The sequence below is a fragment of the Lepidochelys olivacea genome (assembly GCF_965140295.1).
Source record: "Lepidochelys olivacea isolate rLepOli2 genome assembly, chromosome: 1".
NCBI classification, from domain to species: Eukaryota; Metazoa; Chordata; order Testudines; family Cheloniidae; genus Lepidochelys; species Lepidochelys olivacea.
Genome location: NC_140411.1, coordinates 308,914,676 through 308,986,764, shown reverse-complemented (window position 1 = coordinate 308,986,764; position 72,089 = coordinate 308,914,676).

Genomic DNA, 72,089 nt, shown 5'->3' with positions numbered 1-72,089 from the left:
GATTATAAGTCATATTTTTTTCTCTAGATCTATCACAAATACCTTTTTCAATGTGTTTTTTTTTTCTCTCACTCATTGTCAGTATCAGCACATGATACTGTCAGGTATATGCAATACTGTCAACATTTTCTCAGATGGAGTTAACAGATTTCAGACATGTGACACATTTCTAATTTTGCGGTGAGATCCTTCCAGACTTGATGGATTTTGTCTAGAACCACATTGACAAGTATGATTAAATTGTTATGATGTTGTGCTGATGAAGCAGATATCTTTTCCTGCAAAGTATTGCTACTTTATTTTTGGCTACTGTTATCTACCCTTAAAAGGAAGGCTGCCCATTGTAGTCTTCAAACAATCTGAAAAGGTTTCAGAGTTTAGATAATTTCTTTCTCAAATAAATTTAGTTCAAAATTATCTTTGGGGACTGCATAAGCCATTCATTCAGGATGTCCCTGGAGAGCAACTTGTTTGTGGTTTTTCACATTCTATCCACTTGTATAGTGTGCCAGGAAAAAGGGAACAAAGGTCTTATATGAACAGCAAATGTCCTTAAATTTCTTCTGCTTGGATTTTCAAAAATTGCATTGCTTTGTGTCATGCTTTTCTAGTATTTTCATCATGCTTCATTACCAACCTGTTCAGAGTAATGTTCATAAGAAATAAGAAATGAAGAGCTCAGGTATTTCAAACATTTTGGTCATTTCTCTTACAACAGCTGTGGTACTCAGCATTTCACCATACATTTAAAAAAAATTACAAAAAAAAATTGTTAAAGCCTTTAGGTTGCAAGCTTGGGATCTTTTGGCTAGCATCCTTTCATTTTCAATAAGACTTTCATTTAAACTTTAGGGTTTTTTTTACCATATTTGCATTTAACATTAGATAATTATAGTATTAAGTAGTTTAACTATTGTTCATCTTTGGAGATGTTAGAACAGGGGTGGCCAACTGAGCCTGAGAAGGAGCCAGAATTTACTAATGTACATTGCCAAAGAGCCACAGTAATACGTCATTAGCCCCCCCCCCCCATTAGCTCCCCCCCCCCCCGCTCGCAGCGCTTCTCACCCACCGGCAGCCCTGCTGATCAGCACCTCCCGCTCCCTCCCTGCACCTCCCAATCAGCTGTTTCATGGTGTGCAGGAGGCTCTGGGAGGGAGCGGGGAGGAGCGAGGGCACTGCAGGCTCAGGGGAGGGGGCAAGAAGAGGTGGAGTGAGAGCAGAGCCAGAGGTTGAGCAGTGAGCCCCCCCCCCCCCCCGGCACATTGAAAAGTTGGCGCCTATAGCTATGGGCCAGTCACAATTACCTCACAGTTGCAAAGATACTTGTGATTGGGTTCCTGGGGGGCCATGCTGAGATTGCTCAGTCAGGGCAAACTGCAAAGAATGGGGTGGACAATCTCCAAAACTAGTGATTATTTCTAATAGTTAGATTCACCAAGACAGCAACAAAACAGCTTTTACAATACCTTACTGGTTCCCCAGAGGCAAAAAATACAGTTCCCTTAAAGCAACCCAGCCTTGGGCTCCCACCCAGACAGCCAAGTCAAATATGATGAGGATTACTGAAAACCTTGTTCATCATATTAAAAGTTCTACCAATCCCAAAGGATCAGACATATTACCCTCCAGGTTAATTAATATTTGAGATCTTACCCAAATACACACAGCCAATTCTCATTAACTAAACTAAGATTTATTAAAAAGAAAAGAAAGAGAGAGAGTATTGGTTAAAAGATCATTATACATACAGATATGAATAAAGTTCTTAGGTCAGTTTCATAGTAGAGATGGGTTTCAGAGTGGTAGCTGTGTTAGTCTGTATCAGCAAAAACAATGCGGAGTCCTTGTGACACCTTAGAAACTAACAAATTTATTTGGGCATAAGCTTTTGTGGGCGAGAACCCACTTCATCAGATGCATGGAGTGGAAAATACAGTAGCAGGTATATATACATAGTACATGAAAAGATGGGAGTTTCCTTACCAAGTGGGGGGTCAGTCTAATGAGACAATTCAATTAACAGTAGAATACCAAGGGAGAAAAAAATCACTTTTGTAGTGGTAATGAAGGTGGCCCATTTCAAACAGTTGACAAGAAAGTGTGAGTAACAGTAGGGGGAAATTAGTTTTTGTAATGACCCATCCACTCCCAGTCTTTATTTAGGCCTAATTTGATGGTGGTGGTTTACAAATTAATTCCAGTTCGCAGTGTCTTGTTGGAGTCTGTTTTTGACATTTTTTTGTTGAAGAATTTCCACTTCTAAGTCTGTTATTGAGTAACCAAGGAGATTGAAGTGTTCTCCTACTGGTTTTTGAAAAGTGATTTTTCCTCCCTTGGTATTCTACTGTTAATTGAATTGTCTTGTTAGACTGACCCTCCACTTGGTAAGGAAACTCCCATCTTTTCATGTACTATGTATATATACCTGCTACTGTATTTTCCACTCCATGCATCTGATGAAGAGGGTTCTAGCCCATGGAAGCTTATGCCCAAATAAATTTGTTAGTCTCTAAGGTGCCACAAGAACTCACAAGAACTCCTTGTTATAGTAGAGATGGTGAGCTTTAGAGTTGTAAAGAGTTCTTTCTAGAATCAGTTCATCAGACTATAGTCCAATGTCCAATATCAGAGCGATCCAGAATGGAACTTGAGACCTCAGTTTTGCAACTCAATCTTTCCCTGATGATGCTTAAGCAGATCTGAGATAACAGGATCAGGGCCCAAGTGTTCTTTTTATATTCCTCTACCAGCCTCTTGACAGCGTGCAGCATTGTGACTTTGAAGTAACCTCCTATTTCCTAAGCATCACTGGTAATTAGCTACATGGATTAGCATAAAGCAACTGCCCATCTCCCGTCAGTTACAGGTAGTTTACTATGTACTTCAAAGAGAAATGAAGACAATGACATTATTCACAGTTCATCTAAATGTTAACATCTCCTTTTGATCTCTGAATTAACAGAATACAGCGACATACAGGAACCATTTGGTTACATTGTCAACCTCTAATAATATCTATGTAAGCACACAAAAACACAACTAGTATGTACTAATATGTCTCTAAAGGTTGAATCTGGGTCAATTAGCCTGCTAGCTGTGTAACCCTTTCTGGCTCTGTGTCACTGAACTATTTTAGCTCAGACCTTCACAATTCTATTTCTTCTACTGTAAGGGCTAGTCTACACTGGCAATGCTAACGCGCGGCCGTGGCAGACCTGCTGCGGCAGCGCTTTAACATGCCTTGTGTGGTTGCCATGCAGTGCTGGGAGAGAGCTCTCCCAGCGCTCTAAAAAACCCACCTCCACGAGGGGCGTAGCTCCCAGCGCTGAGGGGGCACTGTCTACACTGGTACGTTACGATGCTGAAACTTGCTGTGCTCGGGGGGGGCGGGGTTTCACACCCCTGAGCGAGAAAGTTGCAGCCCTGTAAATTGCCAGTGTAGACAAGCCCTAACAGTGACCAAAGACCAAAAAAAAAAAAAGAGAGAGAGAGAGAGAGAGATTTGGAGTAAATTTTATAACAAGGCTAATATTTATTTTGGTTCTCAAAATTGTGATGACCTGACATGGTTTACCATGTAATAAACTCCCCTCCCCCTGCCCCAAAAAACCCCCCAAACAAACACAGTAATTATGCATATATGTTCTTAGTTTCCAGTCCTGTTTCCCGGTACCTTATTTAATGACCTATGCCTCAGTTACTTAAAAACAAAATTCCAGGAAAGGTGACGAATTCAAATAAAATACTTCTAATTTGCCTGAAATTGTATGCCACTTTGAGTTTTTCATATTCTACATATATTTTCATTTGTCCTGATTCTCTTCCTCTTACACCCTTTTAAATCAGTGGATTTATACCCCTTTAAAACTAGCAGAATTGAGATGAGAATAAGGCCAACTGAATGTTAGGGATTGAAGTGATTGCTGTGTCGCAAGTGTAACCCTTCTGCCAGGTGAAGCCGGCAGCAACAAGGGCCAGGTTCAATATCTAGGGGTTCCTTTTTAACAATACAACACAAAACCAATTCGAGCCCCCACCCAGTAACCTGGGAAAATTACACAGCACCCCTGGGCGTCTATAAGAGGCAATACTTCTCCTCTCGCAAGCAGAGAGTCTGTGTGTAGAAAATAAACTTTTAATAAAAAGGGAAAGTAACCAGGCATTAATTTGGGAAAACATCACAAACATGATTCAAAACCATATGACCATGAGCAAACCAACCACCCCAGAGTATGCTGGGCAGTGTCCTTTGCTTCAGGTTCTCATTTTGCAGTGAGAAAGTCCAACAAACAAAAGTTCCTTCAATGTGTCCTTTCCCCTGTCACAATATAACTGTCCCCCCTCCCCCGCCGGGGGTCCCCTGGGTAAGCACCAGCATTTTATATTGCTAATGCTTTTATATGCATTGGAAAGGATCTCAGGAAGCGTTGAAGGTGTGAGTGTGGAGTGAAAGATTCCTTTGCAGGTTGCAAGAGGCTGAAGGGGGAGGAAAGGAGAAAAAAACGGGTTAACTTGACACTCCAGCTAGGTCCGAAGATAAGAAGCTGACTCCAGCCCAAGGCTGCTGCACACAACAGATTCTCTGATACCTGCCAAGAAAGATGGGAGCCCGACCAGCAGTGAGAAAGGAGAATTGCTGAACAGAACTGCAGGGGCTCCGAAAAACGAGCGAGATGGCAAAGGTCAGCAAGTGGGAGAACAACAGTCTTGCATCCCTGAAGCCGCGGAAAGCCAGTGTGGACTGGTACAAACAGCACTGGGGACATTGGCCCCTGAACGGAACGTCCCCAGAAGAACCCAGGGCTTAAAAGTCCTCTCAAGAGTCAAAGCAAGTCGGAGATCAACAGCAGACCCTGGACGACCTGTGCACAGGACAGAACTCTCGTCCACCCTTCCCCCTCTTCTTCTTATGTTACACCCAGGCTTGGCCAGCCCTGGGTTGTGAGTGTGAGTATGAAAGTGGGTGAGGGCTCGGGCACTAACGCTTTCTTCCTTCCTTGGGAGAACCCAGCACTCACCACTGTTATTTTATTAATAAAGCTTTAAACTTAGTCACTTTATGTGCTCCTTCATCTCCTCCCCTAAAGATCCTGCGGCCTCAGCCTGATCACCTGATGCCCCAGGCAGATTGGTAACATAAATCTATCACACCCTCTCCCTCTACCAGATCCCACTCCATTGTTGTCCTTGGTTAGCGAAGATCCAGAGTTCAGAGGTACATTCATATGAGTTCATCTCCTGCCCGGGGGGTGGGGAGAGGCACCTCAGCTCATGCCCCCATCAGTCACTGTGCCTCAACTTGTTTACTCTGCTGTTGGTTGCTCCACTCATTTTCTCTGACACTGCCTTCCCTACTATGACTGCTGGGGTGTCTTGCGGTCCCACAAATTAACACAGCTCTCAGTGATTTCAGTCCTCAGTGATTTTAACTGTTAATGGGGGAGCCTCACTGCTAGGGCAGGCTGGGCAGTCTCTTTCACCAGAGATACTGTCCCATCACAGGTCTAAATCTAAGGGCTGGTCTACACTACTGGGGTGTAGTGGGGGAATTGATCTAAGTTACGCAACTTCAGCTATGTGAATAACATAGCTGAAGTTGATGTACTTAGATCTACTTACCTTGGTGTTTTCACTGCAGTATGTCGACAGGAGATGCTCTCCCATCAATTCCCTTTGCGCTTCTCGTTGAGGTGGAGTACCGGAGTCGATGCTACAGTGATCGTCGGTCAATTTATTGCATCTATACTAGGCATGATAAATTGACCCCCCCCCCCTGGATTGATTGCTGCCCGTTGATCCAGCCAGTAGTGTAGACAAGCCCTTAGATCTGGTTATCAGTGATTTCAGCTCTAGTGATCTACAACAAATGACTCTCAATTGAGTCTTAATTAGCTCTGTCATTACACAGTGGGGAGGGGGAGGGTCAAATGGTGTCTAAGACCCTTAGGTAGGACTCACACCACCAGGTAAAATCATCTGTCCCTACCCTCTCATCTCCACTCAGCTTTGGCATCCTACCCCTTGCTTAGCAGGCGCAGTTCAGTTGAGGGTGAATCCCTCAATCATGGCATGCCAAGCACAGCTCTGCTGCCCTTAATTCACACAAAGACAATAATATTTTGTTTCCCTTGCACCCAATAACAAAGTGACTTGCAACCCAACACCACTGAAAAGTGATCATTTGGGCAAAGCAGCCCCATCATGCTGTGCACCTAGGCAGAGTGAGCATGTCTACGCAAACAAGGTCAGTTCATGAAGTCTTCTTCCCCAGCTCATCACGAAATGTCAGAGGAGAGCTAATGCAGACCCTGATTATATCAGGATTATTTTCCTGGTAGCTTTGGAACTAGACTGTTAGTTGAGATGGGTCCAAGCTGTAAAGTTGGATACAGAGCTACACATCCCCAAAGTTAAAGCATGTTTTGATTCAAGGCTTTTGTCTGAGTCTCTATCCACTTTTAAGTAGCTATCTCAATGAGGCTAAGGGTTTTAATCCATAATGGTATAACCTGGAGTTCAAACCCAGTCACAAACTTTCAGTTGTTTTATGAGATTTATTACATTTTTCAAAAAGCTTTCTGTCAAAAGTACTTTTGGGGGCTGATTCTGATCTGACTGTTCCAGTGAAGTCACTGTATTTACACCAGAATAAGAACTGTGGCATGTGAGACCAGAACTGAACCCAGTCTGTTTCTTCCCAGCAATATTTTTAGTTCCTGCAATCCTGTTTCAAAAAGTTGTGTTTGACTGTAATAAAATCAGACAGAGGTTCTACACTGCACTTCCATGGGATTACTCCATATATGACTCTAACATAGTTGGAAATTTTGAACCTTTCCTCTGGTATTATTTGTACATTAATGCATTTTTCAATGTTGAGAAAATCCTACATGGTTCTATATATCCTTCCCGACAGCCCTTTATACTTCATAACCATAAATACATTATTTTTCTGTATCAACGCTGGTTGCTTCCTTTTAAAATCATTAATACATTTTTACAGGCTTAAAGCTCTGAAATCAGGAATACGGGTCAAAAATATAGAGAAATCTATCTTGTGCTAAGAAATTGCTGCTCTGGAACAGTCATGCATAGTGTGCCAGACACGCTCCTCCTCCATCTGTTTTCTTTTCCCACAGCACTAATCATTCAGGGCACAAAATGAGAGTGAAGAGGGAATAGGAGATTTATTACATCCTAGATCTTTTAAAAATCATATTGTGTAGTCATAAGCCCTGCAGAGTATCATAGAATCATAGAATCATAGAATATCAGGGTTGGAAGGGACCTCAGGAGCTCATCTAGTCCAACCCCCTGCTCAAAGCAGGACCAATCCCCAACTAAATCATCCCAGCCAGGGCTTTGTCAAGCCTGACTTAAAAACTTCTAAGGAAGGAGATTCCACCACCTCCCTAGGTAACACATTCCAGTGCTTCACCACCCTCCTAGTGAAAAAGTTTTCCTAATATCCAACCTAAGCCTACCCCACTGCAACTTGAGACCATTACTCCTTGTTCTGTCATCTGCTACCACTGAGAACAGCCTAGATCCATCCTCTTTGGAACCCCCTTTCAGGTAGTTGAAAGCAGCTATCAAATCCCCCCTCATTCTTCTCTTCCGCAGACTAAACAATCCCAGTTCCCTCAGCCTCTCCTCATAAGTCATGTGTTCCAGTCCCCTAATCATTTTTGTTGCCCTCCGCTGGACGCTTTCCAATTTTTCCACATCCTTCTTGTAGTGTGGGGCCCAAAACTGGACACAGTACTCCAGATGAGGCCTCACCAATGTCGAATAGAGGGGAACGATCACGTCCCTCGATCTGCTGGCAATGCCTCCTCTACTTATACATCCCAAAATGCCATTGGCCTTCTTGGCAACAAGGGCACACTGTTGACTCATATTCAGCTTCTCGTCCACTGTAACCCCTAGGTCCTTGTCTACAGAACTGCTGCCTAGCCATTCGGTCCCTAGTCTGTAGCGGTGCATGGGATTCTTCCATCCTAAGTGCAGGACTCTGCACTTGTCCTTGTTGATCCTCATCAGATTTCTTTTGGCCCAATCCTCTAATTTGTCTAGGGCCCTCTGTATCCTATCCCTACCCACCAGTCTATCTACCTCTCCTCCCAGTTTAGTGTCATCTGCAAACTTGCTGAGGGTGCAATCCATACCATCCTCCAGATCATTTATGAAGATATTGAACAAAACCGGCCCGAGGACCGACCCTTGGGGCACTCCACTTGATACTGGCTACCAACTAGACATGGAGCCATTGATCACGGGATCATTGAGCCCGACAATCCACACCATCCTCCGGATCATTAATAAGCAATGATCATTTGCCCATTGGACTTAACTGAGGGTGGGATACTTCCAGGCCACCTAGGACACCTAGCACGGTTTCCTAGGTGTCCCATTTTAGGCAATTCAGGGGCCTGATTTTCAGAAGTGTTGAACATCCACAACTCCAATAAAGCCAATGGGAGCTGTGGATGCTCAGCATCTCTGAACATCAGGACTATATTTTCTCAAGCTGGGCACCCAACTGTTTAGGCACCCAAAAATCAGAGGTTTCTTTTGAAAATTTTTGCCTTAGTGTTATCTTTTACCATTGTGATTCAGAACCTTTCCCTGCAGTGCTGGTATCCTATTGATCTTGTACCAGCTACCCAGTAATATTGACATAAGCTAGGAACTCCCACTCCTCCACTTTGAAAGCACATTTGCAATAGATTTTTCATCAGCTGAAACCAGTTAAAGGCCCTAGAGACTCTGAAGAGGACTATTCACCTTCTAGATTAAAATAATTTGTGGGACATGTGTGAGGAGTATTTAAAATATAGAGGGAAGCTGGCTCACATGGACTGTACTTCTTATTCAAATAATACACAGCTTGTTGTTTTCTAAATGACCCTGTACTCTCTTGTGCTTTATCTTCAGTAAAGAATAATTTGCTAAGCCTGTGTCTATTGGCTCTTGCTACCTTGCACCCCTGCAGACGTAGACGAAAACCAGAAGGCTTACACCTTTAGCAGGGCTCTGGGCAAAGGTACAAGAGCTGCTGGGGAGGTTTTGGGGCAGATGACACTAGTTTCAGGGCCTACCATAGGCAATTGTACTGTGGGGTCTCCATTGTCTAGAGTGGTGTCAGACATGAGGTCTGCACTTTGAGTGCAGGCCTCAACGCGCAAAGCCAGGGATGACGCCTCAGTTCTACCCAGCCCCAGCAAGTTCAGGAGATGTGGGATTCAGAGTTTTGATCCCCTCATAGCAGCCTGGCAAGTGTCCTGCAGGGAGAGCTTTTACTCCAGGATGAAGAATCGATCTGTAATTGCTGGTGGGTGGGTAAGAACTTTGCATCATACAAATTCTCAATATTGCTGGATCTCTGCTACCTATTTTTAAAAAATATGCTTTTGAAAGCTTTAGGTGTATGGATTAATTAAAAAAACATACAAAATGGTAATTGAGCTAATGGATTCAATAAAAGTCCACTCATTCCATCTCCCTGCCAATGCACGATTGTTGCTTTTTTATACATTTCCCACTGCTTTGTCCAATCTAGTTTAATCCTCTTTCTTTGTCCTTCCTCAGCTCTTATCAATACCTTCCTCCACTCCCTGTGGCCCTGAAGGTACTTCAGCACATACCTATCTTTAACCATGTCAGTAGTTCTATCTGATTTCAAAGTGACTATTCATGCACTTAAAGTTAAGCACATGCTTAAGTACCTTGCTAAATTGTGACACATGCCAGGAACTCTTTTCCTGACCCAAATCCACCAATACTCTAATCCTTGCACCTATTTGCAAACACTCTCTATGAATTAAACTTATTTCCAGACATTTTTTGCACATAACTGTAAGTAACAAACATATTAGAAAAACTTGAAATTTATCCAAAGGCTATTCACAAATAAAGAAGGTCATGAAATCTTTCATACACTATGTATGCAAAATATTTGTCCAGCTCTCTCAATAGCTTACAAAGTACAGTTACTGTACCTGACCATAAGATTCAGAGAGGTCATTTCAGATAGAGCAGAGGCCCTTTCTGTTAGCAATTTTAAAAGCTATAAGAGGAACCTTATAATTTATCTACTATGAGTACTATATGAGTACCATAAAAAACAATTAGCAAATTGTTTCTACTAATTAATACTTTTGTAACAAGACTAGTATATAAAGCAACTAATCTTCTAAATTTGGGGGCACTTTTTCTCATATTTTTATTTCTTTAAACTTCCAAATAATTCCTGGACAACCTGCACAGAAGCTTCTTTGCTTTTATAGATGTCATTTCTTGATTTTGTTTTTCCTTGCTTTGTTTTGGGTTGATTTTTGAATTGAACCACTGAGATGCCAGTCAAGGTTCTGTGCAGACAATGGTTCTGATTTTCTACTGCCTTGTGCCTTAGCCATTTAGACCTATGAAAGTGCCTCTTTCCTTGGCTATGGTGAAAAGCACACAATGAGATGGGGAGGACAGGTTGCAGAAGTCTGTGCACTGGACCTTCCCCCAGCATAAATCAGCACAGCCTAAGCAGCTGTCAGGGGTCAGCATGGCATATGGAAGCCCTGGAAATACACATTTGCCTCTAAGCCACTGGCGACAGAGAGTGAGTAGCATGGGAACCACTATTCTTGGATGACCCTCTGATGTATTGTTAAGCCAGCTTTAAGGCAACTTTAAAGGCCATTCCAGTGGCGAGGGGGTCACTGAAGAGCAGTTTGTATATCAGCCACATTCCATTTTCTCTGGCTAAGTCCCATGCAGTGGCTTAGTGCCACTCAGTGATTATTTCACTCCAGGTAGCCAGTTAAGCTGGTTTAGAGTCTGCTTTGCCCTGGCAAAGCAGCACAATGCCTTAGCAGTTCTGATGTGGGAACATTTTCACTAGAGTCGAGGGACAAATTTTAACATTTTGATGAATAAATGAGAATAAAAAAGTTATTAATATTTTCCAAAACTTCCCCTCCCCGTCTCCACATGTTTCAGTCAGCTGTAATTTATATTCCTTTTACACAGGTACAAATTACTCCACAGAATGAAAGGCAGTGGAAAATATAACAGCTGCCATACTAATTTGTTAGTCTCTAATTTGCCACAAGTACTCTTTTTCTTTTTGCGCATACTGGGTGAGACCATGATCCACCTTGCCCAGTATCCTGTCTCCAAGAGTGGCCCATACCAGAGCTTTGCGGGAAGTGTACAGAACAGGGTAATTATGGAGTGATTCACCCTGTCTTCCACTCCTGACTTCTGATACCCAGAGACTTAGGGTCACCCCAAGAATGGGTTTCTCTGACCATCTTGGCTAACAGCCAGTGATGGAGCTATCCTACATGAACTTATCCACTTTTTTAACCAGGTTATACTTTTGGCCATTCACCTTTTCCACACCAGTCATGATTTTATAGACCTCTATCATATCTCCCCTTAGTTGCCTCTTTCTCAGCTGAACAGCCCTAATCTATTTCGTCTCTCTTTATATGGAATTTGGTCCATACCCTGGATCATCTTTGTTGCCCTCTCTGAACCTTTTCCAGTTCTACTATATCCTTTTGGAGATGGGGAGTCCAGAAGTGGATTCAGTATTCTAGTTGTGGGCACACCAGGCATTTATATAGTACCATTATGATATTTTCTGTCTTGTTTTTATCACCTTCCTATTAGTTCCTAACATACTGTGAGCCTTTTTGATCACTGCAGGATTGGACCTAAAAAGACAGTATAGCACAAATCTTCAGGGCAGAATTTGCCTCAGGGAATAAGGCTGGAAAAATAAGCCAAGGCAGAAATGACATCTTTGTATTATCAATGTTCCCAAGTGTTCAACTCCAAATTAGGGCTGTCGATTAATCAGAGTTAACTCATGCGATTAACTAAAAAAAAAATCTTGATTTAAAAATTAATCACGATTAATCGCAGTATTAATCACACTGTTAAACAATAGAATACCAATTGAAATTTATTAAATATTTTGGATGTTTTTCTACATTTTCATATATATTGTATTGTGTGTTGTAAATGAAATCAAAATATATATTATATTTTATTACAAATATTTGCACTATAAAAATGATAAAGAAATAATATTTTTCAATTAACCTCATACAAGTACTGTAGTGCAATCTCTTTGTCATGAAAATGCAACTTACAAATGTAGATTTTTTCTTGTTGCATGACTGCACTCAAAAACAAAACAATGTAAAACTTCAGAGCCTACAAGTCCACTCAGTCCTACTTCTTGTTCAGCCAATTGCTAAAACAAACAAGTTTGTTTACATTTAGAGGAGATAATGCTGCCCTCTTTTTATTTACAATGTCACCAGAAAGGGAGGACAGGCATTAGCATGGCACTTTTGTAGCAGGTATTGCAAGGTATTTACGTGTCAGATATGCTAAACATTCATGCTTCGGCCACCATTCCAGAGGACATGCTTCCATGCTGGTGATGCTTGTTAAAAAAATAATGTGTTAATTAAATTAGGGACTGAACTCATTGGGGAGAATTGAATGTCCCCTGCTCTGTTTTACCTGCCTTCTGCCATATATTTCATGTTATAGCAGTCTCGAATGATGACCCATCACATATTGTTCATTTTAGGAACACTTTCACTGAAGATTTGACAAAACGCAAAGAAGGTACCAATGTGAGATATCTAAAGATAGCTACAGTACTTGACCCAAGTTTTAAGAATCTGAAGTGCCTTCCAAAATCTGAGAGGGCTGAGGCGTGGAGCATGCTTTTAGAAGTCTTAAAAGAGCAACACTCTGATATGGAACTACCAAAACCGAACCACCAAAAAAAGAAAATCAGCCTTCTGCTGGTGGCATCTTACTCGGATAATGAGAATGAACATGCATTGGTCCACATTGCTTTGGATCATTATCAAGCAGAACCCATCATTAGCATAGACAAATGTCCCCTGGAATGGTGCTTGAAGCATGAAGGGTGTCATAAATATAAAGGGAAGGGTAAACCCCTTTGAAATCCCTCCTGGCCAGGGGAAAGCTCCTCTCACCTGTAAAGGGTTAAGAAGCTAAAGGTAACCTCCCTGGCACCTGACCAAAATGACCAATGAGGAGACAAGATACTTTCAAAAGCTGGGAGGAGGGAGAGAAACAAAGGGTCTGTGTCTGTCTATATGCTGGTCTTTACCGGAAATAGACCAGGAATGGAGTCTTAGAACTTTTAGTAAGTAATCTAGCTAGGTATGTGTTAGATTATGATTTCTTTAAATGGCTGAGAAAAGAATTGTGCTGAATAGAATAACTATTTCTGTCTGTGTATCTTTTTTGTAACTTAAGGTTTTGCCTCGAGGGGTTCTCTATGTTTTTGAATCTAATTACCCTGTAAGATATCTACCATCCTGATTTTACAGGGGGGGTTTCTTTATTTCTATTTACTTCTATTTTTATTAAAAGTCTTCTTGTAAGAAACTGAACATTTTTTCATTGTTCTCAGATCCAAGGGTTTGGGTCTGTGGTCACCTATGCAAATTGGTGAGGCTTTTTATCCAACATTTCCCAGGAAAGGGGGGGTGCAAGTGTTGGGAGGATTGTTCATTGTTCTTAAGATCCAAGGGTCTGGGTCTGTAGTCACCTAGGCAAATTGGTGAGGCTTTTTACCAAACCTTGTCCAGGAAGTGGGGTGCAAGGTTTTGGGAAGTATTTTGGGGGGAAGGACGCGTCCAAACAGCTCTTCCCCAGTAACCAGTATTAGTTTGGTGGTGGTAGCGGCCAGTCCAAGGACAACGGGTGGAATATTTTGTACCTTGGGGAAGTTTTGACCTAAGCTGGTAAAGATAAGCTTAGGAGGTTTTTCATGCAGGTCCCCACATCTGTACCCTAGAGTTCAGAGTGGGGGAGGAACCTTGACATGGTGGAATAGTGGTGGGATTAACCTGAAATCATTTTGAGATCCAGTTGAGATTTTCTGAACTAGAAATACAGATTTTAAAAAGGAAATTTTTTTTTCCTTTGGAAAGGAAGTCCAGAAAACAGCTGAAACTGAAAGCAGCTTGTTTTTTCTCTGCTTTGTGGCCAAGCAGAGACAAAAGGGGATTATCTTTGTGAATTGCAGGTTTTCTTTGCCTGGAGGCAGGGTACTTAACTCCTGCAGGGAAATTCACAGTCTTCCAACCCAGAGGTTTTTTTTTTCTTCCTAAAAGTAAATAGGGGGTGTGTGTTCTACCCATTTGCTTTTTCTTTGGGCTGGGTAAGCAGGTTTCCAAGTAGTTGGAGGTTTTTTGCTTTAATTTGGGCCCAGAGCAGAGACAAGGGAATTGTCTTTTTCTGTAGGCTGACAATCACTATCAGAGAATAGGTATTCTATTCCAGCACAGCAAAATTTTACAGCCAAGTTTTGTTTGTTTATTTCTAAACCTCGGGTGTAAAGTTAGTTAAAAACAGAGAGGTTAGAATGACCAAATCCGCAGCTCGACTACAGCTGGAATTAGCCAAATTTCAGGCTGAGGAAAGACAAAGGGAACATGAAAGACAGATAGAACTCATGCGGCTGAAGAAGGAACAAGAAAGGGAGGCAGTGAGAGAAGCAGAACAACACCAAGCGGCTGCTCACAGGAGAGCTATGGAAGCAAGGGACAAAGAACTGGAGGAGAAGGAAAAAGAGAGGAAGTATGTGGAGGAGATGGAGAAGATAAAGGCTCAGCAGAATATCCCAACAAACCCTAGTAATCCTTCTCCAAGTACCACTTCCCATCCCAGAAAGTTCCCCACCTACAAGGCAGGTGATGATACTGAGGCCTTCCTAGAAAACTTTGAAAGGGCCTGCCTTGGGTACAACATCTCTACTGACCAATACATGGTAGAGCTGAGGCCGCAGCTCAGTGGACCCTTAGCTGAGGTGGCAGCTGAAATGCCTAAAGAACACATGAACAAGTATGAACTGTTTAAATCCAAGGCGAGAGTCAGAATGGGGATAACACCCGAGCAGTCTCGTCGGAGGTTCAGAGCCCTAAGGTGGAAACCAGACATGTCATTTACCCGACATGCCTACCACATTGTGAAACATTGGGATGCCTGGATATCAGGAGCAAGTGTTGAATCTCCAGAAAATTTGCCCTTCCTAATGGAAATGGAACAATTCATAGAATCATAGAATCATAGAATATCAGGGTTGGAAGGGACCCCAGAAGGTCATCTAGTCCAACCCCCTGCTCAAAGCAGGACCAATTACCAGTTAAATCATCCCAGCCAGGGCTTTGTCAAGCCTGACCTTAAAAACCTCTAAGGAAGGAGATTCTACCACCTCCCTAGGTAACGCATTCCAGTGTTTCACCACCCTCTTAGTGAAAAAGTTTTTCCTAATATCCAATCTAAACCTTCCCCACTGCAACTTGAGACCATTACTCCTCATTCTGTCATCTGCTACCATTGAGAACAGTCTAGAGCCATCCTCTTTGGAACCCCCTTTCAGGTAGTTGAAAGCAGCTATCAAATCCCCCCTCATTCTTCTCTTCTGCAGGCTAAACAATCCCAGCTCCCTCAGCCTCTCCTCATAACTCATTTGTTAAAGTCCCCTAATCATTTTTGTTGCCCTTCGCTGGACTCTCTCCAATTTATCCACATCCTTCTTGAAGTGTGGGGCCCAAAACTGGACACAGTACTCCAGATGAGGCCTCACCAATGTCGAATAGAGGGGAACGATCATGTCCCTCGATCTGCTCGCTATGCCCCTACTTATACATCCCAAAATGCCATTGGCCTTCTTGGCAACAAGGGCACACTGCTGACTCATATCCAGCTTCTCGTCCACTGTCACCCCAGGTCCTTTTCCGCAGAACTGCTGCCTAGCCATTCGGTCCCTAGTCTGTAGCTGTGCATTGGGTTCTTCCGTCCTAAGTGCAGGACCCTGCACTTATCCTTATTGAACCTCATCAGATTTCTTTTGTCCCAATCCTCCAATTTGTCTAGGTCCTTCTGTATCCTATCCCTCCCCTCCAGCGTATCTACCACTCCTCCCAGTTTAGTATCATCCGCAAATTTGCTGAGAGTGCAATCCACACCATCCTCCAGATCATTTATGAAGATATTGAACAAAACCGGCCCCAGGACCGACCCTTGGGGTACTCCACTTGATACCGGCTGCCAACTAGATATGGAGCCATTGATCACTACCCGTTGAGCCCGACAATCTAGCCAGCTTTCTACCCACCTTGTAGTGCATTCATCCAGCCCATACTTCCTTAACTTGCTGACAAGAATACTGTGGGAGACCGTGTCAAAAGCTTTGCTAAAGTCAAGAAACAATACATCCACTGCTTTCCCTTCATCCACAGAACCAGTAATCTCATCATAAAAGGCAATTAGATTAGTCAGGCATGACCTTCCCTTGGTGAATCCATGCTGGCTGTTCCTGATCACTTTCCTCTCATGCAAGTGCTTCAGGATTGATTCTTTGAGGACCTGCTCCATGATTTTTCCAGGGACTGAGGTGAGGCTGACTGGCCTGTAGTTCCCAGGATCCTCCTTCTTCCCTTTTTTAAAGATTGGCACTACATTAGCCTTTTTCCAGTCATCCGGGACTTCCCCGGTTCGCCACGAGTTTTCAAAGATAATGGCCAATGGCTCTGCAATCACAGCCGCCAATTCCTTCAGCACTCTCGGATGCAACTCGTCCGGCCCCATGGACTTGTGCACGTCCAGCTTTTCTAAATAGTCCCGAACCACCTCTATCTCCACAGAGGGCTGGCCATCTCTTCCCCATTTTGTGATGCCCAGCGCAGCAGTCTGGGAGCTGACCTTGTTCGTGAAGACAGAGGCAAAAAAAGCATTGAGTACATTAGCTTTTTCCACATCCTCTGTCACTAGGTTGCCTCCCTCATTCAGTAAGGGGCCCACACATTCCTTGGCTTTCTTCTTGTTGCCAACATACCTGAAGAAACCCTTCTTGTTACTCTTGACATCTCTGGCTAGCTGCAGCTCCAGGTGCGATTTGGCCCTCCTGATAACATTCCTACATGTCCGAGCAATATTTTTATACTCTTCCCTGGTCATATGTCCAACCTTCCACTTCTTGTAAGCTTCTTTTTTATGTTTAAGATCCGCTAGGATTTCACCATTAAGCCAAGCTGGTCGCCTGCCATATTTACTATTCTTTCGACACATCGGGATGGTTTGTCCCTGTAACCTCAACAGGGATTCCTTGAAATACAGCCAGCTCTCCTGGACTCCTTTCCCCTTCAAGTTAGTCCCCCAGGGGATCCTGGCCATCCGTTCCCTGAGGGAGTCGAAGTCTGCTTTCCTGAAGTCCAGGGTCCGTATCCTGCTGCTTACCTTTCTTTCCTGCGTCAGGATCCTGAACTCAACCAACTCATGGTCACTGCCTCCCAGATTCCCATCCACTTTTGCTTCCCCCACTAATTCTACCCGGTTTGTGAGCAGCAGGTCAAGAAAAGCGCCCTCCCCTAGTTGGCTCCTCTAGCACTTGCACCAGGAAATTGTCCCCTACGCTTTCCAAAAACTTCCTGGATTGTCTATGCGCCGCTGTATTGCTCTCCCAGCAGATATCAGGAAAATTAAAGTCACCCATGAGAATCAGGGCATGCGATCCAGTAGCTTCCGTGAGCTGCCGGAAGAAAGCCTCATCTACCTCATTCCCCTGGTCCGGTGGTCTATAGCAGACTCCCACCACTACATCACTCTTGTTGCACACACTTCTAAACTTAATCCAGAGACACTCAGGTTTTTCTGCAGTTTCGTACCGGAGCTCTGAGCAGTCATACTGCTCCCTTACATACAGGGCTACTCCCCCACCTTTTCTGCCCTGCCTGTCCTTCCTGAACAGTTTATAACCATCCATGACAGTACTCCAGTCATGTGAGTTATCCCACCAAGTCTCTGTTATTCCGATCACGTCATAGTTCCTTGACATCACCAGGACCTCCAGTTCTCCCTGCTTGTTTCCAAGGCTTTGTGCATTTGTATATAAGCACTTGAGATAACCTGTTGATCGGCCCTCACTCCCAGTATGAGGCAGGAGCCCTCCCCTCACAGACATTCCTGCCTGTGCTTCCTCCCGGTATCCCACTTTCCCACTTACCTCAGGGCTTTGGTCTCCTTCCCCCGGTGAACCTAGTTTAAAGCCCTCCTCACTAGGTTAGCCAGCCTGCTGGCAAAGATGCTCTTCTCTCTCTTCGTAAGATGGAGCCCGTCTCTGCCCAGCACTCCTCCTTCATGGAACACCATCCCATGGTCAAAGAAACCAAAGCCTTCTCTCCGACACCACCTGCGTAGCCATTCGTTGACTTCCACGATTCGACGCTCCCTACCTAGGCCTTTTCCTTCCATGGGGAGGATGGACGAGAACACCACTTGTGCCTCCAACTCCTTTATCCTTCTTCCTAGAGCCACATAGTCCGCAGTGATCCGCTCAAGGTCATTCTTGGCAGTATCATTGGTGCCCACGTGGAGAAGCAGGAAGGGGTAGCGATCCGAGGGCTTGATGAGTCTCGGCAGTCTCTCCGTCACATCGCGAATCTTAGCCCCTGGCAAGCAGCAGACTTCTTGGTTTTCCCGGTTTTCCCGGTTTTCCCGGTTTTCCCGGTCAGGGCGGCAGATAGATGACTCAGTCCCCCGGAGGAGAGAGTCCCCGACCACCACCACCCGCCTTCTCCTCTTGGGAGTGGTGGTCGTGGAACTCCCAACCTCAGGACATAGCATCTCATGCCTTCCAACCATCGGAGTCTCCTTCTGCTTTCTCGCCCCAGACATATCATCTGGTCCACTCTCCGCAACGATACCTGTGGAGAGAACATGAAAGCGGTTAGTTACCTGTGTCTGTGTTACTGGAACACGGACATTCCGCTTACCTCTTCTGGAGGTCACATGTTGCCAAGCTTCTTCACTGGCCTCTTGGCTCCTCTGTGCAATTCTTAGAGGGTGTTCCTGAGGAAATAGAAAGATACATCCTAGATGGGAAACCCAAAACTGTAATCGAGGCAGGAGAGATTGGAGCCAGATGGGTGGAGGTGGCAGAGAAGAAGAAAACTGGTCGCAGTTGGAGCGGAGACCAGAAGGGACCACCCCAGACCACACCCTATTACCGGGGGCTACCCAAGGCCCCACCTACCTCCCAAAGAACCCTCCAGACCCCTTATCGTCCCACCACCCCATTCTCCAGCAACCCACCTCGCCCCAGTGACCCGTCAGCTGGACGATGTTTTAAATGTAACGAGCTGGGGCATGTAAAGGCCAACTGCCCCAAGAACCCCAACAGATTACAGTTCATTACACCGGAATCACCCCAGAGGTCTGCAGGCCCAGATACCTCCCAGGTACCCTTGGAGCGGAGGGAAACTGTGAGTGTGGGCGGGAAGAAGGTCACCGCGTGGAGGGACACCGGAGCACAAGTGTCAGCTATCCATGCTTCCTTAGTGGACCCCAATTTAATCAACCCAGAGATCCAAGTGACGATTCAACCCTTCAAATCCAACTCTTTCAATTTGCCTACAGCCAAGTTGCCTGTCCAGTACAAGGGCTGGTCAGGAATGTGGACTTTTGCAGTCTATGATGATTATCCCATCCCCATGCTGTTGGGGGAAGACTTGGCCAATCATGTGAAGCAGGCCAAGAGGGTGGGAACGGTCACCCGCAGCCAGGCTAAACAAGCCGTGAGGCCTAGCTCTGTTCCGGAAACTTCTATCAGGACCCGGTCAGAGGTGATGGACCCGGACCCCAGGCCAATGTCTGCAACAGCAGTAGTGGATCCAGTTCCAGAGACCCAGACGGAACCAGTCCCAGAACCGGAACCAGCCGAACAACCAACACCAGACCCAGTGTCAGCACTGAATCCAATACTTGCAACCTCAACACCAGAGGTCCCCACCGACCCTGAACTGGCAGCAGCCAATAACCCGACCCAAGAAGCTCAGCTGGAGCCTGAATCTCAACATAGTGCACCAGCGGAGAGCGGTTCACAGTCAACAGAAACAGCTCCATCCCCTATATCGCTTCCGGAGGGACCAAGCCTAGGTCCACAATCCAATGAGGAACTGATGTCTCCAGCATCAAGGAAACAGTTCCAGACCGAACAGGAAGCAAATGAAAGCCTCCAGAGAGCTTGGACGGCGGCACGGAGCAACCCACCGCCTCTCAGCTCTTCTAATCGATCCAGGTTTGTTGTAGAAAGAGGACTTTTATACAAGGAAACTCTTTCTGGGGGACACCAGGAAGACTGGCATCCTCAGAGACAGTTGGTAGTTCCAACTAAATACCGGGCCAAGCTCTTGAGCTTAGCCCATGATCACCCTAGTGGCCATGCTGGGGTGAACAGGACCAAAGACCGTTTGGGGGGGTCATTCCACTGGGAGGGAATGGGCAAGGATGTTTCTACCTATGTCCAGTCTTGTGAGGTGTGCCAAAGAGTGGGAAAACCCCAAGACCAGGTCAAAGCCCCTCTCCAGCCACTCCCCATCATTGAAGTTCCATTTCAGCAAGTAGCTGTGGATATTCTGGGTCCTTTTCCGAAAAAGACAGCCAGAGGAAAGCAGTACATACTGACTTTCATGGATTTTGCCACGCGATAGCCGGAAGCAGTAGCTCTAAGCAACACCAGGGCTAAAAGTGTATGCCAGGCACTAGCAGACATTTTTGCCAGGGTAGGTTGGCCCTCCGACATCCTCACAGATGCAGGGACTAATTTCCTGGCAGGAACTATGAAAAACCTTTGGGAAGCTCATGGGGTAAATCACTTGGTTGCCACTCCTTACCATCATCAAACAAATGGCATGGTGGAGAAGTTTAATGGAACTTTGGGGGCCATGATACGTAAATTCGTAAATGAGCACTCCAATGATTGGGACCTAGTGTTGCAGCAGTTGCTCTTTGCCTACAGAGCTGTACCACATCCCAGTTTAGGGTTTTCCCCATTTGAACTTGTATATGGCCATGAGGTTAAGGGGCCATTGCAGTTGGTAAAGCAGCAATGGGAGGGATTTACACCGTCTCCAGGAACTAACATTCTGGACTTTGTAACCAACCTACAAAACACCCTCCGAACCTCTTTAGCCCTTGCTAGAGAAAACTTACAGGATGCTCAAAAAGAGCAAAAAGCCTGGTATGATAAACATGCCAGAGAGCGTTCCTTCAAAGTAGGAGACCAGGTCATGGTCTTAAAGGCGCTCCAGGCCCATAAAATGGAAGCATCGTGGGAAGGGCCATTCACGGTCCAGGAGCGCCTGGGAGCTGTTAATTATCTCATAGCATTCCCCACCTCCAACCGAAAGCCTAAGGTGTACCATATTAATTCTCTAAAGCCCTTTTATTCCAGAGAATTAAAGGTTTGTCAGTTTACAGCCCACGGAGGAGATGACGCTGAGTGGCCCGAAGGTGTCTACTACGAAGGGAAATGTGGTGGTGGTGTGGAAGAGGTGAACCTCTCCATGACCCTTGGGCGTATGCAGCGACAGCAGATCCAGGAGCTGTGCACTAGCTACGCGCCAACGTTCTCAGCCACCCCAGGACTGACTGAACGGGCATACCACTCCATTGACACAGGTAATGCTCACCCAATTAGGGTCCAACCTTACCGGGTGTCTCCTCAAGCTAAAACTGCTATAGAACGGGAGATCCAAGATATGTTACAGATGGGTGTAATCCACCCCTCTGAAAGTGCATGGGCATCTCCAGTGGTTCTAGTTCCCAAACCAGATGGGGAAATACGTTTTTGCGTGGACTACCGTAAGCTAAATGCTGTAACTCGCCCAGACAACTATCCAATGCCACGCACAGATGAACTATTAGAGAAACTGGGACGGGCCCAGTTCATCTCTACCTTGGACTTAACCAAGGGGTACTGGCAGGTACCGCTAGATGAATCTGCCAAGGAAAGGTCAGCCTTCATCACACATCTCGGGCTGTATGAATTTAATGTACTCCCTTTCGGGCTGCGAAATGCACCCGCCACTTTCCAAAGACTTGTAGATGGTCTCCTAGCGGGATTAGGAGAATATGCAGTCGCCTACCTTGACGATGTGGCCATATTTTCGGATTCCTGGGCAGACCACCTGGAACATCTACAAAAAGTCCTTGAGCGCATAAGGGAGGCAGGACTAACTGTTAAGGCTAAGAAGTGTCAAATAGGCCTAAACAGAGTGACTTACCTTGGACACCAGGTGGGTCAAGGAACTATCAGTCCCCTACAGGCCAAAGTGGATGCTATCCAAAAGTGGCCTGTCCCAAAGTCAAAGAAACAGGTTCAATCCTTCTTAGGCTTGGCCGGTTATTACAGACGATTTGTACCGCAATACAGCCAAATCCCCGCCCCACTGACAGACCTAACCAAAAAGAAACAGCCAAATGCTGTTCAGTGGACCGAAAAGTGTCAGAAGGCCTTTAACAAGCTTAAAGCGACACTCATGTCTGACCCTGTACTAAGGGCCCTAGACTTTGACAAACCGTTCCTAGTAACCACAGATGCATCCGAGCGTGGTGTGGGAGCAGTTTTAATGCAGAAAGGACCTGATCAAGAATTCCACCCTGTAGTGTTTCTCAGCAAAAAACTGTCTGAGAGGGAAAGCAACTGGTCAGTCACTGAAAAAGAATGTTACGCCATTGTCTACGCTCTGGAAAAGCTACGCCCATATGTTTGGGGACGGCGTTTCCACTTGCAAACCGACCATGCTGCACTGAAGTGGCTTCACACCGTCAAGGAAACTAACAAAAAACTTCTTCGGTGGAGTTTAGCTCTCCAAGATTTTGATTTCGACATCCAACACATCTCAGGAGCTTCTAACAAAGTGGCTGATGCACTCTCCCGTGAAAGTTTCCCAGAATCAACTGGTTAAAATCGTCCTTGAGATGTGGAAAATATTGTTAGTCTTTATGTACTTGGTAGTATATTTAGAGATGCATGTGTCTTATTAACTCTGTTTTTCCTAGAGCTCCAGGAAGAAATCCCAGCTAGTGTTTCACCCTAGCTGAGATTTGGGGGGCGTGTCATAAATATAAAGGGAAGGGTAAACCCCTTTGAAATCCCTCCTGGCCAGGGGAAAGCTCCTCTCACCTGTAAAGGGTTAAGAAGCTAAAGGTAACCTCGCTGGCACCTGACCAAAATGACCAATGAGGAGACAAGATACTTTCAAAAGCTGGGAGGAGGGAGAGAAACAAAGGGTCTGTGTCTGTCTATATGCTGGTCTTTACCGGGGATAGACCAGGAATGGAGTCTTAGAACTTTTAGTAAGTAATCTAGCTAGGTATGTGTTAGATTATGATTTCTTTAAATGGCTGAGAAAAGAATTGTGCTGAATAGAATAACTATTTCTGTCTGTGTATCTTTTTTGTAACTTAAGGTTTTGCCTCGAGGGGTTCTCTATGTTTTTGAATCTAATTACCCTGTAAGATATCTACCATCCTGATTTTACAGGGGGGATTTCTTTATTTCTATTTACTTCTATTTTTATTAAAAAGTCTTCTTGTAAGAAACTGAACGTTTTTTCATTGTTCTCAGATCCAAGGGTTTGGGTCTGTGGTCACCTATGCAAATTGGTGAGGCTTTTTATCCAACATTTCCCAGGAAAGGGGGGTTGCAAGTGTTGGGAGGATTGTTCATTGTTCTTAAGATCCAAGGGTCTGGGTCTGTAGTCACCTAGGTAAATTGGTGAGGCTTTTTACCAAACCTTGTCCAGGAAGTGGGGTGCAAGGTTTTGGGAAGTATTTTGGGGGGAAGGACGCATCCAAACAGCTCTTCCCCAGTAACCAGTATTAGTTTGGTGGTGGTAGCGGCCAATCCAAGGACAACGGGTGGAATATTTTGTACGTTGGGGAAGTTTTGACCTAAGCTGGTAAAGATAAGCTTAGGAGGTTTTTCATGCAGGTCCCCACATCTGTACCCTAGAGTTCAGAGTGGGGGAGGAACCTTGACAAAGGGATATATGAATCTTTAGAGAATCTGGTACGTAAATATCTTGCAACACCAGCTACAACAGTGCTATGCAAATGCCTGTTCTCACTTTCAGGTGACATTGTAATTAAGAAGCATGCAGCATTATCTCCTACAAATGTAAACAAACTTGTTTGTCTGAGCGATTGGCTGAACAAGAAGTGGGACTGAATAGACTTGCAGGCCCTAAAACTTTACATTGTTTTATTTTTGAATGCAGGTTTTTTTATACATAATTCCACATTTGTAAATTCAACTTGCATGATAAAGAGATTGCACTACAGTACTTAGGTGAATTGAAAAATACTATTTTGGTTTTTTACAGTGCAAATACTTGTAATAAAAATAAATATAAAGTGAGCACGTTACACTTTGTATTCTGTGTTGTAATTGAAATCAGTATATTTTTTAATGTAAATAACATCCAAACATATTTATATAAATGGTATTCTATTATTGTTTAATAGTGTTATTAATTGCACAATTGTATAAACCATGCAGTTAATCTCAATTAATTTTTTTAATCGCTTGACAGCCCTACTCCAAATGTTTCCAAGATACCCCAGGTCTAGAATTGTGTCATCTCTATTCTGGCTTCCTTCTGGATGCTTTTAATATTTGGAGATTAATTTTAAATGAATATAAAACTTTTTCACATGTAGCAGAGTTAAATGATCAATTAAGTTAGCAAGAGTAGAAGTTTAATATAAGATTGCAGTTTGAAAAGAATCAAACCGATTGCCATTAAAATTTAGAGATGAAAGTTGGAGAGAAAAGATTAGTTAAAACTGAGTTTCCCCGAAGGTACTCTGATTTTTTTTTTAAATGCAGCAACATAAAGGAAATCCATTTAGTAGATAATGAATGAGGGATCAAAGAGTGAAAATCATCGTCCAGACATCGTGTGATTAAAGGAAGAACATCAAGGATGGTATGCTGTCCTTATCATGAGGGGGGAAGCAATATTCACATCAGACCTGAACCTGAGCTGAGCACCTTCGGAAAGTGCTTAAGAGCTTCAAATCTTACTGAAGTCATTTGGAGCTGAGGGCATTCAGGTAGGAAGTGCTCAGACTCTGGTGGGATCGGGCCCATACCAAGGAACCATTTAGGGCTCTAGTTTGAAAAGCAGAAAAGCAGTGGGGTTTTAGCCTGAGAAACCATGATACTTATGCTCCTTTCATATCTACTCCAGATTTGTTGGCAGCTCATTGTGCTCAGGTGTTAAGCACCAAGTGGAAGGCGTAAATGCTGTACACAGAACAAAATGTACTACTTTAAAAAGGTAATGACACTTTCTTCCACCATTTAGCAATATAAACATTCCATCAGAAAGGGCAGAAAGTATTTGGGGGAGACAAAGCATTTGTAATGGTGTTTGGTACCAAAGAACAGGAAGTATGGTTGGCCCAAATAAGCATTAAATTGTGGATTTGATAAGACTGGGCAGAGGGAAAGGAAAACCCCCAAATGAATTGCCACTGAACTCTCCATGACTACTAGTGCAGCCCATAAATAGCTGGAGTTCCTGATTGCAGCTGGGGATCCTGCCTATCATCACAAACATACTGGTCCCCAATTGTCATGAAGAGAGGCACTGCAGAGCAGAGTTCTACAGTCTATAGGGTTGGAGGAGTTTCCTGGGTGATCTCTTCACAGTGGAACCAGAGCAGATCTGCTGCATTTAGGGCCTTCCACACTCATGTATTTCTTGTGCCCTTTTAAATTGTTTGGCATTAATTCCTTTTGCAGTATTTTATAGGCATATCATCTCTCTTTTGGCAACCTTTCCATTTGTGGTACTCTGAAAACCTACCTGATTAAAAGACAGGTGTCACTGCATTCCACCTTCAAAGGCAGCTGGTCTGAATGCAAGCACACAATGGAAAAGAAGGTCTTTATTATTTGCTGATTGTTTTCTTTCATATCAGTGATAGCAAAGTCTATTGCCAAAGACCTTAAACCCTAAGCCAGACATGTGTAATGCACAGGCTGAGACTGTTGTGTGTACAGCATGCATATGTATTTGATAAGTAATCCATGCATTACAATATTCTCTTCATCATGGTGAGAAATTGTAAGAAGGTAACTAGGATAATAAATATTGATAGGCCTTACAGGAGAACTGAGGTTTTCCAGCCAGGCTGTTGGTTACATGACAGACTTCCAGCCTTGGCTACCTCTGAACATAGTAGTCAGATAGCCATACCAGATACACACAGGATCAGATTCAACCTGGGTCAATTTCACTGACTTCAACAGAGTTCCATTCATTCCAAGGATAAATTAGGCCCAATATCTGGCCACACATGAATTATACTGTCTGCCCTCAAACAGCCAAGAATACTGTATATTTACTCCTCTAAAACTGACAGATCAACCTTTTTTTCTGATCTTGGCCCACCTCTGATTTTGTTCTCTATAAAAGGGCATCACATACAAACTCTTTAGGCTTTGTGGTTTTAATCATTGGTTTCTGGACTGACACATTTACAGTTATGCCTGTGTCTAACGCTAAATGGCAGTTTTACAAAGCACTATTATGCAAGTATATGAAAGAGTCAGGTCATTTAATATTAATTCTGCTGCAATCAGTGAGCCAATTCTGATCACATTTACATGGTTTATTTCAACTGTGTAACTCAATGAACTGCTTCTTATTTACACCTGAGCAAGTGAAAAGAGAATCAGGCCCACTGTGTTCTAGTTCACAGCCTAGATCCTCTGGTCTGGCCAAACTGCACTTGTCAAGAGACCAGAGAAGCCAAAGATGGCTTTAAACCACTGTTAAGTTCCCTTTGCTCCTGGAGCCAGCCTTATACTGTCCTGTCCCACAGCACAAGTTAGAGCAGCTGCCTGACCACACAAGGTAGCTAGGGCTCATCTCCAGTCATACATCTGTTCCTTTGGTAAGATTCTCTGCAACAGAAGCTGCGAATGGGGCATGACATAGGAGCTACTATGGTGGCTCTATGTTACTCAAAGATTCCCTAAGGCAGGGGGAATCTTCAGGGGACTGAATCTGATGACTTTATGAGACAAGAACAGCACAAACATTCCAGAGTGGTGTCCAGGATCTGGCCCCAGGTCTCTTACACTGAAACTTAAACAGAGAAAATTATCTGATTTAAGGTGTGCAAAGTTCTGCAATAATAATATATTCTTAACGATCATTATATTATTTAATGTATTAAAACTGTATCTTTTTGTATGATGTGGGACACATCCTAGGGTAATGAGATGGAAGCAGAACCATTCTGATTATCTAGTTTAGTTTTATATATATATATCATCATAGTCTATAGTTTTGTAAAGATTTTTATTCTCCCTATATGAACCCTTCTGCCATGTCTTGTCAGCAGCAAAAAGGACGGATTTTCTAGGCAGGGGCGGTTCTACCAATTTTGCCGCTCCAAGCAGTCACCGCCGAATTGCCGCCACTGCAATAGCGGCGGAGCTGCGGCCGAAAGCCACGGCGGCAAGAAGAGCAGCAGAGCTGCCGCCCAATTGCCGCAGCAGGACACAGACTGCCGCCCCATTCGGAATGCCGCCCCAAGCACCTGCTTGGAAAGCTGGTGCCTGGAGCTGGCCGTTTCTAGGGGTTCCCAGGTCAAGCCCCCACCCAGAAACTTGTGAAACTATACGCAGCACCCTGGGTGCCTCTGATGGCAAATTCTTTCCTACTTGCACGCACTGAGTCCAAGGGTTACAACAAAGGGAATTTTACAGAGGGAACAACAACAGAATGAATTTGGGAAAAATCAGCACTTAACTCATTACCATTCTATGATGTAAGACTCTGCCCTTTCCGCCCCCGCCCCTCCAAACAGGAACTTTTGCCAGTAGTCCAAACTGCAGGCCTGCTTTGGCCGTTGGCGCATGCATTCTGGCCACTTCCCACCTCCCCACTCAGTTTGCTGTCCTCAGGGGAAGAAGTCATAGAATCATAGAAGATTAGGGTTGGAAGAGACCTCAGGAGGTCATCTAGTTTAACCCTAAGGATTCTACAACTAAAAGAAGCATATTGAGCTATGGACTGAGGACCTTCCAATCTTTTGGAAGTTACCAGAGAGATTGTACAGCCAGCAGTCTATAACATCACTGCGACAAACCTGATATAAGGACATTGCAATTATTATCTGTATATGATGTATTAGCCGTTTAACTCTCTTCTTCTTTTCTTTTATAAATAAACCTTTATATTTCAGTTACTAAAGGATTGACAGCAGTGTGATTATTGGGTAAGATCTGAGTTATATATTGACCTGCCTAAGTGGCTGATCACTTAGGACCCTAAATATGATTAAACTTGTTTTCAGTAACCACTCATAATAGAATCCAATGTTTGGGTGGTGAGATAAGGGCTGGGATCTCTAAGGAGACTGCATTTTTGACTTCTTGTTAACCAATGTGGTGAGACAGAAGTTTACATTTGTTACTGGCTTGGTACATCTAATGATAGAATAACCATCAGTTTGGGGTGAGTCTGTCCTATTTCTCAGCAGTTTGTCCTGAATATGGCCCATTAGGACAAAGTGATATTTGGTGTAGTCTAGTTAGGAACCACAGAATCAGGTCAATTAAGCTTTGGACCAGAACCCCATGCTATTCAAATTTTATATTGGGAGTTGTAAGAAGTTAAAGGATCAGTGACCATGACTCAGACTCGAGAACAAAAGGCAACTGCAGAATACTCTGCCTGCAAGTTCAGGCAGATGAAAAGAAGCTTGAAAATGAAGCAAAACTGGCTGGTATCTGCTTTAAGGAGAAACAAGCAAGTGATGAAATTCAGGGGCTTTACTACCTGATCAAGCTGAGGTGATTTCAACTTTAATGGAGGCCAGCACCAGAGTCCCTTTCATAGATTGCTGCTTTCTTTGTGTCTTCAGCCCAGGATGCTTAGCTCTGCATCTTTTGTCCCTTCAAAGGTGCCGCCATCACCTCTCTGAGCCACCTGTCACCTCAGAGAAGCTATTGCTACTACCTCTCAATCCATCACCTTGGAACTCCGGCTCTGGCCATCCATTGCCACCAAACTGTTGCCTCTGCCTTGTAGTTGCCACAGTCCATTGTTCAGCAGTCTCAGCCCTTAAGAAGTGATCAGCGGTTCCTGACAGAGTTCTCAACGCCAGAGAGGCACTCCCAGCAGCAGTTAGGAGTCTTTCCCCACCTCTCTCCCTTAGCTCTTTCCAGGCTTCCTTAAGCAACTGATCCCAACAGCACTCTCAGTCAGGGCGACGCCAGGCACATTCAATGTCAGTGTCTTGTCCTTGCATTTCCCAACAAGTACAATTGCAATTGTCTTGCCCCCAAATTCAAAACTGACCTGAATTTTAATCAAAATGGACCCATCACAGGGTGCTCTACTCACGGCTGGAGTGCCTTCTGCTGTCCATGTCTGGGAATTAGCTCTGCCAGTCTGACACCACTTCCTGCGGGTGCTCACTCCATCTCTCTCTCCATCTCACTCTCCCAGGACTGGACTGCTCCCAATGTGTGGATTGGCCCTTCAGCCAGGCCACTGTAGTTTTCCTCTTTTGGGGGGTGTATGTGGCAAAGTGTTTTGGGACCCATTGCCCCAGGCAGTCTTTTACTGGCCTTTAAAGCTGCCACTTCCCCAGTGGCTAGTAGGGCAACCCAGGCCTGCCCTCTACATTGGGTTCCAGCCCAGGGATTCTTCAACAAGCGGTCAAGGTCTGCACAGTCCTAAACCTTACTGCTATCATAGATGCTGGAACTAGCGGTTCTGGGGATGCTTCTATACCCCTGGCTTGAAGTGGTTTCCATCATATTCAGGGTTTACAGTTTGGTTCAATAGCTCTCAGCACCCCACATATACAAATTGTTCCAGCACCCCTGACTGCTGTATCCCTGGGTTACTTCCTCCTTTGCCTTCTCTCACCCTGAGAGTGACCACAGCACCTCCCTCTGCAACCTCTTCTACTCTCATCTCTAATTAGTCCTCCTTGCTCCCTCGCTGCTCCTCCAGGTGCAGCCTACGTGGTTAATTGGCGCACCTAGCCACTTTAACTCCTTCAGGCTTGTGTGGAGTATACACTACATCACAGCCCCAAACCATCACAAAACTGAAAGGTAAATGAGGCCTGGGCCCTTCAGTGAACACCCCAGGCTTCCCAACAGATGCCATCAGAGATCTCCCTCACCAGGGGACCGCAGGCTATGTGAAGTTCTTAAGCAACTTTGGGCCATTCTTCTGCAATTTCTCCAATTTTTGTCCAACCGTTGACAACCCACAGTGCTTAAACATACAACAGAGGAGAAATTCATTATAGATAAGCTGAGTGACTGAGGTGAAAATAGGTTGGAACCAATATTGCGTCAAGAGACTGGTAAAGGGATAGTGTGACAGGAGGTGGTCTGTCTATCCTATGTATTTATATGGCACCCTTTACATTAGCAACTGAATGCATCAAAATCTGTTAGGTAATGTGAGGTAGGGAACTATTGTTATTTCCAAAACACAGATGAGGAACTGAGGAACAGAGAGTCAGTCTCGATTCACAAAGGTTTTTTTAGGTCTAACTCCCACTGAAATCAATCCTCTGACCTCATGAAAAGTGCAGCTTGGCCAGACTAGAAAACAATTGGAGTTAGGTGCCAAAGTTCCTTTGTGAATCTGGGCCTGAGTGATTTGACTAGGATCACATAGGAAGTTGTGGAAGAATAAGGAATTAAACCTGGGTCTCCTGAGTCCCAGGCTAATAACCAACTCCCTGGACTATTCTTCCTCTCCAAGAAAGGTACAAAACTTCTCATTTTCAGGTCACTGGTTCAGATCCAGACTTTGCAGGTAGCAACCTAAATCTGCCCTTCTGATGACTTTTTGATGTCCTGTCTGAAATGACTTAGAAGTTGTGATCCCCTGCAATGGTGTCCACATCCGTAAAAACTATCACCACAATGTATAATTTCTTGGCCTCTTCCATAGAGAGGCTAAGGGACTGAATGGACATGCAAACAGCTACACTTGTCCCTCTTGACATACCCCATCCAAATTGATAGTGACGTATGTCACTTGAGCAGTGTGGAGAAGTTTATAAAGCTGCTGCCTCTGCTATCGCTATTCTTTAGATTAAGAGAGGTTTTGAGTCTTCCATGTCAATATGTCTGCAAGATCAGGAGCACTAAATTCACTGAAAAAGAGGGGAAAAAAAATCTGTCAACAATATTACTCCGTACATTGTTCCTTGAAAATGAGGCTGAGTGTACAAGAAACCACTTGAAAAATGGTAATAGTTCTTGTTGTATATATGTCAGAAAAAAACGGTAAATGATTACTTACAGAGATACTGTAAAACAAACTATAGGTAGGAATTGACCAAGATAAAACTCTCAGTTTCTTTGAAATTTACAAACCTTTTCAGTGACAGTTGTCCTACAGGTAGTGTTTTAAATAAAAAACAAGTTCTGCTGTTTAACTTTAACGTGGTTGTCACCATAGTATGCAATATAAACCTCAGTAATATGAGCCATAAGACTGCCTCACATACATATGATTTATAACGTTCCTAAAACAAGAGTCCTTTTAGCAAATTATTGAGCAAATCTGCAAAGACTGCTTTCATAATTTATATGCATTCCCATGTGGATGATTTTCTAATTTTGGCCATCATCCATTCCTGAACAACATTTAGGTCACCACTGATGAAAAACAGGCTTAGTGCAAGTTCTCCATGGATTTTGTTAATCTAAAAATGGCAACATACCAAATAAATTTATGGCTGAGCTGCAAACAAAAGAACTGGTAATTTGACCCTTGGGGTACCTTTCTGACCCTTGGGGTCCCTTCTAAACCTATGATTCTATGCAATTTCACATTGAAAACAACCCAGAGAACTGTAGAGTAGCAAATGTACCACTTTTTTAAAAAAAACATTGCAAGAGGTGAGCAGGGGAATTGCCTACCAGGAATATCAGGTATATTGTTTGAAACTGCTAGTAAAAATAGAATTATCGAACACTTTGATAAATATAATATGACAGGACAAGACAGCAGGGCTTCTGTAAATGAAAGCCATTCCTCTAAAATCTATTTTGAGCACATCAGCAAAATAGTGGCTATAGGAACACTGATTGATATAATTTATTTTGCTGAAAACCCTGTCTAAATCCCTCACAAGAGGTTACAAAGAAAACTAATTAGCCATGAGGTTAGATGTCTTAGTATTATCACGTATTAGAAACTGGCTAAGAAACAGATAAAGGAGTGGAATAAATTGCCAATATTCAACTTGGTGAAAGGTTAACAATGGAGTGCCCTGAGCTTCTGTATCTGGAGTGATCTGCAAAAGGCAATGAACAGTGAGACAGTAAAATTTGCATATGACATACATTATTTAGCTTAGTCAAGACTAGAGGAGACTGTAAGGAACTTCAGAGAGACCTATGAAAGCTATGTGAATGGGCAGCTTAATAGCAGATGAAATTCAGTGCTGATACAAACAAGGTAGTGTATATTGAAAGATATAATTTGAACTGTTCACATACATTGCTGTCATAATTCAGGAAAAATACCTGGTCAACATGGCCAGCTATGTACAATGCCTGTCCTGCTAACTTAAAACAGATGTAATGGAAATAGAGGTGGTTCAAGATGGGACACAAAAGTGATGTGAAGCATGAAAATTTCTGTATGAAGAAAGGATTAAATTACTGAGACTTCTAAAGTAAGAAAGTGTTATGTTCAGGGCACACACACAAAAATTAGATAAAAACATAAATATTCTTGCTGGAAGTTTGCAACATAACACTGTTTTACTTCTTAAAATTCAGAATGATAACACATAAGAACTCAAAAACATAGAGAAAAAACAGGCTTCTCCCCAAGGCTTTAAGACACAAATTCACCCCATCTTGCTGTAAGCTGGCTTTTTCCAGGCTGACTCCATTCCAATTCCACACTTTGCTACAGTACCAGCTAGCCTGCAAGCAGGCCCTGGTTCTCATGGGAGACTTCAATCACCCTGATATCTGCTGGGAGAGCAATACAGCGGTGCACAGACAATCCAGGAAGTTTTTGGAAAGTGTAGGGAAAATTTCCTGGTGCAAGTGCTGGAGGAACCAACTAGAGGCAGAGCTCTTCTTGACCTGCTGCTCACAAACCGGGAAGAATTAGTAGGGGAAGAAAAAGTGGATGGGAACCTGGGAGGCATGAGATGGTCGAGTTCAGGATCCTGACACAGGGAAGAAAGGAGAGCAGCAGAATACGGACCCTGGACTTCAGAAAAACAGACTTTGACTCCCTCAGGGAACTGATGGGCAGGGTCCCCTGGAAGAATAACATGAGGGGGAAAGGAGTCCAGGACAGCTGGCTGTATTTTAAAGAATCCTTATTGAGGTTATAGGGACAAACCATCCTGATGTGCAGAAAGAATAGTAAATATGGCAGGCAACCAGCGTGGCTTAACAGTGAAATCCTTGCTGATCTTAAACACAAAAAAGAAGCTTATAAGAAGTGGAAGATTGGACAAATGACTAGGAAAGAGTATAAAAATATTGCTTGGGCATGCAGGAGTGAAATCAGGAAGGCCAAATCACACCTGGAGTTGCAGCTAGCGAGAGATGTTAAGAGTAACAAGAAGGGTTTCTTCAGGTATGTTAGCAACAAGAAGAAAGTCAAGGAAAGTGTGGGCCCCTTACTGAATGAGGGAGGCAACCTAGTGACAGAGGATGTGGAAAAAGCTAATGTACTCAATGCTTTTTTTGCCTCTGTCTTCACGAACAAGGTCAGCTCCCAGACTACTGCACTGGGCAGCCCAGCATGGGGAGGAGGTGACCAGCCCTCTGTGAAGAAAGAAGTGGTTCGGGACTATTTAGAAAAGCTGGACGAGCACAAGTCCAGGGGGCCGGATGCACTGCATCCGAGAGTGCTAAAGGAGTTGGCGGATGTGATTGCAGAGCCATTGGCCATTATCTTTGAAAACTCATGGCAATTGGGGAAGTCCCGGACAACTGGAAAAAGGTTAATGTAGTGCCCATCTTTAAAAAAGGGAAGAAGGAGGATCCTGGGAACTACAGGCCAGTCAGCCTCACCTCAGTCCCTGGAAAAATCATGGAGCAGGTCCTCAAAGAATCAATCCTGAAGCACTTAGAGGAGAGGAAAGTGATCAGGAACAGCCAGCATGGATTCACCAAGGGAAGGTCATGCCTGACTAATCTAATCACCTTTTATGATGAGATTACTGGTTCTGTGGATGAAGGGAAAGCAGTGGATGTATTGTTTCTTGACTTTAGCAAAGCTTTTGACACGGTCTCCCACAGTATTCTTGCCAGCAAGTTAAAGAAGTATGGGCTGGATGAATGGACTATAAGGTGGATAAAAAGTTGGCTAGATTGTCGGGCTCAATGGGTAGTGATCAATGGCTCCATGTCTAGTTGGTAGCCAGTATCAAGTGGAGTGCCCCAAGGGTCGGTCCTGGGGCCGGTTTTGTTCAATATCTTCATAAATGATCTGGAGGATGGAGTGGATTGCACACTAAACTGGGAGGAGAGGTAGATACGCTGGAGGGTAGGGATAGGATACAGAGGGCCCTAGACAAATTAGAGGATTGGGCCAAAAGAAATCTGATGAGGATCAACAAGGACAAGTGCAGAGTCCTGCACTTAGGATGGAAGAATCCCATGCACCGCTACAGACTAGGGACCGAATGGCTAGGCAGCAGTTCTGCAGAAAAGGACCTAGGGGTTACAGTGGACGAGAAGCTGGATATGAGTCAACAGTGTGCCCTTGTTGCCAAGAAGGCCAATGGCATTTTGGGATGTATAAGTAGGGGCATCGCCAGCAGATCGAGGGACGTGATTGTTCCCCTCTATTCGACATTGGTGAGGCCTCATCTGGAGTACTGTGTCCAGTTTTGGGCCCCACACTACAAGAAGGATGTGGAAAAATTGGAAAGCGTCCAGTGGAGGGCAACAAAAATGATTAGGGGACTGGAACACATGACTTATGAGGAGAGGCTGAGGGAACTGGGACTGTTTAGCCTGCAGAAGAGAAGAATGAGGGGGGATTTGATAGCTGCTTTCATCTACCTGAAAGGGGGTTCCAAAGAGGATGGATCTAGATTGTTCTCAGTGGTAGCAGATGACAGGACAAGGAGTAATGGTCTCAAGTTGCAGTGGGGGAGGTTTAGGTTGGATATTAGGAAAAACTTTTTCACTAGGAGGGTGGTGAAACACTGGAATGCGTTACCTAGGGAGGTAGTGGAATCTCCTTCCTTAGAAGTTTTTAAGGTCAGGCTTGACAAAGCCCTGGCTGGGATGATTTAGTTGGGGATTGGTCCTGCTGTGAGCAGGGGGTTGGACTAGATGACCTCCTGAGGTCCCTTCCAATCCTGATATTCTATGATTCTATGATTCAGTGTAACATCCCCTCCCTCAACACACACTCTTAAAGTGAGAGCTTACAATACCAACACAGTCCTCAATACTGCACAGAGAGTAGACAAACAGGAAAAAACACAGTACAGACATACAAAATAACTAAGGGCATAGGGATGGTAAATCATACACTGTTAGGGTGCCTCTACACTTGTGACTGTAAACAGATACATGTGTGTTGTTGAACCATAACCCCCTTATTGTCCACATCTGAAGCCCTGGAACGCATTCCTAGAGGACAGTCTAGTGTGCAAAAGCTAGCACACATAATGGATATGTATCCACCTGTGCTATGGCATGGCCCTGAACCCATCCTGCAGTGCAGTGTGGATTTGCATAAGAGACGTGTACTAGTTTGTGATTATTGATAGTCCTCCAGGGCCATTCCAGCCATGGATTGATTCCTTTGCTGCCTGCCCCCTGCCCCACCCCCATTGCCAATAGTAGTAGAGACCTGCACTTAGCCCTTAATATCAGTTCTTTCATGAAATCTGTTGATCAGCAACAGTGATCATTGATCATGTTGACAGAGGTGCTGCCTGGTCTCTGGAGTACACTAGGGTGCTGATCAATTTGTGGTCAGAGTGCACTGTCCTCTATGACTTCATCGATACCAGCAAGATCATACACCTGTACTGGGAGATTTCACTGTGGCTGGAGGAGGCGGGCATCCACCAAACTCTGCCCCAGTGCCAACCACGCATGAAGAATCTCAGGTTCGTATACTAGATGGTGAAGGACTCCAACAGATGCTCCAGGCGGGGACTTAGCACATGTCCATGCTACAATGAGTTTGACCAAGTGCTCTCCAGGGCTTCGAGTACAAATTCTGAGGAGACTCACAACCCCCTGCTCAACCCTGCCAGGATCATTGCATGCCAGGTCACCAATGATCAACCGCAGTGAGGTGTTGCCAGCTTCCAAAGGGCAATAGCCACACATTTCTGCACTGCTGTGGGTTTCTGAAATTGAGTGGTCTCCGAAATGGAGGGTTGGTCCTAGCTCCTCACACAACTCTATGAAGGTCTGCTTCCTTATTCTCAAGTTCTTCAGCCCTGGTCATCATCCCAGGTTTCCAATACGATGCAGTCCCATCACACAGTGCTGGTTCTCCAGGACCAGAAGTGATAGTCCACCCATAGGCATTCCTTGGGACCGCAGTGGATTTATATTCCTCCTCTGGGTCAGCTGTCTTTGGCATCTTACATTTTTCTGGATTCATTCCATCCAGTACTGGTACTGCACCACATACCCATTTGTCCAGCAAGAAGGAGTAGGAGCAGAAGCACATCATTATATACGTGCTCCGTGTCTCCAGTGCAGTTTGGCAGAATGGAGAAGTAACCAGGAGCTGCTGTCGCCAAATGTGCAAAGCTGGCGTACAGTGCCAGCAGTAACAGAAAACAAGGCAGTTCCCAGAGTGACTCCCGTGACTCACAGGACTCTGGGAGACTGCTCCTGAAATGGTAATGCTGCCACCATGTACCAAAAAGGGGTCGTGTGGGAAAGGGCCTATGCCTGTGTATAGTGTGTACCCATGCCCAGGTTGGCATATGTGGACAGTCAGTGAGAGTGCTGCGCTAGCAGTACATGGCCAAGTACCCAGGGAATCATGCAAGTGTAGACATAGCCTTACTAACCAACCATTGCTCAGAGTACAAGAGCAAATGCCAACACCTCCTGGTGGTACATCAACCTGGCTGAAAAGCAGTGCTTCCACGCTTGTGGTTTTATTGTGACTCATGATGTTTTTTCTTACAGCAAGAATCCTGGAACCATATAACATGGGGAGAATTTTAGCTTTCATTTCAAAATAGTAATTTTCGAGTCTTCACAATTGCAGAGGAAAGCTGGAAAATGTGAACCCTAAATGCTTAGAAACCAGGAGGCAAATTTATTGTTTTAAAAGCTTTTATGATTTTGAAGTCAATCTCATTATTTCTGGGGTCTCACTCAAGCTTTTTGAATGCTTGGGGTTCGCAATACTACCCAAGTCAGCTGGCAAAAATGTGAACATTCCTAAAATACTTAGTAATACAAGTTGTCCTTACTCACATTAATAGTTCAAGTTTTTACAAGCAATATGAGGAAAATTCTAAATTTAAAAAAAAAACGGCCTGACTCAGGGTGAATAGTTGAAATTTACAACAAAACAAAATATTGTGTTTCAAAATGCCAACTCATTTGATTTTGACAATGCTGACAAGTTTCATTTTGATTAGGTAAAAATGTTTATTTCAATAATGTCAAAAGATGATAAAATATTAAATATATATTAAAATCAAGAATATAGAAGCTATAAAAGTTGAAGAAAATGAAATGATAATGAAGAATCAAAATGTTTTGCCATTACTGAAAAGAAATGAGAAAGTCAAAATGTATTGTTTCAAAATCAACACAGTCCCATGAAAAGTTTTGATTTCAACATGGATACTTGTTCCATCTAAATGTTTTTGACCAGTTTTAATATAGTCAAAGAGTATACAGTAGAACTCACACAAACACACACAATGTATGTGAAACACTTTATGATTGCTAATGGAAAGAGAAAGTGTGTGTTGCCTCCAGCAATATGGTTTGCTACATCGTCTTGCCATAAGAATAAAAGTGTACACTATTTTTGTGAGACTCCATAGAAAATATTAGATGTTATAGATATTTTCCTGTTAGTACAACCCAGCTTTCACTGTGTGATTTATAAAAGCAAATAAAAAATCTTTTAAAATACAGGTATTCTATTTCCTGCTGTTATAAATAATGCAGCTTTTACTGCTGTGAAATTGTCAGGAAAATTTCATAAACCTGGCTCAGAATTTAGTTAACATTGCTGCAGAAATTAGCCCTAAGGCGCTGTGCATTCGTGCATCCCTGGTAATAGTCTGAATGTAAATGTAATACAAGCTTTTCTTCCCCCAGCTGTTTCCTTTAACCACCTGATACGATGTCAGTAATGAGAATGAGATTTCAAATGAGAACTACCGTTATTTGTCACAGAAGAATAGGCAAAAGCATGATGAAAAATCTTAGTGCTAACAGGCCAGAAAATGTTTAATTTTACAGACTTTTTTTATATTCAGTCAATTAATATGCTTCTGTTTCAACCTTATCTGTCCAAACATTACAAGCAAAATTTCTAAAGGAGGCTTGTATTCTATGGTACTTACTTTTACTAACATGGGAATTGTCCGTCTGGAGCAGACCAATGGTCCATCAAGTTCAGTACCCTATCTCTGGCAATGGAAAATGCCAAATGCTTCACAGGAAGGTGCAAGGAACCCTATCGGGGATGATTATAGAATAATCTGCCCATGAGGAGATGGTTGGACAGAAGTGGTCAAGCACAATTTTAAAAAAGGAGTACTTGTGGCACAATTTAAAGTAACTACTCTAAGGGATTTATTGGCCCACCATCTGAGCCCAGGATCAGGGAACCATGAGGTAGCATATAGCCATTTTGTCTCCCACATGTCCTGTGCCCAGTGTAGACTGACTGGAATAGAGGTTTAGTCCCTTCTGTACTTGTGTTGCACTAGGAATTTCTGAAGGAGAACAGATATTGCTGTACAACTAAAAATTAAATGTCCATTGCCTTTTATCTGTGCTATTATTTTCTCCCATTAAAATTATAGATATACCTCTCAGATCTGCAAGACGCTGAGTACTGTGGCCCCACTCGAGGAAAGCACTTCACATGTGTAACTTTACTCATGTGACTAATTCCCCTGAAGTCAATGGCCTATTAGTAATTTGTTATTTGCAGCCATAGAGAACTGGAACCCTTGAATTATTATGGTATGTGGACTATATTGCAAACACGAACTGCTTGCAAACAGGACAATCAAAGGTTAGGTTTCCATAAAATTCTTATAGAAGATGTTCCCTATTAATTAACATATAGTTTTTGACAGTAGCACATACCAAATTGTATCGCCATTTGAATTGCATACCAGCATTACTTTAAAACAAAAAAAGATTTTGAAAGTTTTCTGCTCTTGAGTCTTTGCAAATTTCAAAGTTTCTGCAGGGGTTTTTAAAAATAAAAATATGTGCTTTCCTAAATATTCAGAATCATGGGCTATAAAGTAATATATTTAATACTCTGATTACTGAGTAGTTTCCTTACTGGATTGAACACTGTTCTTGTCTATGGAAAAAGGGCATAAAAATCCTGAAAAATAACCCATTTGAGTAAAAAAAGATCTCCCCTTTTCTTCACAACCTGTAAAGTATGCTGCCTACCTTCAAAGTGGAGTAGCTGGATAGTTACAAGTCGAGATGAAAGTCATTCTTGCACCTGTGCTTGGAGCCTGATAAGCCTTATATATTTTAAACCTTTTTCCTTTTCACATGTATATCCAGTCATTTGATTATTACTCCTCGAGGAATATTGTGCATGTATACGCATGGAATTTATGTCTCCCGCAGATTTCTTTGCTTCCCCACAGAAAAATGACTTTCTTATGGGGAAGCAAAGGGAAGCCACAAGAGCGGTCATGCAACCCTCCCCAGCAGTATGTTTTGGGTGCCCAGGGCAGCCAGCAGAGAGGTAAATTACTGTGGGGCAGGAGGCGGGACTGAGGAAGACCAGGCTGGTGGCTCCTACCCTGCGCCAGGCTCAGCTGCTAGTCCCAGCTGGGCAGGAAGATGGGACTTCCTCTTCCCTGCACGGCATCGGGGCTGTGTCAGATCCTCCCGAAGATTTCTCCCCCAACTGCAGGAAGCACTGCAAACTCCCCTGCCCGACTTTGTGCACCCATCATTCCTTAGCTTCAGGGGGAGGGATCCCTGTACAGGGAGCTGCTCCCACATCTGCACAACCACCGTGCATCCAGACCCCGTCATGCCCAGACCCTCCTGCCAAGCCTCACCCCCCTGCACTTAGAACTTCACTGATAACCTCCCACTCCCCCTGCATCTGGACCACCCTGACAAGCCACCTGCACCTGGATCCCCACCCCACCAAGCCTCAACCAGTTGCACCTGGATTCCTACCCCTGAGCCCCACTCTCCCCAGCATCTGGACTCCCCACTGAGCCTCCCACACCCAGACCCCCAGCGAAGCTACATCTCCCTTACACCCAGACACCTCCCCACTAAGCCCCAACCACCTTCACCTGGACCCCTTGCAGAGTCCCATTACCATTGCACCCAGAACCCCGCAACAAGCCCTGGTGCATCCAGATCCCCCCTGCACCTGGATCCCCCACTGAGCCGCCCACACCCAAATTACCCCACACAGAACCCTCTCAAACCACACCTGGATCCCCCCACACTAAGCCCCTCCACACTTGGATCCTGCCTTGTTGAGTCTGCCTGCCCACACAGAGGGACAGGGCCATGGGGTGTTTCTTGGGCAGGCCCGGTCCTTGCGCTGTGTCAGGGTTGGGTGAAGCCTCACTGCTGAGTCCGGGTCCCAGGGAGGAGCTGCACAGTGATCTCCCACCTCTGTGCAGCCAGAGGCCTGTGCTCCCCAATGCCATGCTGGAGCCTTCACATTTATTTGACAAATAAAATTTGCATAATTTTGCAGAATTTTAAAATATTGTGCACAGAATTTTTAATTTTTTGGTGCAGTATGTCCTCAGGAGTAGAGGATCTACTCGGGGAAAGATCTATCAGGCTTTTACACTCCTTTAGGGAGACCCAGGCATCATATATTGAGGTAGCAACTTTATTTTCAGTATTTTAATATTCATCCCTCAGATGGGTGGCTTTGTTTCCAGGGACCTGCAGATGGGCGTCTGTCATTTTTTGTGCTGATTGATGCTGCTCCTCTTTGCTCCACTGCAGTTTTGAAATATGTCTACCCTTTCAGTGAGTCAGTCCTAGAAGGATTGCAAGGACTTTTTGAATTCTGAAAACTTACTGTCCATAACTGTGGTCAAGTTTTAAGGTAATTTCTTGTTTGACTCTTGGTGGCTGGATCACTGGGTTTTGCAGACTCTGCTATCTTGGCAGTCTTCGTGGTCTGCTTCCATTCTTTGAGAAATGTGAATTTTTATATCAGATTTAGCAAGTCTGCCTTAGTGCTCCAGAAAAAGATTCCATAGAGATTTAGTAAGCTATTTCTGTAGTTTGATCGATTGGGGGGGGGGAATTATCAAAAAATGAGGATCTTAAAAAGATTCTGCCACGAGCTCACAGAGGCAGTGCTTAGCTGCAGTGCTATATCATAAAACCTCTCAACTAAAGTTATTCTTGCACTGACTACTGTGTGTTACTTAGGAATAAATCAAGAATAGCTTCTTGTGTGCTGTAGACTGGTGGTGCCTAAAAAAAAACATTTAAAGTGTTGAGAAACTGCCTCTCTAAACTTTGTCCCCTGTTTTGTTTCATTAGTGTATATGCAGGTAGTTGAAGTCACCTGGGTCCTTCCTATTCTCTGCCTATGCCATTAATAATCTAGTCTCCTGTGTGCTGTAATACTCTGGTCTAATTTCGGTTGTTGGGTTTAGTGTGTGGGTGCTGGATGGTGATGGTGACCTGTGATATACAGGAGACCAGACTACATGATCTTGTGGTGCCTTCTGGCCTTAAAGCTATCATTGCTGTTTTATTAGATTTAGTACCCTTCTTAAACCTTCCTCAACACTGAGCACTCAATGTCCTTTTCCAGGCCTAGAGGCGAGAGCAGTAACTCAACTAGTATATGTGTAGACTTGTGATTTGTGTACAAACAGATGTGATGTATGGGCCTCTCCAATTAGATGTTTTATCTCATAACATTCTATGGGATATTTTAGGTATAATGCTATATTCACACTTCTATGACCTAAATCTATCTGTTTGGCTTATAGACAGTTATACCCAATGTCATTAATTTTCATCATTCTACCATGTTTCAGTAATACCTATTATGTTAGGGTCCTCTTTCATTACATGTTCTAATTCAGCTATATTTGTTGTTTGGACTGAATTACTAGGAAAGTTTAGGCAAATTTCAGAGCTGAGTCTAAAATAGTGTAACATAGACCTTCTTCTGGCCCCCTGAGCATGTAAGATACAGTATTTTGCACTCCCTTACACATCACTTGTGACTTTATCCCACTGAGTCTGAGATAGTCAAAAATGGTCTAACTTACATGCTGTTGTAAAGCCCTCTGTCCCCTTTAAGGGGCTTCAGAGTACAGAAAGTCTCTAACCTAGACCCAGAATGGGGGAGGGAGACCCTGAAGACAGGGCTTTACTGCATATGGCCTGGGGTCTCTGGCAGACTTTCAAAGAGATCTTTACAAATCTCTGGGAACCTGCAGGTTCAGATGGCATGCTGTGTTGGGTCGCGGCTGCATATTCCTCCAATTCCCTCCAGAGAAATTTATGGGAGGTGGTGATCATGCCTTTTGAGTTCCACAGTCACCTTTTTCTACGAATATGCTAATTTTTTTCTTTAAATTTAGCTTTCATTGTTAAAGAGGCCGGTTTTCAGTGAAATATGGATTTTTTTTTAGAAAAACTGTCCCATATTTGCTTTTATAGTGAAATGAAAACACCTTGAAATTTCATTACAAGTATTTCGCTCATCACTAGTACACATAAATATATGTATTGTGTGCAGAAAAAGTATTCGTATTCTTATCCACATTTCCTACATTATTATAAAAACAACAATTTTGCTTTTATTAAGATCCTTTTATTTGGTGATCTCAAAGAAGTTTGCAGATATTACTTAATTCTATTACTTCTTAATATATTATTTTAACACTTTAAAAACATAATTACTACGAAGGAAATGCAACCAAGATTAACTTTATTTACTGGGATGGGCAAGGCAGTTTATAATAAAAGTGATTAAATTGTGTAATGTTGGCTATAATAATTTTAGATAGAGTGAGACATAATGCATGTATTGCAAGCTTCCTTCAGACTGTAACTATGCCAGTACACCTTAATCTTCAACTGTCAACTGGGAACTATGTTGAGCCTTTCACATTAATTTCATCTGTGACCTACCGAAGCCAGGTTTTAATCTTGGTGAATAATACAGTTACTGAATATACTGACTTATATGTTAAGTCACTATAACATTGTAGACAAACAGCGCATTCTAGGGCTATTCAGAGTATTGTATATGCTATTTTAATACAAACTATACATGTGTGGAAAATATTAATTCAGATTGTAAATCATTAATGAATTCTCATATTTGAATATATTAATTAAATCTAATAATCTATAAATTTTTAAGAGGCTTAAATAGTCCTGTCACTTTTACAGATTTTACAATTACTGAAACAGTTGCTACTAGCAACAGATCTCATTTAAAGCCATAACAAGTTTCTCAGAAACATTTAGAAACTAAACTCAACTGAAATTCTATCAAAAAGTCTTGGATCACTAATACAGCTTCCCAGTATGGTACTTACTAAATCTGTTTTCAGCACATGTAAGCTATTAAAAATTTGAATTTGAAAAACAGTTATGTTTACATAACAAATGGGATAGGAATTCAATTTTTGGCCTTACAATGGGAATGTACCAATCTGAAGATGATGGGACTGCTTGTACTATAGTCAGCATCTCTAGGTGCCACCTGCATAGCAGTCTTCAGGAAAAAGTTGAATTCATAAAGGATTCAATCAATTTCACCATGCAAAAAACCTAGGATCATGCTATATCACACCCTCAAGTACATAAAAAAGTAAGAGCTGCCAGAAGATCAGACTTTAGGTCCATCTACTTCAGTATCCCACCTACCCACCCGTGCTTCAATAATCAATATTTGCTATGTCCAAGGAATGGAGGAGGCACAGCCCAGGGTAGGGACATGGAAAGATTATTTTATGCAGCTCTGAGATTTGGGGCTGGTCTAGCCTGCAGCATAAGTTAGGGGAGCCTTGTAGGGGTTCGTCTGATATATAATAGCTGAGTAAGAACCCAGGGTTGCAGGCAGGTATATACAGTCCATGCTTCTATGGCTTCATTCCTATTGGTGCCCAAGCTAGCTTGGATATGCCTCCATCTGCTACAATCAAACAGCCTGAGTGCAGTGTAGACATACTCTCAGAATACCCAGACTGTACATTCGTCCCACCCCTTCCACTCTCAGACCTGCCCTTAATATGCTTTTATGACAAAGGATGCACAGGGAAGTGCTGAAGAGTCACCTACACTGCTTTATCCCTCTGGTAATGGCCAGTTAAACTGGCTATGCATACACCATATAGAAACACATTGAAGCCAGATTTGAGCCCCTATTCTTTGCAGTGATTTTATGCAAATCCTGCCATATAATTTTTCTGTTTTCATTAGTCTCCTCTGGAATTTCACTTTCCACAGTTATTTTTCTTGAGATGGGGCACTGCCCAACTAGGACTGAGTATACCAGCCTAGCTCACTATAAGAACCTGGGGACTAGAACATGGGACCATGGGGGTTCTGGGCCACTCACATTTCTTCATCACTATTGGAAGTTTAGTCTGGGGTTCTGCTGGAAGACCGTGTGAAGTTAGACACTGCAGGACTTACCACCCCATAGGATGTACCCACTCATGGGCTCCTACTGGTATGTAAACTAGGAAGCCCTCATGGGGAGTTGTCTGAGCAATGACACAGATGCCTGCTTGCTTCTGCTCCTGCTTGGTTCTGCTTGCCTTGCTGTTGACCCTAGACTCTGTTTCTGTCCCTAGTTCTTCCCCGATTCTACTACTTGCTTCCTGCCAGCAACTTGGTTCCTAACCTTGACTTCCTGGTATCTGAACCTAACTCAACTCCAACTCTGCTACTTAGCTCCTGCCTATGTAACTGACTGGTGCACACAGGCCACCGACAGTCACACCACTGTTTTTTATAACACGATTTTATTTGTTGTTCTTTCAATCCCTTTAATACATCCTAGGAGCCTGTTTACTTTCTTAACTGCTACTACACACTGGGCAGGCTTCTTTGAACTCTGGTCACTCAGTTTTTTTTCCTACGGGGAACTTGCAAGTTCAGAGCTTGATGAGGCGCTGAGTGACTACCATAAGTGCCCTTAACTCTGCATGAGACATTTAGGGTTCTTTACTCTTTCAGAAGCACTCAGCATCTCACAGAATAAGTGAGATTTCTCACCTAAATACAAAAGTTCCTGATCTGAAGTTTTACAGAATACAGTACAAATAAAAAATGTAATCCTAAGGACACAGATGTTTGTTTCATAAAATATATCTTCTTGTGGGAACAAATTCATGCTCTGACCTACTGAATTGCAAATATCTAATTGAGAGAAATTATATATTTTAAATATCTCACAGCAAAAGATTTCATTGCAGGATGGAGATACTTTGAAAAGGGTCTTCAAAGTAATTGAAAATGAAGTTCTTTCAGTGCACATGACTTTGTAGCAGGTGTGTTGAAAAGAAATATTCAATAATGAATTAGTGCATTTCTATATGTTTTCATGCACATACCTGTGAATTGGGGCTGATACAACTGTTCTCCTCATACACTCCATGATTTTGTCATAGTTTTGATTCAGAAAATTATTTCCTATTTGTCTGGCCAGTTTTTGTTTGTTTGTTTTGCTTTCCATGAACATATCTTAATCCCCCAAGGAGCATTACTATTGAAAAGTCCAACGGATATTTCAGCAATGTACTTAATGAATTTTGCATGAAATGGAATTCCATTTCAAAAATCTTTACATAGTCATCTAGTGCTATTAGCTTTCCCAAATGTTCTTAAAATGGCTACAGGTCATGATACTCATAGCTACCTGACAGATTTAAGTGATTTTGTAACATTCAGGCATTTCAGAACAAAAAGCTTCATGAAAATCCTGAGGGGGGGGCGTTGTTGTGCAGGTGGGAGATTATTTTGAACACTATTTCTGCAACATGACACAAGAGCAGTTTAATGACATGACTAGAAGGTATGAGGGGAAGCCTAGAGATTAGGCATTAGTGAGTTATGGGGAGTCTGTTGATTGAGTAAAGAGGTCTGTTGGGAAATATAAGGGTAGCTTGTGTTCAGTTAGCAACAGACTCCAGAAATATCAGGGTGGAGAGGATTCTTCATGGTTCCCAGGAGGAAGGCCTATGGAAAGAAATCTGAAGGGAGTAGGAGTAGAATTAGGAGCCTGCTGGGACAGAGAGCCTCAGCTGGGAGAGCTGCAGAGAGCAGATCACCAGAGGGAATTAAGCCTCATCTGGGAAGGGCTATAACGGGGGAAAGCCTTGATGGAGGGCTGCATGGCTGTTGAAACTCATTTTGAATTGAATAGATTAATAGAGCTCAAGGTAGAGAGCTGGAAGACTTGGCTTTGCTGATTATTTTTATAAGACTACACTAGTGGTAGGAAGGAGAGAGTTAATTTGCACTAGTGTTGGTGTTTTGATTGTTAGAGAAGATAAATTAAGGCAGTACCACAGTTGGATGACCCTTTGGGTGAACCTGTGTTGCAATTCCCCTTTAAATAATAAATTAGGACTTGATCTTGTAAGGGGATTAATGCCTCCTGCTAAACAGTGATGGCCTTCAGCTCCAATTGACTTCCCTGCAGTGGTGCTGATGTGCCATGCTTCTATGGGACCATTCCCTCACATGGTCAAACTGTGTCCATATGTGATTCCTTTTGAATCCCTATGGCTGTAGGCTTATGTTTGGTCAATTATTACTGATCTGCTTATTACTCTTTTTAAAAAGTCTAGTTTTGTCAAGCGGGAAATTAAAGCTACCAAATACTTTCTACTGTCAGAAGAGACTCAGAAATGATAACTCTTGAGATCAGTAACCATATCTACCTCAGAAATTGCAGATAAGGATGATTATTTGTTTTATTAACAATCACTTCCTGGCATCATTATAGAAAAGCCACAACATAATCTGCAAATAATGTTCAGAATTGGGTTACACTATATATATATATATATATATATATATATATATATATATATAGACTAGCTCTCTGTGGGAATCCAGGCTTAGATTTCAGTATGTGAATCTAGTAACCGCAGTTATAGATCTCATTTCAAAAGCATAATTCAACTCCAAGCCAGATGTCATCCAGTCCTGATAAATTATCACAAACAAGTTGGTGAATAATATGTAAATGCAAATAGCTACTGGGAAACTATTAAAATTAGTATCTTCGGGCTCTGTGATACAAGAGAATGGCACCACTACAGGTAAATCAGTGTTAATAAGATGCAAAGTGTGAATAAGACCTCCTAATTGACTTTTGGGTAAAATAGGGTTACACAGTAATTCTGTACCATTTCTAACAATTAATAAATTGTCCCTCTCTCTGCATATGGAAAGCTCTCTGGCTTAAGAGGGGAGTCCAGACTGGGCCTTCTGTAAGAGTGATACAACAACTGTGTTCCCATTGTGGCAGTCAAACTTGTGTTCAAGGTACATATTTTCCTCTTCTGGCTTTTTCAGTATTTCATGTCTTCTCTGTATCATCTTTAAAGCTCCAATTCATGAAAGCACTCAAGTATGTGCTTGAAGTCTAAGATTATAGACTCTTCAAGGCAAGGACTGGCTTTAGTGTTTTGTTCAATACAGAGTACACGGTTAATATATAACAAGAACATGCAGAACTGTAACACCATTAACCCCACCTTTTAGTTCTAAATACTCATTGTGAAATCTCTGAATTAGCTTTAAAAACACAAAATATATTGACAAGAGTGCAGATAAAAAGTATACTAATAATTATTTTTAAAGGAAACTTAAACATAATCATATGTGGAAAAGAAAATTCTAAAACAGAGCTATGCTTATGCTAGAATAGTGTTCCTTGAATATATCATTTAAATATGTGGGTTTTTTCCTGTGTTGAGACATTTCTATCTATTGAGAGTGCAGCAGGGTGGTATGACTGCAGGGCCTGCAGAGCCAGGCAGCAGCAAACCCTGACATAAGGAGAAGTTCAGCAGGCAGGTGTTGGGAACCAGCTAAGCAGCAGTAATGATTGGCTCTGATTCCAACATGGAAGATATAAGTGGTGACCCTTTAATGTCCTGTCCCTTTAAATGTTGGAGCACTCTACTCCCCCCTTCCCCCACCCCCCATGGCAGCTAGATGTGCTTAAAAGATCTCCTCTGTGTATATCGTCTTCTCTGCTGGGTCCAAATATAACATTTGGAAGTGAAGGATTTCCATCCCACAAGAGTCCAGTGCTGCCTCTGCCTGAACAAGAAGGAAAAAGTAAGCCAATAATACCTAGGGGTGAAAGTAAGTCGAGTGACTTACCGGAACTCTGGGGCTAGCTCTGGCCCCCGGAAGGGGCAGGGCCTAGTAAGGTAAGTGCCCCCTCAACAGGGTAGCAGCAGCAGCCCGGGGCTCCGGGGGCTATTTAAAGGGCCCGCGGCTCCCCTGCTTCTACCACCCCGGTCCTTTAAATAGCTGCCGGAGCCCTGGAGTAGCGGTGGCTGGGCTCCAGTGGCTATTTAAAGGGCCCGGGCGGTAGAAGCAGGGGAGCCCCAGGCCCTTTAAATAGCTGCCGGAGCCCTGCAGCCGCTACCCCAGGGCTGCAGCAGTGGGGCTCTGGAGGCAATTTAAAGGGCCCGGGGCTCCAGCCACTGCTGGGAGCCCCAGGCTCTTTAAATTGCCCCCTGGGGAAGCCGGGCTGCCCCAGTACGGTGCACTGGCTCTTGCCGGTACACCGTACCACGGCGTCCCGGCTTACTTTCACCTCTGATAATACCATAAATGAGGAGGATAGTTCTCCTAAAGGCACAAGGTGACGGACTGCTGCTGGGACAGCATGAACCAGCCAGCTAGAGATGGAGAATTGGCAATTAAAAGCAGAACAAAGGAATCAGCTGCTATCTGGAGCTACTGCAGACAAATTAGTAAGGAGGAGTTTACTGCCATTGCTGCGTAGCTGCTACAGAGACAAAGCAATGAGGGGAAAGCAAGCAGCCATCTTGACTGGAGGTCAAATACAGCCAAAGGAATGATTATGCAGTCTGCAGTGTTGGCACACAGCCAGAAGAGGTATATTGAGTGCAGACAGGGGAGTAACAAAAATATTTCCTTGTGGCAGAGAAGATGAGTAGGAGGCATGAAGCCTAATAGGAAAGCAAAGAAAATGGCAACATTTGTGAGCAATGCTGGTGAATTCAATGACATCTATGACTAAGTGTGGTGTACCTCGAATGTCTTGAGCATTTATAACCTGCAACACCATTCCTGATGGACAACCAGTTTCAACCTTGCTGGCAATAGGGTCTGAAGGTCTATGGACTATTGTGTGACCTATTGTATCCAACCCTGGAATTGCCATGTATGCTGCAATTACTGCAGCAAAGCAGGAACGTTTTTCTCCTATCCCACTGATGATAGAGGAATGATATCAGTTCCATCAGCGACATCAGGGAAGTGAAGAATCAGTTGGACAGTTTATTGCTGCTCTAAGGAAGTTGTCAATGTTTGTCCAAACTGACAATGTCTAAGTGATGGCCTACATGACCAGTTATTTTCTGAATTATGCCATGACCAGGTCTGGAAGAAGTTACTAGTTGTATCAGCGTTTATATTCAAGAAGCTTGTTGAAGTAGCAGTTGCAATTGAAACCACAGAGATGGATTCTCTGGAATTTAGTGTGAACTGAGAAGTTCAGTTCATTTTGTGAATTAGCAAGACATAGGACTATGTGAATGTAAGGAATTTCCATGTGGCCATTGTGCACAAACTGCACATGCTGAGAAGGAATGCTGGGCATGCCAGGTCATTGCAGAAAGTGCCATAAGAAAGGACACATTGCTGTAATCTGCTACATAGTTCAACAACCAACAACACAGAGTAACTGTCCATCCAAGAAGACATCTGTGAAGACTGGACCTAAGAAAGGATGGAAGTTGGAAATTTGTAATGTGGAAAAAAGACAAGTGCTTTAGTGACACTGATCAAGACCTAGCACTGCACATGTTATTGCAAACTGGAGTCAGAGAGAGCATGTGGGTCACACCTTGATTGAAAGAGTTCCTACAAGAACAGAGCTTGATCTAGGAGCTGCTGTTTCACTGGATTTTGCATCTACCTATCATCAAACTTTGTCACAAATTCCTCTGAAAGAAACCTCTGTGGTTCTGAAGACTTATACCAGGGAAAAGTTGGTCCCAAAAGGGATACTCCAGGTGAAAGTTAAACTATATGAACCCTTGTATGTGATTGAAGGGAAGTATCCACCATTGTTTGGCAGATCTTGGCTTAAGAAGCTCAAGATGAATTGGACCAAGATCAAGGCAATCACAAGAGCACCTCAAAGTCTTCAAGAAATACTGGACAGACATTCCAAAGCTTTTGAAAAAGAGTTTGGACAGATGAGCCATGTGTCAGTGAAACTGACTGTTAAGTCTGAAAGCCAACCAAAATAGTTCAAGCACAGAGGTGCACCTTTTGCTCTGAAGCCTCTAGGGCAGTTGTTCTTAACCTGGGGTGTACACACCCCCTGGGGGTGTGAGATGCCCTTTCTGGGGGTGCGAGACAAGCCAGATTTTTTTACAAGGTAAATCATCAAAAACACAAGTTAAGCACAGGCACGTAAGTACAACTACTTTGTTTCATCAAACCTATGTATTTATTAACATTATACATTTTTAATGATTACTGTAATATACAAATAAAAATATATCTAGGTTTAAAGAACTGACATACTTCAACAATTTTTGATAAGGGGTGCGAGAACATATTTTGAGAACAAAAGGGGTGCAGACTGGAGTAAAGGTTAAGAGAGGAAGCTGATTTGGACCATGTAGTGAACATCAAAGTCTTGTCACTGGTTTCTCATGAGTGGCCTACACCCATCATACTCATCATCAACAAGGATTGGTCAGTCCATATTTGTAGAGATTTCCAAGTGATGCTGAATCCAATTTTATGTGCAGACCAGTATCCACTACCTCCTATTAAAGATGTATTTGCTACTTTTAGTGGAGGACAATGTTTCAGCAAACTGGATTTGCTCAGTGCAGACCTACAAATGGAGCTTGATCTGGCATCTTGCAAATATATCACAATCAACACCCAGAAAAGGCTTATTTTGTTACAACAAATTGCCTTTCGATATCCTATCACCACCTTCTCTGTCCCAGAAAGCTATGGATGAGACCTGAAGGGACTTAATGGAGTTCAATGCTATTTGGATGATATCCTTATTACAGGAAAGGATCAAGAGGATCATCTTCAAAATTTGGATGCTGTCTTGGAATGTTTGAGACAAACATGAGTTTTTCAAAACTTCAGCTGAATACATTAGGCATGTAATTGATGTCACTGGGTTAAGGAAATCACCAGAGAAAGAGAAGGCACTTGTTGGAGTGCCACCACCAGAGCATATGTCACAGTTACATTCATACTTAGGACTGCTTAAGTACTACAGTAAATTTCTGCCTAGTCTGGCGACGGTATTGGCACCTTTACATGAACTGTTACAAGCAAAGTAAAAATTGAAATGAACTAAAGATTGTGAGTGTGCATTTAAGGAAGCAGAGAAACTCTTGACACCAGCTGAAGTTCTTATGCACTTTGATGCTTCACTACCATTGTAATTGTCTTGTGATGCTTTACCATATGGAGTGGTGCAATTTACCAAATTTTTCCAAATGGCATGGAGAAATCAATTGCCTTTGCTTCACAGTCACCATGCCTGAGAAGAATTATGCACAAAATAGAGCGAGAAGCTCCCTGCATTATCTTCGGAATGCAGAAGTTCCATACCTATCTGTATGGTAGATGTTTTACCTTGTTAATTGATTATTTCCTGTTAATTTCAATTTTTGGACTGAAACATGGAATTCCATCATTAGCTGCTGCTCATATGCAACAATGGGCATTGCTACTTTCAGCTCATTCCTATACTATTCAATTTTGAAAAGGGACTCAGGATGCCAATCCTGATGGGCTGTCATGCCTGCCATGCCAAAGAAACTTCAGACCAAGTGTTCTATCTCAGTTTGATGGGTAGGTTACCCAGCACTAGCACAGACATAATAATATGAACTGCTAAGGATGATGTGCTTTCTCTTGTGAAAGGAATGGCACTACAGGGTACAGTGTGAGGTCAGAAGAATCTCCAGTTCACACAATTCATGTCACATTGACATGACACATCTATGAATCACATTTGCATCTTATGGGGAACACAAACAATCATTTCAAAATAACTTCAGTCTCAGCTTTTGGAAGCTCTTCACAAAAGGTCATTTTGGCATTGTACTGATGAAGGTGACAGCCCGAGTCATGTCTGGTGAACGAGAATCAACACAGACATTGAGATGAAGGTAAAGTGAAGTACTACATGTTAGCAAATTCAGCATGCTCCTGGCCCAGCTCATCAACACCCTTTGTCATGGCCTCAGACTTCTTGGACATGTGTTCAAGTAGACTTTGCCAGACTTTAAGAAGACTATGTCTTTGCTCAGAGTTGAGACCCATTTGAAATTGCCAGAAGTTTTCAGAATGGCTTTTTCTACAGCTACCAAGATCATTTGACATCTTTGTACCTTGTTTAGCTAGTTTGCTTTACCAGTACGGTTGATGAGTGACAATGGACATCAATTCTGTTATGAAGAATTTCAGAGGTTCCTAGCTTCAGAAGGAACTCAGTACAAATGCTTTGCTCCATGCCATCCTGCTACAAACAGACTAGCTGTACACTTTGTATAAACACTTAAGCATGCCTTAAAAGGTAACAAGTCTATTTTTTACTCGTCAGCAGAAATTGGACAATTCTTGCTTGTCTACAGGAACACAAACTGTGCTACTACCCAGGAGTCAATTTTAATTTTTTTTTTTGCCTCCTGTTGGGATGTGCTACATCCTGTTATTGCATCACATGCAGCTAAATCCTAAACTGTGCAAATGGATTGATGTGACACTTGTCATCTTTCTTTTTAAAGTCTGAGACTTAGTGTGGACTCACAACTATGGGTACCTGGTGAATTTGTAAAATGCATGGGATCTGTTTTGTTTGCGGTAAAACTATCCAATGATATTTTATGGAAATGACATATGGAGCAGTTGCAACCTTGACAAATATTGGAGTCTGGTGAAGTTCCAGTAGGACTTTCTGTTCCCACAGCTGAACCTCCTTCCATTGCAACTCCTAATTTCAACAACTTGTTGGGAGAAACTTTGGTATCAAATCAAATTGATTCCTTACCACCAACTGTTCCTATTCTTCAGAACACTGCTGCACCCCCATTGCCATGTTATCCTAAAAGAGTGCAAAAACCAGTTGTGCATTTGAACTTATAAGTTGTTTAGTTAGTGCTATTCCAGGGCAGAATAATCCCTTGCAACTTGAGAGTCTGTGGTAGTCCACAATAATGTGTATATATATTTGGAAAGTTTTTTAAAGTAGGGTGGAAGTATGTGATGTCCTGTCCGTTTAAATGTTTCAGCACTCTCCCTCTCCCCAGTGGAAAGCCTCAATTTCATGTTGGTTTCACATTTGCAACCAGAATAATAAGTTTCCATGGCAGGTAGCTGTGCTTAAAGGAGCTCCTCTGTGTCTGTGTCTATGCTGTGTCCAGATATAACAGACCTAGCTCTGTGGTGGAGTTGCTAGGAGACAAACATTTTCCGCAGCAGCAGAAGGCTGCAGCAGAGCAGGTAGGCCCTGTGGTTCCCTGAGGAAGGACGAATATGGCCCTTGAGCTACTGGGGGAGGGGGGGAAAGGAGGAGGACCCTGCTGTATTAGTCCATGTCAGGTCTATCACTTTTGTTACTCTTGCGTATTTTTTGAGTTTGTGTGGAAGAAAAAGTAAAGAGCTTGCTTCCAAGGCTAAAACGGAGCTGGGCTTGGCTGACTTTTCTTTTCCCCGTCAAGCTGGGGGACAGGCCCACCAAAGCACAGAGTAAAATGGTATCTCTTCAACTTGAAATCTTAACCTACTGAACTACACTGCTCCATACAAAAATATATCTCAGTGAGATTCAGAGTTGCCTTTGACTGGAGTAGACAGAACAATACTGTGGGTACATTTACTAACACAACAGTGGTAGCTACTTACTCTACCAGAAGAGGAAGTATCTGTCATTTCCATATTGTACCTAAATTAAACTACAGTGTTCAGCAGAAATGTATTAAACCAAACAAACAAAAGTGGAGACCTTTAACTTGAGCAGACACTGAGCAGAACTCTCATATACTGTTGTAATGGGGGGCTTATATGTACATTACAGAGAACGATATTTCCAGTACTGAAAGGCTCAGCAGATCCTGAGAGATTAAATGATTACCTGATAAATACTAAATATCTGTCTGACCTTCAGTGCTATAGGGACAGAAAAGGGAACACAGGATGTTGTAACATGTAAATACAGCAGCCAGCCAGAAAGCCCACCTACTCTATCTCTGTCCCTGGTTATAATTTAGCAAATCTACTTTCTACTGTGAAAAATCAGTTTCCCCCCTAACTACTTTTCTAACTCATCTTTAAAACTATGTATACTGGTTGCTTTTCCTGCTGCCCTTGGTGATTTATACCACATGTCAACACTTCTCAATAAAGAAATTCTGCCTAATTCCATTAATACATAGGATTCCCTTAGCTTAAGATTGTTCTTATATAACATTAGCTCAAATAGCCACATGCCAGACATGCTTTATTCTTTTCAAGATTCCTCTCATAATCAGCACTTACATAACAATGAAGGTTAAAGCTCTGTTGCTTCTTTTTTAATAATTATTTGAGTCTTCCTAGTATTTTAGGTGTGAACTAATACTAAAGCCCTATAAATCTGAACCCCCCCCCCCAGAATACTGCAGGATCTAGATTTAAAATGCTCTGAAGATGCTGTTATTTATTTAATAACAATGGTTTTTATAGTCATGTCTGAGGAACAAACAAGAAGGGGTCCTGTTGTGCCAGGCACTATACTGATACAGAGCAGTAGACATTCCCTGACCTAAAGATCTTATAATCCATGTTAGCTTCAAACCAGAAGAGGATTATTTCCATTTCCTGATCTGGTATACAGTGTAGCAAAACCAAAGTTCTGACAATAGTTCCTCTCTCCACAACTGCAGGACTCAGCTCTCCTTGAGTTCCTCCACAACATTGCCCATCTCCTCTCTACACTTAGCTCTCTCATGGGAGATTGGCTTAGTGTCTTTCATCCTTCTCCCCCATAATACAAAAATGCCATATAGGAACAGTTTACTGTGTGGTTTCATAAGGCTCCATCCTGCAAGGTACCGAGTGCCCTCAACTTTAAAGACTGTCAGGTATTCAGGAGGTGAGGACCATAAAGAGACCCTATAAAACTTTACACTCTCCTCTTAAGTGTCTAGCCATCCAAGAACATTGGCTGGCGGTGAAAGATAACAGACTAAATGGGTTATTGGTCTCTTCTTTTATGGCAATTCTTTTGTTCTTCTTTAATTAGCATGAAGACTGAACTAGCTGCTCCCTCTAATTCAGTCCCATCTGTAGCATAGCATAGCGGAAGCTTGCACTACTGTGGATGCCCTATTGTACCTGTTCTGTAGGTAAACTGAAGGCTTCCATTTCCATGCTAATCGGATCAGATGATGTAGTAAAATAAGATGATTATGTAAGCAGGGGAATAGTTCCACTATTGTGGGGAACTTTCCTGGCTTCTGCACTACCCCGGTGAAGTGGGCTAGCGAAAGGATCTGAGTCCTTGCTCCCACTTCCTTTACCCAGTGGCCTCCCTGCCCTTGAGGACTCCCCTTCCACTCTCTTGTCTGGCAGAGTCCTTGTAAACCCAACAAGGCTGGGCCCAGGATTCCTGGGGGGCTCGACGCCCAACCCTGCTGTGGTCACCTAGGACAGGGGCTAGGGTGTCCCCACTCCGGCACTGGGCACTTCTCTGACCCACTGACCCTTACATACAAGTTAAAGCAAATGCAAGTTATTTAATCAACAATTAATTTTAAGAAGAGTAAGGAAAAATGGGAAAGGTTAAAGGAAACACATCAACCCGCTCTGTGGCAGGGAACATCACAAACAGTGTCTCTGGAATGTCAGGGCAGTTCACAGTCTGTTCCTTGTAAGTCCCAGGCCTTCTTCTCAGGCCCTGGCTTTGCTGCAGGGATGCTGTGGGTTGGACCCTTGCTCTGGCGGTGGCCACACGCTCTCAGGCTCTAAGTGGTAGGACCCTTCTTCCCAGTGTCGCCCCCGCCCTGTCGGGGTTAGGATCCAAGCCTGGCCTGCAGAGCCTCTTGGCTGAGGCGTCTCCCTGCGCTGGGCCCGCTGCCCAGGGTCCCCCTCGGTCTCCCCAGCTGCTCACCGCACCCGGCTCCGGACTGCTCCAGCCCCAGCTCCACCACTCTGTCTCTGCACTGCTGCTGCTCTGCCTCCAGCTCCCTGGGCTGCTTCTCTGGCCCCTCTGCCTCTGGTTGCTGCAGCTCTGCTCCCAGGACAGGTCTGCTCTGCAGGCTGCTTCTGTGCCTCTGCTCCCAGCATTGACCTGCTTCCTGGGCTGCTTTTCTGGCCCCTCTGGATCTGCTCCCAAGCTTAGCTTGGGCCCCTACTTTCTCCTTAGCTTGGCCCCACTCTGTCTGACCGAGGCAATTCCAGCTCACATGGAGGACGGGACCTCCCTGGCCTCCTGACTCCTTGATTAGCCTGCTTGCCCTGTCATTCAGGCTGACCTGGAGCATTGGCCGCTCCCCATTGTTCCTGGGGGCTGTCAGTCTCAGGGTCCTGATTCCCCATCGACCCTTCCCCCTTTTTAGCACTGGGAGCTAGCAACTAAAACACCCCCCACTGAATGTTAGTAAGGTGGCAACGGTCCCCTTACAAATAGATCAATAAATTAATAATACATTTTATATAATGCCTTTAAGCCAGTGTTTTGGGTAAATTGGGATCATTCACCCCCTGTGAAATATAACCACTTCAAAGGTGGAATATGACAGCCATCTTACACCAATGACACCACACTACAGTTTTTATGAGAAATGAAGATGACTTATCTAGCTGAAATTGTAGGTAATTAAATTCTAGCTCTGAGAATTGCACGCTACTTAACATCCCTACTCTTGCAAAAAGTTCATGGGCTCTGTTAATGACCACCAGTGATCAGGGCCTTGGTTTTCCATGTCATCTGAAAGACAAGTGAATGAAGTGCTACCTAAGAAAGCATTGCAGCATTGGTTCAAAATTGCATCAGCGGGAAGAGTGGCAGAATCAGGAACTAGGCAATGTAATATCTGCACCTAGTGATGTAGGACTTTTGACTTTGTTAAATGCTTGTGAACCAAAGTTCAGCTTCTATATAACGATTGCTTACATTACTTCTTTCTGGCAAAACTACCAAAACACAAAAGTTGTACACGAATACATTTCTCCATAGTTTGCAAAATGCTGGTGAATGCAGACTGTTCTGGCCCATTTCATCTGTAATGTGAATGTGCTGAAAAACTGGACTGAGTTATCAAGTGCAATTACAAGTTTTTGACAACAGTAAAGTAATATATTTTTTTTGAAAAATAATATAAATATAAATTGAATGAAACTGAACTGGAACTAGAAAACAATAAAAGGGAATTACTTGTAGATCTAAATGTGGAACTTTCACTGAGTATCTGGATTATGCAGAGAGGTGTTGTTTTCCCTTCCCCCCCCCCCAACTTAAGCTAAGGTTTTATACATAACTAAAACTATAAAACAAAGGAGATGGTAAAAAAAAATAACTTAAGACATATGGTATTAATACAAAGAGAAGATATTGTAAAAGCCCTGCTTATTTTTAGCTCGGATAATAATAATCAAGAGTATGATATTACTTTCATCTAATACAGCTAAAGTAGGACAAAGAAGTTAAAGAGCAAATAAAGAAAAATAAGATTTAAACAGATGTTGAGAAATGTGTTTCAAACAGAGAATTATAAAAGTGTGGAGCAGCCTCCCAGGCAAGCCAGTTGAGGCAAAACTCTAAGATCCCCATAGAAACAATTAGATATCTTCATGAGGAAATAGCATATTGAAGAAAATTAACCTTAAGTGGCAAAAGATCCATGCCTCAAGAACTGTCTGTTTTAAATAGGGTTGAATGCCAACATGACCAGATTAGTGATACTATTGAATAATCATTCCATCAAGGACTGAGGTGTTCCTTCTGTGTCCTCTCACAAACAGATTGCACCTGTGTATAAGAAAAAGCAACATTCAACAGTAAAACTTTTCCTACACTGACAAAACAGATATTTAATGTGCAAGGATTTCCCTTATAGTTATATGATAATAAGGGAGTGAGGCCTTGTGTATACTGCACAGTTTTGTCAGCAAAAGGCAGCAAAACTCTGCTGTTTTGCCAACAAAATAAAACCACCTTGATGAGAGGCATAGAGCTTTTTTGCGGAAAAGTTAAAGCAACAAAGCGACAGTGTAGACACTGCAGTTTGTTATATCACCAGAACTGGCCTCCGCCAGTATCCCACAAGGCCCACAGTGACCGCTCTGTTCACTGTTTTGAACTCAGCTGCCCTGCAGGCATGCACCCCTCCCCTTTCAAAGCTCTGGCAAGTTCTGACAGCTGAGCGTGCCGCTCAGCTCTGGCAGCAAAGAGCAAAGCATTAATGTGGAATCCTCCTGCTGCCCCCGAACTAGGAATAACACAGTGGCAGGCAGGCTGCTTCTGCGAGCGGGGAGATGGGGGACTGATGTGCTGTGCAGAGCCAGGGAGAGAGGCAGGGGCTGATGAACTCGGCTGCCCTGCATCTAGCTACATAGGCATGCACCCCTCCCCTTTCAAAGCTCCCCAAAGCTTTGACATTCCTGAGTTTGGAGCGCTCGCATAATTGCTGAGGATGAGTTTGGATGAGCTCACATAATTGCCACTCCTGGCAGCTGAGGAGGCTGTGGGAGAACTCAGAGGGAATCACAGAACCAAAGGCAGGCAGGCAGAGTGGGGGGCGGGGGAGGGAGTGATGAAGAGAGACTGCTGTGCTGTGCTGACCTGGAGGTTGATGTGCTCCCCCTGTTTCAGAGTTGGTTAGTCAGGCTGCTGTCTGAACTTAAAGAGACAGCAAACCGACACACTCACTCTCCCCCAATACACACACTTCCCCAACTCATACACTGTCTCTCCCCCACACACTCTCACATCCCTCTCCCAATGCACACTTCAGTTGAAAAGTGGCTGGCAATTTAGTAGGATAGACATGAAATGACGGGATAGAGAAATCTGTAACATGTGACGCTGTACCTGCCCCATGAAGCATTGCAAACCCTTCCAAAAGCATCCTGTGGCCAGTCGCACAATGGAAAAGCTACCCACAATGCACTGCTCTATGTGTTGATGCAAGAGCTGCTAGTGTGGATGTGCTGTGCCAACCCAAGGAGCATAGTGTTGACATGCAGCAGCAGTTTAATTAAAATACTTTAGTTAAAGCAGCATAATTTCTGTTGACAAAACTCTGTAGTGTAGACAAGGTCTAAGTCTTGGTAAGCCTTTATGTCATTACAAGCAGAACTATGCTTAATTACACCTCATTAACAATGCATCTGCTACAATAGGCTGACTTGAAAAAAACAACCATGATCGTCCGCATTTGAATTAACTTTATAAAGTCTAGAGCTGGGCAATCTCCATGCAATAAGGAATTTAAATTTTACCACATTACCTCTTTGTGAATTATCTGAATAAATTCAACTTTTAGATTTGTCCCCTAGTCAAAATTGTTTGAGAAACATTTTGTGCAAATTTTGTAGTATTCAAAAGTTACACTGCACATCATCATCATCACTCCTATAACTGCACTGGTCGTTGGGCACCATCACTGATGAGTAATCAACCAACTGTCTCCACCCACCCCTGACATTTGTGTTTCAGTGCTTGAGTCTCTGTGAAGTCCACTCTTTTATGTTGTTAATCCATCTCTTCTTCTGTCTACTGCTTTTTCTCTTCCTCTATACTGTCCCTTGGAGGATGATCTTGGATAGTCCAGATGATCTTGTTTCATGGCCGTACCACTTCAGCTTGCGCTTCTTCATGGTCATGAGGAGGTCTTCATATGATCCAGCGTATTGGGTGATGATGTTGTAGACCTCTTCATTAGTGATGTAGTCAAAGTAGGAGATTCCCAGGAATTTATGGAAGTATCTCATCTCTACTACCTGTATTTTCTGTTCAGGTTCTGCTGTAAGGGACCATGTCTCACATGCATACAGAAAAATTGAGATGGCCAATGCATGCAGCAGTTTCAGTTTGGATTCCAGGGAGATGGTCTTATTCCTCGAAATTGGCTTTAGCTTTGCCACTGCTGCTATTGTTTGCGCAGTTCTTGCCAGAATTTCTGCCTTTGATCCTTCATCCTTCATCAGTGATGAAGTCCCTGCAAAAATCATGGAGCAGGTCCTCAAGGAATCAATTCTGAAGCACTTAGAGGAGCGGAAAGTGATCAGGAACAGTCAGCATGGATTCACCAAGGGCAAGTCATGCCTGACTAATCTAATTGCCTTCTATGATGAGATAACTGGCTCTGTGGATGAGGGGAAAGCAGTGGACGTGTTGTTCCTTGACTTTAGCAAAGCTTTTGACATGGTCTCCGACAGTACTCTTGCCAGCAATTAAAGAAGTATGGCTGGATGAATGGACTATAAGGTGGATAGAAAGCTGGCTAGATTGTCGGGCTCAACGGGTAGTGATCAATGGCTTCATGTCTAGTTGGCAGCCGGTATCAAGTGGAGTGCCCCAAGGGTCAGTCCTGGGGCCGGTTTTGTTCAATATCTTCATAAATGATCTGGAGGATGGTGTGGATCGCACCTTCAGCAAGTTTGCAGATGACACTAAACTGGGAGGAGAGGTAGATACGCTGGAGGGTAGGGATAGGATACAGAGGGCCCTAGACAAATTAGAGGATTGGGCCAAAAGAAATCTGATGAGGTTCAACAAGACAAGTGCAGAGTCCTGCACTTAGGACGGAAGAACCCCATGCACTGCTACAGACTAAGGACCAAATAGCTCGGCAGCTGTTCTGCAGAAAAGGACCTAGGGGTTACAGTGGACGAGAAGCTGGATATGAGTCAACAGTGTGCCCTTGTTGCCAAGAAGACCAATGGCATTTTGGGATGTATAAGTAGGGGCATCGCCAGCGGATCGAGGGACGGGATCGTTCCCCTCTATTCAACATTGGTGAGGCCTCATCTGGAGTACTGTGTCCAGTTTTGGGCCCCACACTACAAGAAGGATGTGGAAAAATAGGAAAACGTCGAGAGGAGGGCAACAAAAATGATTAGGGGACTGGAACACATGACTTATGAGGAGAGGCTGAGGGAACTGGGATTGTTTAGTCTGCAGAAGAGAAGAATGAGGGGGGGTTCGATAGCTGCTTTCAACTACCTGAAAGGGGGTTCCAAAGAGGATGGATCTAGACTGTTCTCTGTGGTAGCTGATGACAGAACAAAGAGTAATGGTCTCAAGTTGCAGTGGGGGAGGTTTAGGTTGGATATTAGGAAAAACTTTTTCACTAGGAGGGTGGTGAAACACTGGAATGTGTTACCTAGGGAGGTGGTGGAATCTCCTTCCTTAGATATTTTTAAGGTCAGGCTTGACAAAGCCCTGGCTGGGATGATTTAGTTGGGGATTGGTCCTGCTTTGAGCAGGGGTTGGAGTAGATGACCTCCTGAGGTCCCTTCCAACCCTGATATTCTATGATTCTGTGATTGCCCCCAAATACTTGAACTGTTTCACTGCCTCCAGCTCTTGTCCACTGACAGTGATATGTGAGTTGACCCTGTCACGTTTGTTTGTCATCAGCTTAATTTTCTCTGCACTGATTTCCATGCTGTATTTTGTGGAAGTTTCATCCAATCATTTCACAAAGTTGGGAAGTTCATCTTCGCTACCTGCCAAGCTGTCAATATCATCAGTGAACTACAGATTTGAGATGTTTGCCCCCCCAATGCTGACTGTGCATATGTGATCTTCTAGGGCATCAGCCATTATGCGCTCCAAGTAGATGTTGAACAGTGTGTGCGAAAGAAGGCAGCCTTGCCAGACTCCAACAGTGGTGCGAAACCACTCTCCTATTGTGCCGCTGATGAGAACTGCACTGCTGGCCTTGGCCTACAGTTGTTTAATGGTAAGAATAAGCTTACGACCAAAATTGTACTTCATGGTTGCCCTGAGAGCTTCGTGGCATACTCTGTCAAATGCCTTCTTGAAGCCAACAAAGACGTGGTAGATGTCCTGCTGGTGTTGTAAGTATTTCTCACATAGAACACACAGGTTGAAAATCTGTTCTGTGGTACGTCTTCCAGCACGAAAGCCAGCCTGTTCTTCAGCAGTGATATTCTCTGCTTGTGGCTTCAATCTGTTCGATATGGCTTTCAACATCACTTTGCTGGGCTGGCTAATTAAGCTTATGGTCTGGTAATTTTAGCACAATTGTAGGTTGCCTTTCTTTGGCAGAGTGATAATTAGTGACTTTGTCCATGTGAAGGGTCACTCACCCGTTTTCCATTTTTGTTGCAGATCTTGTTGAGTACATTTTACTGTTTGTCCTCCGAATTTCGTCAGTTTGGCTGGGATGTTTTCAATACCTGTAGCCTTTCCATTCTTGAGTGATTTCACAGCTGTCTCCACTTCTTCATGCAGTATTGGAAAGTCATCCTCCTCTGTTGAATCTGGGCTGTCTAGGACGCTAGTATCTCCATTTGTCTAGTGGTTGTATAGATTAGAGGAGTAGTTTGTCCACCTATTGATGATGTCCCTTTCTTCTGTAAGACGGTTCCCTTCTTTGTCTTGAATTGCATTAGCTTTGGTCTATTTTTCCTTCATCAGATCTTCTACAACCTGGAAGGCTTGTTTTCTATTTTTATTATTGATACACTCTTAAATTTTAGAGCATTGTTTTTCAATCCATATCTCCTTGGCCATCCTCATTCCTTTTGTGATATTTCTGCCAATCGCTCTGTATTTATCAGCTCCCTCAGTGCAGTTCTTGTCTCTCTTGAGTTCTCTTCTAATGTCAGACATTTGTAGTATTTCAATAGTGACCCGTAGTTTTGTCTTCTTATGGTGTTTCCCGAGGATGTCCATTGCTGCCTCATTCATTACAGCATTGAAATTGTTGGTCATTTTTTCTACATCTTCCTCTAGAGCAAGCAGTGGGGCAAATTTTCCACAGGTCATTGCTTAGAATGACTCTGCAATGTTTCAGTCTCTGAGTCTTTCTAAGTCAAACTTGGTTCTGGTGAACTTTGGCCTGACGATTTTCCTTAGCCGCAGCCAAAAGTTTAGCATCACAAGGTCGTGATCACTTCCAGTATCAGCACTGGGGAAGCTCCTTGTTTTAGCTCTGTTAATCCCAGAACAAAATTGGTTTTGCACCATGATGCACATGTTTAAATATATCATTTTTAAAAAATAATATATCTTTAATACAGAACATGTTAGAATGTCAGACCTATATCACCACAGATTGTCGCTGTAAAGTTCAAAATTCTGCTGAATGGTCAGTAGTACACAGCTATTGTAAGCAGGGTGTGGTGACAGAAGGGTTTTGAGTTTCAGCAAACCCTTCAGCTATGGGCTGTCTTGCTGGCAGCATTGCCAACTCTCATATCTGTTGTTCTTAAAGCCCCAGCTCCTGAAGTCATGATACTTCAGAAAATCTCAACTTTCATTAAACCACAAAAGTTTTGAGCCCTCATGTCTGCAGAGAAAGGCTTGAAAATATGACCTGAGGGTGACCTAAAGGTCCAAAAAACCATAAGGGAAATAGAAAGAATTGAAAATGTATTGCTTTTTTAAAAATTCCCATGGTTTTTAAGATAATCTCATGCTTTTTTTGTGGCCTGACTCATGATTTTCAAACATTTTGGGTTGGCAATACTATAGGATTCTTTAAAAAGTTGCAATAAAGTATTCCTGTTTTAAACATCACCTTGATTTGAGAGTGTAACAATGGCTCATGAACCGTTGATACAAATTTTATTCAGTAATCAGTATTTGTGAACTGACAGTTGAACTGTGTGATCAAGCATGTTGACAACAACATAGTGTGTCCAGTCCCTTCCTGGATGACCTAACCTCTATTAATGACTTCTGATTCTGTGTAATAACAAAAGGAACTTTGTTTATTGATTAAACAAATCTCATGTTTGAGCCCCAAATTTGCTTTCCTTGCACATGCATGCAAGCAAAGCTTTGCTGGAACATTTTTTTGTGAAAAAATAAGAAGAAGAGCAAGTATGGTCAAAGCAAAATTCTGGTGAATCATCTTTCACATTGTTAATTTAATAAAGACCACGACTTATACTGGATGTTGCACTAATAAGAAGAGTAAACTTCTAAGCAAAGGATTTTAATGAATCTCTGAAGGTCGACAAACCATGTGAATTTAGAGAACTTTTTTCTTTTTCTAAAATTATTGTTTTAGCCAAGGTTGCCCAACTGAATTTGTTTAGCAGTTTTGCCCAAAATATGAATTCATCTTTCTATGGAGACAGCTCTGTTGCAGCTCATTAGCCAAAGCAAACATGAATGGCCTATAAAATTACTTGCATAAAAAGTAGTCATAACAGAATCATAGAAATGGAGGGCTGGAAGGGACCTTGAGAGGTTATCCAGTCCAGCCCAATGCACTGAAGCAGGACCAAGAAAATCTAGACCATCTGTTACCATCTGCTGAGAGTTGAGTTACTGTGGTACCCCTCTCAGTCTCAGCAGTTGAAAGTTTTTCTGCTGCTAAGCTATGTATCCGCTCCTTGACACACCAGCTTGTGTGCCTTGCCAGCAAACTCTTCACAATTCTGCTCATCTAAACCTTGCCTAGCAGGTAACAATCAGTGAACCCCAAATCCTGACAGCCTCACAGATGTCTCTCTGCAGTGCACAGCTCTCTCATGGAAGACTCACCAAGGTTATTATTAAGTTTGCTGCTTCCTTAAAGAGACAGTACCCAGCAGCTTATTACCTTAACAGAGGTTAACAAAGACTCTGTTTTAATCAAAGAAATGATTTGGTTTATAGTAAAAGTAAAACAAGTTTTAAACAAAAATCTTAAGTTTAAGTGACACCAAGAGAACAAAAATAGAAAGGGTTATAAGCAACGAAAGTAAAAATATGCTTATAAGACTAAAACCTGATTTAACAAACTTGCATCTCTTGTTCAAATAATTGTTTCTCACCAAGTCTTTTTTCCAAAATGTCTAACCTGAATCTCTGGCAAGGACCCTTGACACATCTCAAAGTGTTCAGTCCCTTTGTCTTCTCAGGTGAAGGATTTCAAAATGCCTTTTTCTCTCTACTTATGTCTTCCCAGAATTCATTGACCTTTGTTCAAGAGGCAGGAAGGCTTCCTGTGGGTGCAATTTCCATCCTCGATCAAGATTGTTGAGTGATCATCTTCCCTCACGTGTTCTCCTGATGGCTTTGTTTATCTTGCATGTACATGTGCTTTTCTTTATGATTGGCTACACTTGCAGAACCACATTCCTTTGTCTGGAAAAGGTGTGGCTTACGCACTGCTTGCAAAATACATTTTAAGAACAAATTTCCAGCACATATCTATAAAGTCCTCTTATGAGTTTACCATACTTATGTAAAGCAAGAATATTAATGATCAGTGAGTAATTAGTTTTCCAATGATCTATTACATTCCCCCTTTTGGATATATATCATAACAACAGTGTGCCAGCTGGAATTGGGGTGCCCTTCAGGTCACACCATCCCTGACATATCATTGTTCAACCTTTTCTTATAAACCTCCAAAGACAGGAACTCAACAACCTCCCTTGATAACATATTCCAGTATTAACTACCCTAATAATTAGAAAAAGGTCCTAATATCTAACCTTAATCTCCCTTGATTAAGCTGATTAATTACATTTTGTCCTACCTGCAGTGGACATGGGAAACAATTGATCACTGTCCTCCTTATAACAGCCCATAACATATTTAAAGACTTGAAGAGTTGTCAAGTCCCCACTCAGTCTTTTTTTCTGAAGGTTAAACATGCCCCTTTTTTTAACCCTTTCCTTATAGGTCAGGTTTTCTAAACCTTTTATCCAGGGGTGAAAGTAAGATAAAATACTTACCGGTACGGGGGCCTGGCTTGGGTGGAAGGGGCGGGGCTGTGGGTCAGCCTCCCCCATCCAGCCCTTCCACTCTGCCCGGCCCGCGTCGCCTGGGGCTCCGGTGGCAATTCAAAGAGCCTGGGGGGGTAGCGTCGGCAGCATCTGGAGCCCTGGGCCCTTTTAAATTTCTGGGCCCCGGAGCAGCTGCCCCTTTTGCCCCCCCCCTCCAATCGGCAGCCCTAGGGGGCGCACAAGGGGCAGCAATGTTAAAGCGCTTTAACGTGGGCTGTGTATGGGCCGGAACCGGCAGCCACTTCTTATCAGTAATGCTGTACCGACCCACCTTCATCTCCGTTTTTATCATTTTTGTTGCCCGCTTCTGGACTTTCTGCACTTTGTCCACATCTTTCCTAAAGTGTGGCACTCCAAACTGGACACAGTACTCCAGCTGAAGCCTCACCAGTGCTGAGTAAAGTGGGACAATTATCTCCTGTGTCTTACATATGACACTCCTGTTAATACATCCCAGAATGATATCTTCCTTTTTTGTAACTGCATTCCATTGCTGACTCATATTCAATTTGTGATCCATTATACAGCTCCCATTCAGTAGTGCTACTGCCTAGCCAGTTTTTCCCCATTTTGTATTCATACATTTTAATTTTTCTTCCTAAGTGTAGTTCTTTGCAATTGTCTATTGATTTTTTATCTTGATTTCAGACCAATTCCCCAATTTATCAAGGTCATTTTGAATTCTAATCCTGCCCTCCAAAGTGTTTGCAGCCTCTCCCAGGTTGGAGTCATCTGCAGATTTTATAAGAATACTCTCCACTCCATTATCCAAGTCATTAATGAAAGTCTTGAATAGTACTGGACTGGACCCAGGACAGTCTGCTGTGGGACCCCACTGATATCTCCTTCCATTTGACAGTGAGCTGCTGCTAACTCCTCTTTAAGCACAGTTTTTCAATCAGTTGTGCACCCACCTTATAGTTATTTCATGTGTTCCAGAACACATTTCCCTAGTATGCTTAATAGTAATAATGTAATACTAATTCACAGTGTTGGCATTTTATATCTTATTCAGGCTTTTAATCTTTACTTACTATTTAAATAAATATAATATAAATAGGCAGACTTTAATGGCCTTTTTATTTCTTCCTTTTTTAATATGTATCCTATTTGCATGGTTAAAAGTGGCTAAGAAAGGAGGTGTAATCATGCTGTGCAATGAATTTGAGAGATGCTAAAATCTACATTCATTTAATCATGTTCTAATTATAAGTATGTTGGTTTAGAATCAACTGATTGGATTCAGCAGAACAAGTGGACTTCTTTTCGTTTTAGAATTTTAGTGAATAAATGGCATTCCTATTAATTAAAATTCCAAAGTAGGTAAACAAAAACACATTCTAGTGGTAGTTAATTATTTAAATTTCTGTATTTATATAAACCCATCACCTTCATCAATATTAAATTGTATTGTTATTTACATATATGCTGTTTCTCTGTAAAGATAGAAACTTGGTAATTATATCTAGGGTCTGTTTGATTGCAAGGCAACTGACAACATATGCATGTCAGGACTTAGCCATGGTATTTTGAAGGTTGGAGTCGACAATTTTACTAGCAGAAGAGAAAACAGAGAGGTTTGACCACTTATCCCTTTTTTACATCTAATTAGATAAAAGTGGAATTTCACCTCCCTGGGGATAAGCTGCAAATCCGTGGCTCAAGTATTACAAGTCCTTGTTAATTAGCCATCTAAACTAAACTCCATAAAGCTATATAATTTCAATATAGTAACAAAGCATAAGATTTAAAATAATTATGGTGGAACAGGGATGGAAAAGTGTTACTGGGCCAGGATCTTGGCCCTGCTAAGTCCTCTTTCTGCTGCTCTGATGGCACAAAAGGGGACTTAAAGGTGTCCTAAAGTAGTCATCTGAGGGTAACCATCTGTGGAGGAAACCCTAAAAGGCATAAAGCTAGCATCGCCAGCTCTCACCAACCCCCTCAAAATCCAGCCTTTGCTTAAGGGATTAAATAGGAGTGGTGATTCCCCAACTGCATAACAGCCCTTCAGCTGTGATGGAACTAGGAGTGCTGGGGTGCTGCCACACCCCCTGGTTTGAAGTAGTAATAGCAAACACCAGATACATGGTTTAATTGGTTTCCATCATCAGCACCTCCACTATAAAAATTGTCCCAGATCACCTGCAGCCCTTAGGGGTTTGTTACAAGCTGGTACCACTTAGAACATCTTTGAGTATCATCTAGTCTAACCCCTAATATGGTCTGTACTGAAGATCATGTACTCTAACTTCCTGATAATAAAGGATTGTTCAGACCTTGACTCTTCTTAGAGCACTCAAATAATGACCACAGTTATATAAGAAAAAGGGGAGGCATTCTAACAGGTGATCTTTCACCTTTTTCTCATAACTGTGGTGTTTTTAATTTCTGCTGCAGATCCTTAAATGTTGGCATATTGTCTTTTGGTTATTTCAAGAAGTGATCTGATTCAGGGCTAATAATAAAGTTACTGATTTATTTTTATTATTATTTTAGTATTTCAAAATATAATGCTTATTACGACCCTTAAGACAAGTTATGTGTCTGTAATTACACTGCTATCTTTCTGTCCAGTGCCTTGTTTCACATTATTTCCACTAAAGTTAAGGGAAAATTTTTAAAAAATAGCTAGAATTGTTCAGATTTCCTCTTATCAGTGGGATGAGAGCAATTCATGTGGGAATCAATAGACCTAGGACTGAGCAAATTTATGAAACTTTATCATTTTTTTGACCTCGGCCTTATCTGTCCTGCTAGAATGAACATGCAATTCTAGTTTTACTATATTTATTATTTTTATACCATATCAATGGTTAGTCCAATTTATCACTGTATCATAGCTGGTGAGAGTAACATTCTTCTCCATCCTTAAGGGGTTACTAGGATCTTTACCTGAACTCTCTTCAGAGATTTGGCAGATTTGTTGAGGGATAATGGTATAACTAGGGAAAACCCATACATCATCAAATGTTCAGAGTCCTTCTCAAGGCTCTAGATTAGTGGTTCTCAAACTTTTGTACTGGTGACCCCTTTCATATACCAAGCCTCTGAGTTGGACCCCCCCTCCTTATAAATGAAAAACACTTTTTCATATATTTAACACCATTATAAATGCTGAAGGCAAAGCAAGTTTGGGGTGGAGGCTGACAGCTCACGACCCATCATGTAATAACCCTGAGACCCCCTGTGGGGTCCCGACCCCAGTTTGAAAACCCCTGCTCTAGATGATGTGCAAGAGGCTCCTTTTCTTTTTATTTATGGGTATACTTAAATGTAACTACTGCACAGTATCTAGAAACAACAAAGTCTTTGAAAAGAACGAGGAGTACTTGTGGTACCTTAGAGACTAACAAATTTATTTGAGCATAAGCTTTCGTGGGCTAAAACCCACTTCATCAGATGCATGCAGTGGAAAATACAGTAGGAAAATATATATATACACAGAGAATGTGAAAAAATGGGTGTTGTCATATCCACTATAATGTTCTCTGTGTATATATATATATTTTCCTACTGTATTTTCCACTGCATGCATCCGATGAAGTGGGTTTTAGCCCACAAAAGCTTATGCTCAAATAAATTTGTTAGTCTTTAAGGTGCCACACGTACTCCTCATTCTTTTTGCTGATACAGACAAACACAGCTATCACTCTGAAACAAAGTCTTTGAGTATTTTATGGAATAGGAATTTAAACATTCCTAAATACTCCTGACAAACATTTTATCAGACATGGTATCCTGCAAGGTTAGGAGACAGAGAGGTCATGAAGGCGAAGAAAGAAAAAATTATTTGTGTTAGTTTCACTTGGGTGTAGAGGTGGTGTAATAGGGGTTGATGTACACAATATTATTATAACCTAGAGCTAACAGCACCCAGGTGCTGCTATTACCTACTTATATCTTTAATCCTGAGTTACTAATATTGTAATATTTTATTAGTGGATGGAAAGTGTCACTTGGAAAAGTAAGCAGTTGCTAAATGTAAGCGGGGAAATAGTTCCGCTATTGTGGGGAACTTTCCTGGCTTCTGCACTACCCCGGTGAAGTGGGCTAGCGAAAGGATCTGAGTCCTCGCTCCCATTTCCTTTACCCAGTGGCCTCCCTGCCCTTGAGGACTCCCCTTCCACTCTCCTGTCTGGCAGAGTCCTCGTAACCCCAACAAGGCTGGGCCCAGGATTCCCGGGGGGCTCGACCCCCAACCCTGCTGTGGTCACCTAGGACAGGGCTAGGGTTTCCCCACTCCGGGGTACTCTCTCTGCACTGGGCACTTCTCTGACCCACTGACCATTACATACAAGTTAAAGCAAATGCAAGTTATTTAATCAACAATTAATTTTAAGAAGAGTAAGGAAAAACGGGAAAGGTTAAAGGAAACACATCACCCCGCTCTGTGGCAGGGAACATCACAAACAGTGTCTCTGAAATGTCAGGGCAGTTCACAGTCTGTCCCTTGTAAGTCCCAGGCCTTCTTCTCAGGCCCTGGCTTTGCTGCAGGGATGCTGCGGGTTGGACACTCGCTCTGGTGGTGGCCACAGGCTCTAGGTGGCAGGGCCCTTCTTCCCAGTGTTGCCCTCACCCTGTAAGGGTTACCAATCCTCCTCCGAGACTGGCCTGCAGAGCCTCCTGGCTGAGGCGTCTCCCTGTGTTGGGCCCAAAGCCCAGGGTCCCCCCCTCGCTCTCCCCAGCTGCTCACAACACCCGGCTCCGGCCAGCTCCAGCCCCAGCTCCACTCTGCCTCAGCACGGCTGCTGCTCTGCCTCCAGCTCCCTGGGCTGCTTCTCTGGCCCCTCTGGCTCTGGCTGCTGCAGCTCTGCTGCCAGGACAGGTCTGCTCTGCAGGCTGCTTCTGTGCCTCTGCTCCCAGCACTGACCTGCTTCCTGGGCTGCTTCTCTGGCCCCTCTGGCTCTGGCTGCTGCAGCTCTCGTCCCAGGGCAAGTCTGCTCTCTCTGGGCTGGGCCTCTGGCTCTGGGGCTGCAGCTCTGCTCCCAGGACAGGTCTGCTCTGCAGGCTGCTTCTGTGCCTCTGCTCCCAGTACTGACCTGCTTCCTGGGCTGCTTTTCTGGCCCCTCTGGCTCTGGTTGCTGCAGCTCTGCTCCCAGGACAGGGTCTGCTCTCTCTGGGCTGGGCCTCTGGCTCTGGTTGCTGCAGCTCTCGTCCCAGGGCAAGTCTGCTCTCTCTGGGCTGGGCCTCTGGCTCTGGGGCTGCAGCCAGTGGTGAGCTGGAACTGGTTCACACCGGTTCGCTAGAACCGGATGTTAAATTTAGAAGCCCTTTTAGAAGCGGTTGTTCCGTGAGGGATAACCGGTTCTAAAAGGGCTTCTAAATTTAACTGGCCAAAAGTGGCACCTTAGGCACCAACTCCATGGATGCTCCAGGGCTGGAGCACCCAAGGGGAAAATTTGGTGGGTGCAGAGCACCCACCGGCAGCTCCCCACCCCCGGCCCCAGCTCACCTGTGCTCCGCCTCCTCCTCTGAATGCGCCGCCCCGCTCTGCTTCTCTGCCCCGTGCGCCCACCCACCCCCTGGCTTCCCACGAATCAGCTGTTCAGTAGGAAGCCAGGGCGGGCTGAGAAGCAGGCTGCGGCTTCCTGCTCAGGGCCAGGGAGGCGGAGGTGAGCTGGGGCGCGAGGAGGGCCACCCGCGCTGCAGTAGGTAACCCGGGGGGGGGGGTCGTGCAAAGGAACCGCTCCCCGCCCCAGCTCACCTCTGTCACCCTCGGCCTGAGCGCTAAGCCGCCGCCTGCTTCTCAGCCCTCCCAGGCTTCCTGCCGAACAGCTGA